This window comes from Garra rufa, unplaced genomic scaffold (genome assembly GCF_049309525.1).
Source record: "Garra rufa unplaced genomic scaffold, GarRuf1.0 hap1_unplaced_002, whole genome shotgun sequence".
Taxonomy (NCBI): Eukaryota; Metazoa; Chordata; class Actinopteri; order Cypriniformes; family Cyprinidae; genus Garra; species Garra rufa.
In genome coordinates, this window is record NW_027394277.1 from 2,354,081 (window position 1) to 2,426,169 (window position 72,089).

Genomic DNA, 72,089 nt, shown 5'->3' on the forward strand with positions numbered 1-72,089 from the left:
CAAAATAAACTCATAATTCAGGCTTTCTTTCTCAGAAATGGATGACATATACTCACATATGTGAGAAATAAAGCCTGAATTGCAATATAAACTCATAATTCAGGCTTTCTTTCTCAAAAAATTGATGATATATACTCACAATTGTGAGAAATTAAGCCAGAATTGCAATATAAACTCATAATTCAGGCTTTCTTTCACAAAAATGGATAACATAAACTCACAATTGTGAGAAATAAAGCCAGAATTGCAATATAAACTCATAATTCAGGCTTTCTTTCTCAAAAATGGATGATATAAACTTACAATTGTGAGCATTAAAGCCAGAATTGCAATAAAAACTCATAATTCAGGCTTTCTTTCTCAAAAATGGATGATATATTCTCACAGTTGTGAGAAATAAAGCCAGAATTGCAATATAATCTCATAATTAAGACTTTCTTTCTCAAAAATGGATGATATAAACTTACAATTGTGAGCATTAAAGCCAGAATTGCAATATAAACTCATAATTTAGGCTTTCTTTCTCAAAAATGGATGATATAAACTTACAATTGTGAGAAATAAAGCCAGAATTGCAATATAAAATCACAATTCAGGCTTTCTTTCTCAAAAATGGATAACTTAAACTCACAATTGTGATAAATAAAGCCAGAATTGCAATATAAACTCACAATTCAGGTTTTCTTTCTCAAAAATGGATAACATAAACTCACAATTGTGAGAAATAAAGCCAGAATTGCAAAATAAACTCACAATTCAGGCTTTCTTTCTCAGAAATGGATGACATATACTCACATTTGTGAGAAATAAAGCCAGAATTGCAATATAAACTCATAATTCAGGCTTTCTTTCACAAAAATGGATAACATGAACTCACAATTGTGAGAAATAAAGCCAGAATTGCAATATAAACTCATAATTCAGGCTTTCTTTCTCAAAAATGGATGATATAAACTTACAATTGTGAGCATTAAAGCCAGAATTGCAATATAAACTCATAATTCAGGCTTTCTTTCTCAGAAATTAGTGATATATGCTCACAATTGTGAGAAATAAAGCCAAAATTGCAATATAAACTCATAATTCAGACTTTCTTTCTCAGAAATGGGTGATATATACTCACAATTGTGAGAAATAAAGCCAGAATTGCAATATGAACTCATAATTCAGGCTTTCTTTCTCACAAATTGGTGATATATACTCACAATTGTGAGAAATAAAGACAGAATTGCAATATAAACTCATAATTCAGACTTTCTTTCTCAAAAATGGATAACATAAACTCACAATTGTGAGAAATAAAGCCAGAATTGCGATATAAACTCATAATTCAGGCTTTCTTTCTCAAAAAATTGATGATATATACTCACAATTGTGAGAAGTAAAGCCAGAATTGCAATATGAACTCACAATTCAGGCTTTCTTTCTCAACAATGGATGATATAAACTTCCAATTGTGAGCATTAAAGCCAGAATTGCAATATAAACTCACAATTCAGGCTTTCTTTCTCAAAAACGGATAACTTAAACTCACAATTGTGAGAAATAAAGCCAGAATTGCAATATAAACTCATAATTCAGGCTTTCTTTCTCAAAAATGGATAACATAAACTCACAATTGTGAGAAATAAACCTAGAATTGCAAAATAAACTCATAATTCAGGCTTTCTTTCTCAGAAATGGATGACATATACTCACATATGTGAGAAATAAAGCCAGAATTGCAATATAAACTCATAATTCAGGCTTTCTTTCACAAAAATGGAAAACATAAACTTACAATTGTGAGAAATAAAGCCAGAATTGCAATATAAACTCATAATTCAGGCTTTCTTTCTCAAAAATTAGTGATATATGCTCACAATTGTGAGAAATAAAGCCAAAATTGCAGTATAAACTCATAATTCAGGCTTTCTTTCTCAAAAATGGGTGATATATACTCACAATTGTGAGAAATAAAGCCAGAATTGCAATATAAACTCATAATTGAGGCTTTCTTTCTCAAAAATGGATGATATATACTCACAATTGTGAGAAATAAAGCCAGAATTGCAATATAAACTCATAATTCAGGCTTTCTTTCTCAAAAAATTGATGATATATACTCACAATTGTGAGAAGTAAAGCCAGAATTGCAATATGAACTGATAATTCAGGATTTCTTTCTCAACAATGGATTATATAAACTTCCAATTGTGAGCATTAAAGCCAGAATTGCAATATAAACTCATAATTCAGGCTTTCTTTCTCAAAAATGGATGATATAAACTTACAATTGTGAGTATTAAAGCCAGAATTGCAATATAAACTCATAATTCAGGCTTTCTTTCTCAACAATGGATGATATAAACTTCCAATTGTGAGCATTAAAGCCAGAATTGCAATATAAACTCATAATTCAGGCTTTCTTTCTCAAAAATGGATGATATAAACTTACAATTGTGAGCATTAAAGCCAGAATTGCAATATAAACTCATAATTCAGGCTTTCTTTCTCAGGAATGGATGATATAAACCCGCAATTGTGAGCAATAAAGCCAGAATTGCAAAATTAACTAATAATTCAGGCTTTCTTTCTCAGAAATGGATGATATATACTCACAATTGTGAGAAATAAAGCCAGAATTGCAATATAAACTCATAATTCAGGCTTACTTTGACAAAAATGGATAACATAAACTCACAATTGTGAGAAATAAAGCCAGAATTGCAATATAAACTCATAATTCAGGCTTTCTTTCTCAGAAATGGGTGATATATACTCACAATTGTGAGAAATAAAGCCAGAATTGCAATATAAACTCATAATTCAGGCTTTCTTTCTCAGAAATGGGTGATATATACTCACAATTGTGAGAAATAAAGCCAGAATTGCAATATAAACTCATAATTCAGGCTTTCTTTCTCAGAAATGGATGATATATACTCACAATTGTGAGAAATAAAGGCAGAATTGCAATATGAACTGATAATTCAGGCTTTCTTTCTCAACAATGGATGATATAAACTTCCAGTTGTGAGCATTAAAGCCAGAATTGCAATATAAACTCATAATTGAGGCTTTCTTTCTCAAAAATGGATGATATAAACTTACAATTGTGAGCATTAAAGCCAGAATTGCAATATAAACTCATAATTCAGGCTTTCTTTCTCAACAATGGATGATATAAACTTCCAGTTGTGAGCATTAAAGCCAGAATTGCAATATAAACTCATAATTGAGGCTTTCTTTCTCAAAAATGGATGATATAAACTTCCAGTTGTGAGCATTAAAGCCAGAATTGCAATATAAACTCATAATTCAGGCTTTCTTTCTCAAAAATGGATGAAATAAACTTACAATTGTGAGTTTATAAGCCAGAATTGCAATATAAACTCAGAATGCAGGCTTTCTTTCTCAAAAAATTGATGATATATACTCACAATTGTGAGAAATAAAGCCAGAATTGCAATATAAACTCATAATTCAGGCTTTCTTTCTCAAAAATGGATGATATAAACTTACAATTGTGAGCATTAAAGCCAGAATTGCAATATAAACTCATAATTCAGGCTTTCTTTCTCAAAAATGGATGATATAAACTTACAATTGTGAGCATTAAAGCCAGAATTGCAATATAAACTAATAATTCAGGCTTTCTTTCTCAAAAATGGATGAAATAAACTTACAATTGTGAGCATTAAAGCCAGAATTGCAATATAAACTCATAATTCAGGCTTTCTTTCTCAAAAATGGATGATATAAACTTACAATTGTGAGCAATAAAGCCAGAATTGCAATATGAACTCATAATTCAGACTTTCTTTCTCAAAAATGGATGATATAAACTTACAATTGTGAGAAATAAAGCCTGAATTGCAATATAAACTCATAATTCAGGCTTTCTTTCTCAAAAAATTGATGATATATACTCACAATTGTGAGAAATTAAGCCAGAATTGCAATATAAACTCATAATTCAGGCTTTCTTTCACAAAAATGGATAACATAAACTCACAATTGTGAGAAATAAAGCCAGAATTGCAATATAAACTCATAATTCAGGCTTTCTTTCTCAAAAATGGATGATATAAACTTACAATTGTGAGCATTAAAGCCAGAATTGCAATAAAAACTCATAATTCAGGCTTTCTTTCTCAAAAATGGATGATATATTCTCACAGTTGTGAGAAATAAAGCCAGAATTGCAATATAATCTCATAATTAAGACTTTCTTTCTCAAAAATGGATGATATAAACTTACAATTGTGAGCATTAAAGCCAGAATTGCAATATAAACTCATAATTTAGGCTTTCTTTCTCAAAAATGGATGATATAAACTTACACTTGTGAGAAATAAAGCCAGAATTGCAATATAAAATCACAATTCAGGCTTTCTTTCTCAAAAATGGATAACTTAAACTCACAATTGTGATAAATAAAGCCAGAATTGCAATATAAACTCACAATTCAGGTTTTCTTTCTCAAAAATGGATAACATAAACTCACAATTGTGAGAAATAAAGCCAGAATTGCAAAATAAACTCACAATTCAGGCTTTCTTTCTCAGAAATGGATGACATATACTCACATTTGTGAGAAATAAAGCCAGAATTGCAATATAAACTCATAATTCAGGCTTTCTTTCACAAAAATGGATAACATAAACTCACAATTGTGAGAAATAAAGCCAGAATTGCAATATAAACTCATAATTCAGGCTTTCTTTCTCAAAAATGGATGATATAAACTTACAATTGTGAGCATTAAAGCCAGAATTGCAATATAAACTCATAATTCAGGCTTTCTTTCTCAGAAATTAGTGATATATGCTCACAATTGTGAGAAATAAAGCCAAAATTTCAATATAAACTCATAATTCAGACTTTCTTTCTCAGAAATGGGTGATATATACTCACAATTGTGAGAAATAAAGCCAGAATTGCAATATAAACTCATAATTGAGGCTTTCTTTCTCAAAAATGGATGATATATACTCACAATTGTGAGAAATAAAGCCAAAATTGCAATATAAACTCATAATTCAGGCTTTCTTTCTCAGAAATGGGTGATATATACTCACAATTGTGAGAAATAAAGCCAGAATTGCAATATAAACTCATAATTCAGGCTTTCTTTCTTAGAAATGGATGATATATACTCACAATTGTGAGAAATAAAGCCAGAATTGCAATATGAACTCATAATTCAGGCTTTCTTTCTCACAAATTGGTGATATATACTCACAATTGTGAGAAATAAAGACAGAATTGCAATATAAACTCATAATTCAGACTTTCTTTCTCAAAAATGGATAACATAAACTCACAATTGTGAGAAATAAAGCCAGAATTGCGATATAAACTCATAATTCAGGCTTTCTTTCTCAAAAAATTGATGATATATACTCACAATTGTGAGAAGTAAAGCCAGAATTGCAATATGAACTCACAATTCAGGCTTTCTTTCTCAACAATGGATGATATAAACTTCCAATTGTGAGCATTAAAGCCAGAATTGCAATATAAACTCACAATTCAGGCTTTCTTTCTCAAAAACGGATAACTTAAACTCACAATTGTGAGAAATAAAGCCAGAATTGCAATATAAACTCATAATTCAGGCTTTCTTTCTCAAAAATGGATAACATAAACTCACAATTGTGAGAAATAAACCTAGAATTGCAAAATAAACTCATAATTCAGGCTTTCTTTCTCAGAAATGGATGACATATACTCACATATGTGAGAAATAAAGCCAGAATTGCAATATAAACTCATAATTCAGGCTTTCTTTCACAAAAATGGAAAACATAAACTTACAATTGTGAGAAATAAAGCCAGAATTGCAATATAAACTCATAATTCAGGCTTTCTTTCTCAAAAATTAGTGATATATGCTCACAATTGTGAGAAATAAAGCCAAAATTGCAGTATAAACTCATAATTCAGGCTTTCTTTCTCAAAAATGGGTGATATATACTCACAATTGTGAGAAATAAAGCCAGAATTGCAATATAAACTCATAATTGAGGCTTTCTTTCTCAAAAATGGATGATATATACTCACAATTGTGAGAAATAAAGCCAGAATTGCAATATAAACTCATAATTCAGGCTTTCTTTCTCAAAAAATTGATGATATATACTCACAATTGTGAGAAGTAAAGCCAGAATTGCAATATGAACTGATAATTCAGGATTTCTTTCTCAACAATGGATTATATAAACTTCCAATTGTGAGCATTAAAGCCAGAATTGCAATATAAACTCATAATTCAGGCTTTCTTTCTCAAAAATGGATGATATAAACTTACAATTGTGAGTATTAAAGCCAGAATTGCAATATAAACTCATAATTCAGGCTTTCTTTCTCAACAATGGATGATATAAACTTCCAATTGTGAGCATTAAAGCCAGAATTGCAATATAAACTCATAATTCAGGCTTTCTTTCTCAAAAATGGATGATATAAACTTACAATTGTGAGCATTAAAGCCAGAATTGCAATATAAACTCATAATTCAGGCTTTCTTTCTCAAAAATGGATGATATAAACTTACAATTGTGAGCATTAAAGCCAGAATTGCAATATAAACTAATAATTCAGGCTTTCTTTCTCAAAAATGGATGAAATAAACTTACAATTGTGAGCATTAAAGCCAGAATTGCAATATAAACTCATAATTCAGGCTTTCTTTCTCAAAAATGGATGATATAAACTTACAATTGTGAGAAATAAAGCCAGAATTGCAATATAAACTCATAATTCAGGCTTTCTTTCTCAAAAATGGATAATATAAACTCACAATTGTGAGAAATAAACCTAGAATTGCAAAATAAACTCATAATTCAGGCTTTCTTTCTCAGAAATGGATGACATATACTCACATATGTGAGAAATAAAGCCAGAATTGCAATATAAACTCATAATTCAGGCTTTCTTTCACAAAAATGGAAAACATAAACTTACAATTGTGAGAAATAAAGCCAGAATTGCAAAATAAACTCATAATTCAGGCTTTCTTTCTCAAAAATTAGTGATATATGCTCACAATTGTGAGAAATAAAGCCAAAATTGCAGTATAAACTCATAATTCAGGCTTTCTTTCTCAAAAATGGGTGATATATACTCACCATTGTGAGAAATAAAGCCAGAATTGCAATATAAACTCATAATTGAGGCTTTCTTTCTCAAAAATGGATGATATATACTCACAATTGTGAGAAATAAAGCCAGAATTGCAATATAAACTCATAATTCAGGCTTTCTTTCTCAAAAATGGGTGATATATACTCACAATTGTGAGAAGTAAAGCCAGAATTGCAATATGAACTGATATTTCAGGATTTCTTTCTCAACAATGGATTATATAAACTTCCAATTGTGAGCATTAAAGCCAGAATTGCAATATAAACTCATAATTCAGGCTTTCTTTCTCAAAAATGGATGGTATAAACTTACAATTGTGAGAAATAAAGCCAGAATTGCAATATAAACTCATAATTCAGGTTTCTTTCTCAGAAATGGATGATATATACTCACAATTGTGAGAAATAAAGCCAGAATTGCAATATAAACTCATAATTCAGACTTTCTTTCTCAACAATGGATGATATAAACTTACAATTGTGAGCATTAAAGCCAGAATTGCAATATAAACTCATAATTCAGGCTTTCTTTCTCAACAATGGATGATATAAACTTACAATTGTAAGCATTAAAGCCAGAATTGCAATATAAACTCATAATTCAGGCTTTCTTTCTCAAAAAATTGATGATATATACTCACAATTGTGAAAAATAAAACCAGAATTGCTATATAAACTCACAATTCAGGCTTTCTTTCTCAGAAATGGGTGATATATACTCACAATTGTGAGAAATTAAGCCAGAATTGCAATATAAACTCATAATTCAGGCTTTCTTTCACAAAAATGAATAACATAAACTCACAATTGTGAGAAATAAAGCCAGAATTGCAATATATACTCACAATTCAGGCTTTCTTTCTTAGAAATGGATGATATATACTCACAATTGTGAGAAATAAAGCCAGAATTGCAATATAAACTCATAATTCAGACTTTCTTTCTCAAAAATGGATAACATAAACTCACAATTGTGAGAAATAAAGCCAGAATTGCAATATAAACTCATAATTCAGGCTTTCCTTATTAGAAATGGATGATATATACTCACAATTGTGAGAAATAAAGCCAGAATTGCAATATGAACTCATAATTCAGGCTTTCTTTCTCACAAATTGGTGATATATACTCACAATTGTGAGAAATAAAGCCAGAATTGCAATATAAACTCATAATTCAGGCTTTCTTTCACAAAAATGGAAAACATAAACTTACAATTGTGAGAAATAAAGCCAGAATTGCAAAATAAACTCATAATTCAGGCTTTCTTTCTCAAAAATTAGTGATATATGCTCACAATTGTGAGAAATAAAGCCAAAATTGCAGTATAAACTCATAATTCAGGCTTTCTTTCTCAAAAATGGGTGATATATACTCACCATTGTGAGAAATAAAGCCAGAATTGCAATATAAACTCATAATTGAGGCTTTCTTTCTCAAAAATGGATGATATATACTCACAATTGTGAGAAATAAAGCCAGAATTGCAATATAAACTCATAATTCAGGCTTTCTTTCTCAAAAATGGGTGATATATACTCACAATTGTGAGAAGTAAAGCCAGAATTGCAATATGAACTGATATTTCAGGATTTCTTTCTCAACAATGGATTATATAAACTTCCAATTGTGAGCATTAAAGCCAGAATTGCAATATAAACTCATAATTCAGGCTTTCTTTCTCAAAAATGGATGGTATAAACTTACAATTGTGAGAAATAAAGCCAGAATTGCAATATAAACTCATAATTCAGGTTTCTTTCTCAGAAATGGATGATATATACTCACAATTGTGAGAAATAAAGCCAGAATTGCAATATAAACTCATAATTCAGACTTTCTTTCTCAACAATGGATGATATAAACTTACAATTGTGAGCATTAAAGCCAGAATTGCAATATAAACTCATAATTCAGGCTTTCTTTCTCAACAATGGATGATATAAACTTACAATTGTAAGCATTAAAGCCAGAATTGCAATATAAACTCATAATTCAGGCTTTCTTTCTCAAAAAATTGATGATATATACTCACAATTGTGAAAAATAAAACCAGAATTGCTATATAAACTCACAATTCAGGCTTTCTTTCTCAGAAATGGGTGATATATACTCACAATTGTGAGAAATTAAGCCAGAATTGCAATATAAACTCATAATTCAGGCTTTCTTTCACAAAAATGAATAACATAAACTCACAATTGTGAGAAATAAAGCCAGAATTGCAATATATACTCACAATTCAGGCTTTCTTTCTTAGAAATGGATGATATATACTCACAATTGTGAGAAATAAAGCCAGAATTGCAATATAAACTCATAATTCAGACTTTCTTTCTCAAAAATGGATAACATAAACTCACAATTGTGAGAAATAAAGCCAGAATTGCAATATAAACTCATAATTCAGGCTTTCTTTCTCATAAATGGATGATATATACTCACAATTGTGAGAAATAAAGCCAGAATTGCAATATAAACTCATAATTCAGGCTTTCCTTATTAGAAATGGATGATATATACTCACAATTGTGAGAAATAAAGCCAGAATTGCAATATGAACTCATAATTCAGGCTTTCTTTCTCACAAATTGGTGATATATACTCACAATTGTGAGAAATAAAGACAGAATTGCAATATAAACTCATAATTCAGGCTTTCTTTCTCAAAAAATTGATGATATATACTCACAATTGTGAGAAGTAAAGCCAGAATTGCAATATGAACTGATAATTCAGGCTTTCTTTCTCAACAATGGATGATATAAACTTCCAGGTGTGAGCATTAAAGCCAGAATTGCAATATAAACTCATAATTGAGGCTTTCTTTCTCAAAAATGGATGATATAAACTTACAATTGTGAGCATTAAAGCCAGAATTGCAATATAAACTGATAATTCAGACTTTCTTTCTCAACAATGGATTATATAAACTTCCAATTGTGAGCATTAAAGCCAGAATTGCAATATAAACTCATAATTCAGGCTTTCTTTCTCAAAAATGGATGATATAAACTTACAATTGTGAGTATTAAAGCCAGAATTGCAATATAAACTCATAATTCAGGCTTTCTTTCTCAACAATGGATGATATAAACTTCCAATTGTGAGCATTAAAGCCAGAATTGCAATATAAACTCATAATTCAGGCTTTCTTTCTCAAAAATGGATGATATAAACTTACAATTGTGAGCATTAAAGCCAGAATTGCAATATAAACTCATAATTCAGGCTTTCTTTCTCAGGAATGGATGATATAAACCCGCAATTGTGAGCAATAAAGCCAGAATTGCAAAATTAACTAATAATTCAGGCTTTCTTTCTCAGAAATGGATGATATATACTCACAATTGTGAGAAATAAAGCCAGAATTGCAATATAAACTCATAATTCAGGCTTACTTTGACAAAAATGGATAACATAAACTCACAATTGTGAGAAATAAAGCCAGAATTGCAATATAAACTCATAATTCAGGCTTTCTTTCTCAGAAATGGGTGATATATACTCACAATTGTGAGAAATAAAGCCAGAATTGCAATATAAACTCATAATTCAGGCTTTCTTTCTCAGAAATGGGTGATATATACTCACAATTGTGAGAAATAAAGCCAGAATTGCAATATAAACTCATAATTCAGGCTTTCTTTCTCAGAAATGGATGATATATACTCACAATTGTGAGAAATAAAGGCAGAATTGCAATATGAACTGATAATTCAGGCTTTCTTTCTCAACAATGGATGATATAAACTTCCAGTTGTGAGCATTAAAGCCAGAATTGCAATATAAACTCATAATTGAGGCTTTCTTTCTCAAAAATGGATGATATAAACTTACAATTGTGAGCATTAAAGCCAGAATTGCAATATAAACTCATAATTCAGGCTTTCTTTCTCAACAATGGATGATATAAACTTCCAGTTGTGAGCATTAAAGCCAGAATTGCAATATAAACTCATAATTGAGGCTTTCTTTCTCAAAAATGGATGATATAAACTTCCAGTTGTGAGCATTAAAGCCAGAATTGCAATATAAACTCATAATTCAGGCTTTCTTTCTCAAAAATTAGTGATATATGCTCACAATTGTGAGAAATAAAGCCAAAATTGCAGTATAAACTCATAATTCAGGCTTTCTTTCTCAAAAATGGGTGATATATACTCACAATTGTGAGAAATAAAGCCAGAATTGCAATATAAACTCATAATTGAGGCTTTCTTTCTCAAAAATGGATGATATATACTCACAATTGTGAGAAATAAAGCCAGAATTGCAATATAAACTCATAATTCAGGCTTTCTTTCTCAAAAAATTGATGATATATACTCACAATTGTGAGAAGTAAAGCCAGAATTGCAATATGAACTGATAATTCAGGATTTCTTTCTCAACAATGGATTATATAAACTTCCAATTGTGAGCATTAAAGCCAGAATTGCAATATAAACTCATAATTCAGGCTTTCTTTCTCAAAAATGGATGATATAAACTTACAATTGTGAGTATTAAAGCCAGAATTGCAATATAAACTCATAATTCAGGCTTTCTTTCTCAACAATGGATGATATAAACTTCCAATTGTGAGCATTAAAGCCAGAATTGCAATATAAACTCATAATTCAGGCTTTCTTTCTCAAAAATGGATGATATAAACTTACAATTGTGAGCATTAAAGCCAGAATTGCAATATAAACTCATAATTCAGGCTTTCTTTCTCAAAAATGGATGATATAAACTTACAATTGTGAGCATTAAAGCCAGAATTGCAATATAAACTAATAATTCAGGCTTTCTTTCTCAAAAATGGATGAAATAAACTTACAATTGTGAGCATTAAAGCCAGAATTGCAATATAAACTCATAATTCAGGCTTTCTTTCTCAAAAATGGATGATATAAACTTACAATTGTGAGAAATAAAGCCAGAATTGCAATATAAACTCATAATTCAGGCTTTCTTTCTCAAAAATGGATAATATAAACTCACAATTGTGAGAAATAAACCTAGAATTGCAAAATAAACTCATAATTCAGGCTTTCTTTCTCAGAAATGGATGACATATACTCACATATGTGAGAAATAAAGCCAGAATTGCAATATAAACTCATAATTCAGGCTTTCTTTCACAAAAATGGAAAACATAAACTTACAATTGTGAGAAATAAAGCCAGAATTGCAAAATAAACTCATAATTCAGGCTTTCTTTCTCAAAAATTAGTGATATATGCTCACAATTGTGAGAAATAAAGCCAAAATTGCAGTATAAACTCATAATTCAGGCTTTCTTTCTCAAAAATGGGTGATATATACTCACCATTGTGAGAAATAAAGCCAGAATTGCAATATAAACTCATAATTGAGGCTTTCTTTCTCAAAAATGGATGATATATACTCACAATTGTGAGAAATAAAGCCAGAATTGCAATATAAACTCATAATTCAGGCTTTCTTTCTCAAAAATGGGTGATATATACTCACAATTGTGAGAAGTAAAGCCAGAATTGCAATATGAACTGATATTTCAGGATTTCTTTCTCAACAATGGATTATATAAACTTCCAATTGTGAGCATTAAAGCCAGAATTGCAATATAAACTCATAATTCAGGCTTTCTTTCTCAAAAATGGATGGTATAAACTTACAATTGTGAGAAATAAAGCCAGAATTGCAATATAAACTCATAATTCAGGTTTCTTTCTCAGAAATGGATGATATATACTCACAATTGTGAGAAATAAAGCCAGAATTGCAATATAAACTCATAATTCAGACTTTCTTTCTCAACAATGGATGATATAAACTTACAATTGTGAGCATTAAAGCCAGAATTGCAATATAAACTCATAATTCAGGCTTTCTTTCTCAACAATGGATGATATAAACTTACAATTGTAAGCATTAAAGCCAGAATTGCAATATAAACTCATAATTCAGGCTTTCTTTCTCAAAAAATTGATGATATATACTCACAATTGTGAAAAATAAAACCAGAATTGCTATATAAACTCACAATTCAGGCTTTCTTTCTCAGAAATGGGTGATATATACTCACAATTGTGAGAAATTAAGCCAGAATTGCAATATAAACTCATAATTCAGGCTTTCTTTCACAAAAATGAATAACATAAACTCACAATTGTGAGAAATAAAGCCAGAATTGCAATATATACTCACAATTCAGGCTTTCTTTCTTAGAAATGGATGATATATACTCACAATTGTGAGAAATAAAGCCAGAATTGCAATATAAACTCATAATTCAGACTTTCTTTCTCAAAAATGGATAACATAAACTCACAATTGTGAGAAATAAAGCCAGAATTGCAATATAAACTCATAATTCAGGCTTTCCTTATTAGAAATGGATGATATATACTCACAATTGTGAGAAATAAAGCCAGAATTGCAATATGAACTCATAATTCAGGCTTTCTTTCTCACAAATTGGTGATATATACTCACAATTGTGAGAAATAAAGCCAGAATTGCAATATAAACTCATAATTCAGGCTTTCTTTCACAAAAATGGAAAACATAAACTTACAATTGTGAGAAATAAAGCCAGAATTGCAAAATAAACTCATAATTCAGGCTTTCTTTCTCAAAAATTAGTGATATATGCTCACAATTGTGAGAAATAAAGCCAAAATTGCAGTATAAACTCATAATTCAGGCTTTCTTTCTCAAAAATGGGTGATATATACTCACCATTGTGAGAAATAAAGCCAGAATTGCAATATAAACTCATAATTGAGGCTTTCTTTCTCAAAAATGGATGATATATACTCACAATTGTGAGAAATAAAGCCAGAATTGCAATATAAACTCATAATTCAGGCTTTCTTTCTCAAAAATGGGTGATATATACTCACAATTGTGAGAAGTAAAGCCAGAATTGCAATATGAACTGATATTTCAGGATTTCTTTCTCAACAATGGATTATATAAACTTCCAATTGTGAGCATTAAAGCCAGAATTGCAATATAAACTCATAATTCAGGCTTTCTTTCTCAAAAATGGATGGTATAAACTTACAATTGTGAGAAATAAAGCCAGAATTGCAATATAAACTCATAATTCAGGTTTCTTTCTCAGAAATGGATGATATATACTCACAATTGTGAGAAATAAAGCCAGAATTGCAATATAAACTCATAATTCAGACTTTCTTTCTCAACAATGGATGATATAAACTTACAATTGTGAGCATTAAAGCCAGAATTGCAATATAAACTCATAATTCAGGCTTTCTTTCTCAACAATGGATGATATAAACTTACAATTGTAAGCATTAAAGCCAGAATTGCAATATAAACTCATAATTCAGGCTTTCTTTCTCAAAAAATTGATGATATATACTCACAATTGTGAAAAATAAAACCAGAATTGCTATATAAACTCACAATTCAGGCTTTCTTTCTCAGAAATGGGTGATATATACTCACAATTGTGAGAAATTAAGCCAGAATTGCAATATAAACTCATAATTCAGGCTTTCTTTCACAAAAATGAATAACATAAACTCACAATTGTGAGAAATAAAGCCAGAATTGCAATATATACTCACAATTCAGGCTTTCTTTCTTAGAAATGGATGATATATACTCACAATTGTGAGAAATAAAGCCAGAATTGCAATATAAACTCATAATTCAGACTTTCTTTCTCAAAAATGGATAACATAAACTCACAATTGTGAGAAATAAAGCCAGAATTGCAATATAAACTCATAATTCAGGCTTTCTTTCTCATAAATGGATGATATATACTCACAATTGTGAGAAATAAAGCCAGAATTGCAATATAAACTCATAATTCAGGCTTTCCTTATTAGAAATGGATGATATATACTCACAATTGTGAGAAATAAAGCCAGAATTGCAATATGAACTCATAATTCAGGCTTTCTTTCTCACAAATTGGTGATATATACTCACAATTGTGAGAAATAAAGACAGAATTGCAATATAAAATCATAATTCAGGCTTTCTTTCTCAAAAAATTGATGATATATACTCACAATTGTGAGAAGTAAAGCCAGAATTGCAATATGAACTGATAATTCAGGCTTTCTTTCTCAACAATGGATGATATAAACTTCCAGGTGTGAGCATTAAAGCCAGAATTGCAATATAAACTCATAATTGAGGCTTTCTTTCTCAAAAATGGATGATATAAACTTACAATTGTGAGCATTAAAGCCAGAATTGCAATATAAACTGATAATTCAGACTTTCTTTCTCAACAATGGATTATATAAACTTCCAATTGTGAGCATTAAAGCCAGAATTGCAATATAAACTCATAATTCAGGCTTTCTTTCTCAAAAATGGATGATATAAACTTACAATTGTGAGTATTAAAGCCAGAATTGCAATATAAACTCATAATTCAGGCTTTCTTTCTCAACAATGGATGATATAAACTTCCAATTGTGAGCATTAAAGCCAGAATTGCAATATAAACTCATAATTCAGGCTTTCTTTCTCAAAAATGGATGATATAAACTTACAATTGTGAGCATTAAAGCCAGAATTGCAATATAAACTCATAATTCAGGCTTTCTTTCTCAGGAATGGATGATATAAACCCGCAATTGTGAGCAATAAAGCCAGAATTGCAAAATTAACTAATAATTCAGGCTTTCTTTCTCAGAAATGGATGATATATACTCACAATTGTGAGAAATAAAGCCAGAATTGCAATATAAACTCATAATTCAGGCTTACTTTGACAAAAATGGATAACATAAACTCACAATTGTGAGAAATAAAGCCAGAATTGCAATATAAACTCATAATTCAGGCTTTCTTTCTCAGAAATGGGTGATATATACTCACAATTGTGAGAAATAAAGCCAGAATTGCAATATAAACTCATAATTCAGGCTTTCTTTCTCAGAAATGGGTGATATATACTCACAATTGTGAGAAATAAAGCCAGAATTGCAATATAAACTCATAATTCAGGCTTTCTTTCTCAGAAATGGATGATATATACTCACAATTGTGAGAAATAAAGGCAGAATTGCAATATGAACTGATAATTCAGGCTTTCTTTCTCAACAATGGATGATATAAACTTCCAGTTGTGAGCATTAAAGCCAGAATTGCAATATAAACTCATAATTGAGGCTTTCTTTCTCAAAAATGGATGATATAAACTTACAATTGTGAGCATTAAAGCCAGAATTGCAATATAAACTCATAATTCAGGCTTTCTTTCTCAACAATGGATGATATAAACTTCCAGTTGTGAGCATTAAAGCCAGAATTGCAATATAAACTCATAATTGAGGCTTTCTTTCTCAAAAATGGATGATATAAACTTCCAGTTGTGAGCATTAAAGCCAGAATTGCAATATAAACTCATAATTCAGGCTTTCTTTCTCAAAAATGGATGAAATAAACTTACAATTGTGAGTTTATAAGCCAGAATTGCAATATAAACTCAGAATGCAGGCTTTCTTTCTCAAAAAATTGATGATATATACTCACAATTGTGAGAAATAAAGCCAGAATTGCAATATAAACTCATAATTCAGGCTTTCTTTCTCAAAAATGGATGATATAAACTTACAATTGTGAGCATTAAAGCCAGAATTGCAATATAAACTCATAATTCAGGCTTTCTTTCACAAAAATGGATAACATAATCTCACAATTGTGAGAAATAAAGCCAGAATTGCAATATAAACTCATAATTCAGGCTTTCTTTCTCAAAAATGGATGATATAAACTTACAATTGTGAGCATTAAAGCCAGAATTGCAATATAAACTCATAATTCAGGCTTTCTTTCTCAGAAATTAGTGATATATGCTCACAATTGTGAGAAATAAAGCCAAAATTTCAATATAAACTCATAATTCAGACTTTCTTTCTCAGAAATGGGTGATATATACTCACAATTGTGAGAAATAAAGCCAGAATTGCAATATAAACTCATAATTGAGGCTTTCTTTCTCAAAAATGGATGATATATACTCACAATTGTGAGAAATAAAGCCAAAATTGCAATATAAACTCATAATTCAGGCTTTCTTTCTCAGAAATGGGTGATATATACTCACAATTGTGAGAAATAAAGCCAGAATTGCAATATAAACTCATAATTCAGGCTTTCTTTCTTAGAAATGGATGATATATACTCACAATTGTGAGAAATAAAGCCAGAATTGCAATATGAACTCATAATTCAGGCTTTCTTTCTCACAAATTGGTGATATATACTCACAATTGTGAGAAATAAAGACAGAATTGCAATATAAACTCATAATTCAGACTTTCTTTCTCAAAAATGGATAACATAAACTCACAATTGTGAGAAATAAAGCCAGAATTGCGATATAAACTCATAATTCAGGCTTTCTTTCTCAAAAAATTGATGATATATACTCACAATTGTGAGAAGTAAAGCCAGAATTGCAATATGAACTCACAATTCAGGCTTTCTTTCTCAACAATGGATGATATAAACTTCCAATTGTGAGCATTAAAGCCAGAATTGCAATATAAACTCACAATTCAGGCTTTCTTTCTCAAAAACGGATAACTTAAACTCACAATTGTGAGAAATAAAGCCAGAATTGCAATATAAACTCATAATTCAGGCTTTCTTTCTCAAAAATGGATAACATAAACTCACAATTGTGAGAAATAAACCTAGAATTGCAAAATAAACTCATAATTCAGGCTTTCTTTCTCAGAAATGGATGACATATACTCACATATGTGAGAAATAAAGCCAGAATTGCAATATAAACTCATAATTCAGGCTTTCTTTCACAAAAATGGAAAACATAAACTTACAATTGTGAGAAATAAAGCCAGAATTGCAATATAAACTCATAATTCAGGCTTTCTTTCTCAAAAATTAGTGATATATGCTCACAATTGTGAGAAATAAAGCCAAAATTGCAGTATAAACTCATAATTCAGGCTTTCTTTCTCAAAAATGGGTGATATATACTCACAATTGTGAGAAATAAAGCCAGAATTGCAATATAAACTCATAATTGAGGCTTTCTTTCTCAAAAATGGATGATATATACTCACAATTGTGAGAAATAAAGCCAGAATTGCAATATAAACTCATAATTCAGGCTTTCTTTCTCAAAAAATTGATGATATATACTCACAATTGTGAGAAGTAAAGCCAGAATTGCAATATGAACTGATAATTCAGGATTTCTTTCTCAACAATGGATTATATAAACTTCCAATTGTGAGCATTAAAGCCAGAATTGCAATATAAACTCATAATTCAGGCTTTCTTTCTCAAAAATGGATGATATAAACTTACAATTGTGAGTATTAAAGCCAGAATTGCAATATAAACTCATAATTCAGGCTTTCTTTCTCAACAATGGATGATATAAACTTCCAATTGTGAGCATTAAAGCCAGAATTGCAATATAAACTCATAATTCAGGCTTTCTTTCTCAAAAATGGATGATATAAACTTACAATTGTGAGCATTAAAGCCAGAATTGCAATATAAACTCATAATTCAGGCTTTCTTTCTCAAAAATGGATGATATAAACTTACAATTGTGAGCATTAAAGCCAGAATTGCAATATAAACTAATAATTCAGGCTTTCTTTCTCAAAAATGGATGAAATAAACTTACAATTGTGAGCATTAAAGCCAGAATTGCAATATAAACTCATAATTCAGGCTTTCTTTCTCAAAAATGGATGATATAAACTTACAATTGTGAGAAATAAAGCCAGAATTGCAATATAAACTCATAATTCAGGCTTTCTTTCTCAAAAATGGATGATATAAACTTACAATTGTGAGCATTAAAGCCAGAATTGCAATATAAACTAATAATTCAGGCTTTCTTTCTCAAAAATGGATGAAATAAACTTACAATTGTGAGCATTAAAGCCAGAATTGCAATATAAACTCATAATTCAGGCTTTCTTTCTCAAAAATGGATGATATAAACTTACAATTGTGAGAAATAAAGCCAGAATTGCAATATAAACTCATAATTCAGGCTTTCTTTCTCAAAAATGGATAATATAAACTCACAATTGTGAGAAATAAACCTAGAATTGCAAAATAAACTCATAATTCAGGCTTTCTTTCTCAGAAATGGATGACATATACTCACATATGTGAGAAATAAAGCCAGAATTGCAATATAAACTCATAATTCAGGCTTTCTTTCACAAAAATGGAAAACATAAACTTACAATTGTGAGAAATAAAGCCAGAATTGCAAAATAAACTCATAATTCAGGCTTTCTTTCTCAAAAATTAGTGATATATGCTCACAATTGTGAGAAATAAAGCCAAAATTGCAGTATAAACTCATAATTCAGGCTTTCTTTCTCAAAAATGGGTGATATATACTCACCATTGTGAGAAATAAAGCCAGAATTGCAATATAAACTCATAATTGAGGCTTTCTTTCTCAAAAATGGATGATATATACTCACAATTGTGAGAAATAAAGCCAGAATTGCAATATAAACTCATAATTCAGGCTTTCTTTCTCAAAAATGGGTGATATATACTCACAATTGTGAGAAGTAAAGCCAGAATTGCAATATGAACTGATATTTCAGGATTTCTTTCTCAACAATGGATTATATAAACTTCCAATTGTGAGCATTAAAGCCAGAATTGCAATATAAACTCATAATTCAGGCTTTCTTTCTCAAAAATGGATGGTATAAACTTACAATTGTGAGAAATAAAGCCAGAATTGCAATATAAACTCATAATTCAGGTTTCTTTCTCAGAAATGGATGATATATACTCACAATTGTGAGAAATAAAGCCAGAATTGCAATATAAACTCATAATTCAGACTTTCTTTCTCAACAATGGATGATATAAACTTACAATTGTGAGCATTAAAGCCAGAATTGCAATATAAACTCATAATTCAGGCTTTCTTTCTCAACAATGGATGATATAAACTTACAATTGTAAGCATTAAAGCCAGAATTGCAATATAAACTCATAATTCAGGCTTTCTTTCTCAAAAAATTGATGATATATACTCACAATTGTGAAAAATAAAACCAGAATTGCTATATAAACTCACAATTCAGGCTTTCTTTCTCAGAAATGGGTGATATATACTCACAATTGTGAGAAATTAAGCCAGAATTGCAATATAAACTCATAATTCAGGCTTTCTTTCACAAAAATGAATAACATAAACTCACAATTGTGAGAAATAAAGCCAGAATTGCAATATATACTCACAATTCAGGCTTTCTTTCTTAGAAATGGATGATATATACTCACAATTGTGAGAAATAAAGCCAGAATTGCAATATAAACTCATAATTCAGACTTTCTTTCTCAAAAATGGATAACATAAACTCACAATTGTGAGAAATAAAGCCAGAATTGCAATATAAACTCATAATTCAGGCTTTCCTTATTAGAAATGGATGATATATACTCACAATTGTGAGAAATAAAGCCAGAATTGCAATATGAACTCATAATTCAGGCTTTCTTTCTCACAAATTGGTGATATATACTCACAATTGTGAGAAATAAAGCCAGAATTGCAATATAAACTCATAATTCAGGCTTTCTTTCACAAAAATGGAAAACATAAACTTACAATTGTGAGAAATAAAGCCAGAATTGCAAAATAAACTCATAATTCAGGCTTTCTTTCTCAAAAATTAGTGATATATGCTCACAATTGTGAGAAATAAAGCCAAAATTGCAGTATAAACTCATAATTCAGGCTTTCTTTCTCAAAAATGGGTGATATATACTCACCATTGTGAGAAATAAAGCCAGAATTGCAATATAAACTCATAATTGAGGCTTTCTTTCTCAAAAATGGATGATATATACTCACAATTGTGAGAAATAAAGCCAGAATTGCAATATAAACTCATAATTCAGGCTTTCTTTCTCAAAAATGGGTGATATATACTCACAATTGTGAGAAGTAAAGCCAGAATTGCAATATGAACTGATATTTCAGGATTTCTTTCTCAACAATGGATTATATAAACTTCCAATTGTGAGCATTAAAGCCAGAATTGCAATATAAACTCATAATTCAGGCTTTCTTTCTCAAAAATGGATGGTATAAACTTACAATTGTGAGAAATAAAGCCAGAATTGCAATATAAACTCATAATTCAGGTTTCTTTCTCAGAAATGGATGATATATACTCACAATTGTGAGAAATAAAGCCAGAATTGCAATATAAACTCATAATTCAGACTTTCTTTCTCAACAATGGATGATATAAACTTACAATTGTGAGCATTAAAGCCAGAATTGCAATATAAACTCATAATTCAGGCTTTCTTTCTCAACAATGGATGATATAAACTTACAATTGTAAGCATTAAAGCCAGAATTGCAATATAAACTCATAATTCAGGCTTTCTTTCTCAAAAAATTGATGATATATACTCACAATTGTGAAAAATAAAACCAGAATTGCTATATAAACTCACAATTCAGGCTTTCTTTCTCAGAAATGGGTGATATATACTCACAATTGTGAGAAATTAAGCCAGAATTGCAATATAAACTCATAATTCAGGCTTTCTTTCACAAAAATGAATAACATAAACTCACAATTGTGAGAAATAAAGCCAGAATTGCAATATATACTCACAATTCAGGCTTTCTTTCTTAGAAATGGATGATATATACTCACAATTGTGAGAAATAAAGCCAGAATTGCAATATAAACTCATAATTCAGACTTTCTTTCTCAAAAATGGATAACATAAACTCACAATTGTGAGAAATAAAGCCAGAATTGCAATATAAACTCATAATTCAGGCTTTCTTTCTCATAAATGGATGATATATACTCACAATTGTGAGAAATAAAGCCAGAATTGCAATATAAACTCATAATTCAGGCTTTCCTTATTAGAAATGGATGATATATACTCACAATTGTGAGAAATAAAGCCAGAATTGCAATATGAACTCATAATTCAGGCTTTCTTTCTCACAAATTGGTGATATATACTCACAATTGTGAGAAATAAAGACAGAATTGCAATATAAACTCATAATTCAGGCTTTCTTTCTCAAAAAATTGATGATATATACTCACAATTGTGAGAAGTAAAGCCAGAATTGCAATATGAACTGATAATTCAGGCTTTCTTTCTCAACAATGGATGATATAAACTTCCAGGTGTGAGCATTAAAGCCAGAATTGCAATATAAACTCATAATTGAGGCTTTCTTTCTCAAAAATGGATGATATAAACTTACAATTGTGAGCATTAAAGCCAGAATTGCAATATAAACTGATAATTCAGACTTTCTTTCTCAACAATGGATTATATAAACTTCCAATTGTGAGCATTAAAGCCAGAATTGCAATATAAACTCATAATTCAGGCTTTCTTTCTCAAAAATGGATGATATAAACTTACAATTGTGAGTATTAAAGCCAGAATTGCAATATAAACTCATAATTCAGGCTTTCTTTCTCAACAATGGATGATATAAACTTCCAATTGTGAGCATTAAAGCCAGAATTGCAATATAAACTCATAATTCAGGCTTTCTTTCTCAAAAATGGATGATATAAACTTACAATTGTGAGCATTAAAGCCAGAATTGCAATATAAACTCATAATTCAGGCTTTCTTTCTCAGGAATGGATGATATAAACCCGCAATTGTGAGCAATAAAGCCAGAATTGCAAAATTAACTAATAATTCAGGCTTTCTTTCTCAGAAATGGATGATATATACTCACAATTGTGAGAAATAAAGCCAGAATTGCAATATAAACTCATAATTCAGGCTTACTTTGACAAAAATGGATAACATAAACTCACAATTGTGAGAAATAAAGCCAGAATTGCAATATAAACTCATAATTCAGGCTTTCTTTCTCAGAAATGGGTGATATATACTCACAATTGTGAGAAATAAAGCCAGAATTGCAATATAAACTCATAATTCAGGCTTTCTTTCTCAGAAATGGGTGATATATACTCACAATTGTGAGAAATAAAGCCAGAATTGCAATATAAACTCATAATTCAGGCTTTCTTTCTCAGAAATGGATGATATATACTCACAATTGTGAGAAATAAAGGCAGAATTGCAATATGAACTGATAATTCAGGCTTTCTTTCTCAACAATGGATGATATAAACTTCCAGTTGTGAGCATTAAAGCCAGAATTGCAATATAAACTCATAATTGAGGCTTTCTTTCTCAAAAATGGATGATATAAACTTACAATTGTGAGCATTAAAGCCAGAATTGCAATATAAACTCATAATTCAGGCTTTCTTTCTCAACAATGGATGATATAAACTTCCAGTTGTGAGCATTAAAGCCAGAATTGCAATATAAACTCATAATTGAGGCTTTCTTTCTCAAAAATGGATGATATAAACTTCCAGTTGTGAGCATTAAAGCCAGAATTGCAATATAAACTCATAATTCAGGCTTTCTTTCTCAAAAATGGATGAAATAAACTTACAATTGTGAGTTTATAAGCCAGAATTGCAATATAAACTCAGAATGCAGGCTTTCTTTCTCAAAAAATTGATGATATATACTCACAATTGTGAGAAATAAAGCCAGAATTGCAATATAAACTCATAATTCAGGCTTTCTTTCTCAAAAATGGATGATATAAACTTACAATTGTGAGCATTAAAGCCAGAATTGCAATATAAACTCATAATTCAGGCTTTCTTTCTCAAAAATGGATGATATAAACTTACAATTGTGAGCATTAAAGCCAGAATTGCAATATAAACTAATAATTCAGGCTTTCTTTCTCAAAAATGGATGAAATAAACTTACAATTGTGAGCATTAAAGCCAGAATTGCAATATAAACTCATAATTCAGGCTTTCTTTCTCAAAAATGGATGATATAAACTTACAATTGTGAGCAATAAAGCCAGAATTGCAATATGAACTCATAATTCAGACTTTCTTTCTCAAAAATGGATGATATAAACTTACAATTGTGAGAAATAAAGCCTGAATTGCAATATAAACTCATAATTCAGGCTTTCTTTCTCAAAAAATTGATGATATATACTCACAATTGTGAGAAATTAAGCCAGAATTGCAATATAAACTCATAATTCAGGCTTTCTTTCACAAAAATGGATAACATAAACTCACAATTGTGAGAAATAAAGCCAGAATTGCAATATAAACTCATAATTCAGGCTTTCTTTCTCAAAAATGGATGATATAAACTTACAATTGTGAGCATTAAAGCCAGAATTGCAATAAAAACTCATAATTCAGGCTTTCTTTCTCAAAAATGGATGATATATTCTCACAGTTGTGAGAAATAAAGCCAGAATTGCAATATAATCTCATAATTAAGACTTTCTTTCTCAAAAATGGATGATATAAACTTACAATTGTGAGCATTAAAGCCAGAATTGCAATATAAACTCATAATTTAGGCTTTCTTTCTCAAAAATGGATGATATAAACTTACAATTGTGAGAAATAAAGCCAGAATTGCAATATAAAATCACAATTCAGGCTTTCTTTCTCAAAAATGGATAACTTAAACTCACAATTGTGATAAATAAAGCCAGAATTGCAATATAAACTCACAATTCAGGTTTTCTTTCTCAAAAATGGATAACATAAACTCACAATTGTGAGAAATAAAGCCAGAATTGCAAAATAAACTCACAATTCAGGCTTTCTTTCTCAGAAATGGATGACATATACTCACATTTGTGAGAAATAAAGCCAGAATTGCAATATAAACTCATAATTCAGGCTTTCTTTCACAAAAATGGATAACATAAACTCACAATTGTGAGAAATAAAGCCAGAATTGCAATATAAACTCATAATTCAGGCTTTCTTTCTCAAAAATGGATGATATAAACTTACAATTGTGAGCATTAAAGCCAGAATTGCAATATAAACTCATAATTCAGGCTTTCTTTCTCAGAAATTAGTGATATATGCTCACAATTGTGAGAAATAAAGCCAAAATTTCAATATAAACTCATAATTCAGACTTTCTTTCTCAGAAATGGGTGATATATACTCACAATTGTGAGAAATAAAGCCAGAATTGCAATATAAACTCATAATTGAGGCTTTCTTTCTCAAAAATGGATGATATATACTCACAATTGTGAGAAATAAAGCCAAAATTGCAATATAAACTCATAATTCAGGCTTTCTTTCTCAGAAATGGGTGATATATACTCACAATTGTGAGAAATAAAGCCAGAATTGCAATATAAACTCATAATTCAGGCTTTCTTTCTTAGAAATGGATGATATATACTCACAATTGTGAGAAATAAAGCCAGAATTGCAATATGAACTCATAATTCAGGCTTTCTTTCTCACAAATTGGTGATATATACTCACAATTGTGAGAAATAAAGACAGAATTGCAATATAAACTCATAATTCAGACTTTCTTTCTCAAAAATGGATAACATAAACTCACAATTGTGAGAAATAAAGCCAGAATTGCGATATAAACTCATAATTCAGGCTTTCTTTCTCAAAAAATTGATGATATATACTCACAATTGTGAGAAGTAAAGCCAGAATTGCAATATGAACTCACAATTCAGGCTTTCTTTCTCAACAATGGATGATATAAACTTCCAATTGTGAGCATTAAAGCCAGAATTGCAATATAAACTCACAATTCAGGCTTTCTTTCTCAAAAACGGATAACTTAAACTCACAATTGTGAGAAATAAAGCCAGAATTGCAATATAAACTCATAATTCAGGCTTTCTTTCTCAAAAATGGATAACATAAACTCACAATTGTGAGAAATAAACCTAGAATTGCAAAATAAACTCATAATTCAGGCTTTCTTTCTCAGAAATGGATGACATATACTCACATATGTGAGAAATAAAGCCAGAATTGCAATATAAACTCATAATTCAGGCTTTCTTTCACAAAAATGGAAAACATAAACTTACAATTGTGAGAAATAAAGCCAGAATTGCAATATAAACTCATAATTCAGGCTTTCTTTCTCAAAAATTAGTGATATATGCTCACAATTGTGAGAAATAAAGCCAAAATTGCAGTATAAACTCATAATTCAGGCTTTCTTTCTCAAAAATGGGTGATATATACTCACAATTGTGAGAAATAAAGCCAGAATTGCAATATAAACTCATAATTGAGGCTTTCTTTCTCAAAAATGGATGATATATACTCACAATTGTGAGAAATAAAGCCAGAATTGCAATATAAACTCATAATTCAGGCTTTCTTTCTCAAAAAATTGATGATATATACTCACAATTGTGAGAAGTAAAGCCAGAATTGCAATATGAACTGATAATTCAGGATTTCTTTCTCAACAATGGATTATATAAACTTCCAATTGTGAGCATTAAAGCCAGAATTGCAATATAAACTCATAATTCAGGCTTTCTTTCTCAAAAATGGATGATATAAACTTACAATTGTGAGTATTAAAGCCAGAATTGCAATATAAACTCATAATTCAGGCTTTCTTTCTCAACAATGGATGATATAAACTTCCAATTGTGAGCATTAAAGCCAGAATTGCAATATAAACTCATAATTCAGGCTTTCTTTCTCAAAAATGGATGATATAAACTTACAATTGTGAGCATTAAAGCCAGAATTGCAATATAAACTCATAATTCAGGCTTTCTTTCTCAAAAATGGATGATATAAACTTACAATTGTGAGCATTAAAGCCAGAATTGCAATATAAACTAATAATTCAGGCTTTCTTTCTCAAAAATGGATGAAATAAACTTACAATTGTGAGCATTAAAGCCAGAATTGCAATATAAACTCATAATTCAGGCTTTCTTTCTCAAAAATGGATGATATAAACTTACAATTGTGAGAAATAAAGCCAGAATTGCAATATAAACTCATAATTCAGGCTTTCTTTCTCAAAAATGGATGATATAAACTTACAATTGTGAGCATTAAAGCCAGAATTGCAATATAAACTAATAATTCAGGCTTTCTTTCTCAAAAATGGATGAAATAAACTTACAATTGTGAGCATTAAAGCCAGAATTGCAATATAAACTCATAATTCAGGCTTTCTTTCTCAAAAATGGATGATATAAACTTACAATTGTGAGAAATAAAGCCAGAATTGCAATATAAACTCATAATTCAGGCTTTCTTTCTCAAAAATGGATAATATAAACTCACAATTGTGAGAAATAAACCTAGAATTGCAAAATAAACTCATAATTCAGGCTTTCTTTCTCAGAAATGGATGACATAAGCTTACAATTGTGAGAAATAAAGCCAGAATTGCAATATAAACTCATAATTCAGGCTTTCTTTCACAAAAATGGAAAACATAAGCTTACAATTGTGAGAAATAAAGCCAGAATTGCAAAATAAACTCATAATTCAGGCTTTCTTTCTCAAAAATTAGTGATATATGCTCACAATTGTGAGAAATAAAGCCAAAATTGCAGTATAAACTCATAATTCAGGCTTTCTTTCTCAAAAATGGGTGATATATACTCACCATTGTGAGAAATAAAGCCAGAATTGCAATATAAACTCATAATTGAGGCTTTCTTTCTCAAAAATGGATGATATATACTCACAATTGTGAGAAATAAAGCCAGAATTGCAATATAAACTCATAATTCAGGCTTTCTTTCTCAAAAATGGGTGATATATACTCACAATTGTGAGAAGTAAAGCCAGAATTGCAATATGAACTGATATTTCAGGATTTCTTTCTCAACAATGGATTATATAAACTTCCAATTGTGAGCATTAAAGCCAGAATTGCAATATAAACTCATAATTCAGGCTTTCTTTCTCAAAAATGGATGGTATAAACTTACAATTGTGAGAAATAAAGCCAGAATTGCAATATAAACTCATAATTCAGGTTTCTTTCTCAGAAATGGATGATATATACTCACAATTGTGAGAAATAAAGCCAGAATTGCAATATAAACTCATAATTCAGACTTTCTTTCTCAACAATGGATGATATAAACTTACAATTGTGAGCATTAAAGCCAGAATTGCAATATAAACTCATAATTCAGGCTTTCTTTCTCAACAATGGATGATATAAACTTACAATTGTAAGCATTAAAGCCAGAATTGCAATATAAACTCATAATTCAGGCTTTCTTTCTCAAAAAATTGATGATATATACTCACAATTGTGAAAAATAAAACCAGAATTGCTATATAAACTCACAATTCAGGCTTTCTTTCTCAGAAATGGGTGATATATACTCACAATTGTGAGAAATTAAGCCAGAATTGCAATATAAACTCATAATTCAGGCTTTCTTTCACAAAAATGAATAACATAAACTCACAATTGTGAGAAATAAAGCCAGAATTGCAATATATACTCACAATTCAGGCTTTCTTTCTTAGAAATGGATGATATATACTCACAATTGTGAGAAATAAAGCCAGAATTGCAATATAAACTCATAATTCAGACTTTCTTTCTCAAAAATGGATAACATAAACTCACAATTGTGAGAAATAAAGCCAGAATTGCAATATAAACTCATAATTCAGGCTTTCCTTATTAGAAATGGATGATATATACTCACAATTGTGAGAAATAAAGCCAGAATTGCAATATGAACTCATAATTCAGGCTTTCTTTCTCACAAATTGGTGATATATACTCACAATTGTGAGAAATAAAGCCAGAATTGCAATATAAACTCATAATTCAGGCTTTCTTTCACAAAAATGGAAAACATAAACTTACAATTGTGAGAAATAAAGCCAGAATTGCAAAATAAACTCATAATTCAGGCTTTCTTTCTCAAAAATTAGTGATATATGCTCACAATTGTGAGAAATAAAGCCAAAATTGCAGTATAAACTCATAATTCAGGCTTTCTTTCTCAAAAATGGGTGATATATACTCACCATTGTGAGAAATAAAGCCAGAATTGCAATATAAACTCATAATTGAGGCTTTCTTTCTCAAAAATGGATGATATATACTCACAATTGTGAGAAATAAAGCCAGAATTGCAATATAAACTCATAATTCAGGCTTTCTTTCTCAAAAATGGGTGATATATACTCACAATTGTGAGAAGTAAAGCCAGAATTGCAATATGAACTGATATTTCAGGATTTCTTTCTCAACAATGGATTATATAAACTTCCAATTGTGAGCATTAAAGCCAGAATTGCAATATAAACTCATAATTCAGGCTTTCTTTCTCAAAAATGGATGATATAAACTTACAATTGTGAGAAATAAAGCCAGAATTGCAATATAAACTCATAATTCAGGCTTTCTTTCTCAAAAATGGATAATATAAACTCACAATTGTGAGAAATAAACCTAGAATTGCAAAATAAACTCATAATTCAGGCTTTCTTTCTCAGAAATGGATGACATAAGCTTACAATTGTGAGAAATAAAGCCAGAATTGCAATATAAACTCATAATTCAGGCTTTCTTTCACAAAAATGGAAAACATAAGCTTACAATTGTGAGAAATAAAGCCAGAATTGCAAAATAAACTCATAATTCAGGCTTTCTTTCTCAAAAATTAGTGATATATGCTCACAATTGTGAGAAATAAAGCCAAAATTGCAGTATAAACTCATAATTCAGGCTTTCTTTCTCAAAAATGGGTGATATATACTCACCATTGTGAGAAATAAAGCCAGAATTGCAATATAAACTCATAATTGAGGCTTTCTTTCTCAAAAATGGATGATATATACTCACAATTGTGAGAAATAAAGCCAGAATTGCAATATAAACTCATAATTCAGGCTTTCTTTCTCAAAAATGGGTGATATATACTCACAATTGTGAGAAGTAAAGCCAGAATTGCAATATGAACTGATATTTCAGGATTTCTTTCTCAACAATGGATTATATAAACTTCCAATTGTGAGCATTAAAGCCAGAATTGCAATATAAACTCATAATTCAGGCTTTCTTTCTCAAAAATGGATGGTATAAACTTACAATTGTGAGAAATAAAGCCAGAATTGCAATATAAACTCATAATTCAGGTTTCTTTCTCAGAAATGGATGATATATACTCACAATTGTGAGAAATAAAGCCAGAATTGCAATATAAACTCATAATTCAGACTTTCTTTCTCAACAATGGATGATATAAACTTACAATTGTGAGCATTAAAGCCAGAATTGCAATATAAACTCATAATTCAGGCTTTCTTTCTCAACAATGGATGATATAAACTTACAATTGTAAGCATTAAAGCCAGAATTGCAATATAAACTCATAATTCAGGCTTTCTTTCTCAAAAAATTGATGATATATACTCACAATTGTGAAAAATAAAACCAGAATTGCTATATAAACTCACAATTCAGGCTTTCTTTCTCAGAAATGGGTGATATATACTCACAATTGTGAGAAATTAAGCCAGAATTGCAATATAAACTCATAATTCAGGCTTTCTTTCACAAAAATGAATAACATAAACTCACAATTGTGAGAAATAAAGCCAGAATTGCAATATATACTCACAATTCAGGCTTTCTTTCTTAGAAATGGATGATATATACTCACAATTGTGAGAAATAAAGCCAGAATTGCAATATAAACTCATAATTCAGACTTTCTTTCTCAAAAATGGATAACATAAACTCACAATTGTGAGAAATAAAGCCAGAATTGCAATATAAACTCATAATTCAGGCTTTCCTTATTAGAAATGGATGATATATACTCACAATTGTGAGAAATAAAGCCAGAATTGCAATATGAACTCATAATTCAGGCTTTCTTTCTCACAAATTGGTGATATATACTCACAATTGTGAGAAATAAAGCCAGAATTGCAATATAAACTCATAATTCAGGCTTTCTTTCACAAAAATGGAAAACATAAACTTACAATTGTGAGAAATAAAGCCAGAATTGCAAAATAAACTCATAATTCAGGCTTTCTTTCTCAAAAATTAGTGATATATGCTCACAATTGTGAGAAATAAAGCCAAAATTGCAGTATAAACTCATAATTCAGGCTTTCTTTCTCAAAAATGGGTGATATATACTCACCATTGTGAGAAATAAAGCCAGAATTGCAATATAAACTCATAATTGAGGCTTTCTTTCTCAAAAATGGATGATATATACTCACAATTGTGAGAAATAAAGCCAGAATTGCAATATAAACTCATAATTCAGGCTTTCTTTCTCAAAAATGGGTGATATATACTCACAATTGTGAGAAGTAAAGCCAGAATTGCAATATGAACTGATATTTCAGGATTTCTTTCTCAACAATGGATTATATAAACTTCCAATTGTGAGCATTAAAGCCAGAATTGCAATATAAACTCATAATTCAGGCTTTCTTTCTCAAAAATGGATGGTATAAACTTACAATTGTGAGAAATAAAGCCAGAATTGCAATATAAACTCATAATTCAGGTTTCTTTCTCAGAAATGGATGATATATACTCACAATTGTGAGAAATAAAGCCAGAATTGCAATATAAACTCATAATTCAGACTTTCTTTCTCAACAATGGATGATATAAACTTACAATTGTGAGCATTAAAGCCAGAATTGCAATATAAACTCATAATTCAGGCTTTCTTTCTCAACAATGGATGATATAAACTTACAATTGTAAGCATTAAAGCCAGAATTGCAATATAAACTCATAATTCAGGCTTTCTTTCTCAAAAAATTGATGATATATACTCACAATTGTGAAAAATAAAACCAGAATTGCTATATAAACTCACAATTCAGGCTTTCTTTCTCAGAAATGGGTGATATATGCTCACAATTGTGAGAAATTAAGCCAGAATTGCAATATAAACTCATAATTCAGGCTTTCTTTCACAAAAATGAATAACATAAACTCACAATTGTGAGAAATAAAGCCAGAATTGCAATATATACTCACAATTCAGGCTTTCTTTCTTAGAAATGGATGATATATACTCACAATTGTGAGAAATAAAGCCAGAATTGCAATATAAACTCATAATTCAGACTTTCTTTCTCAAAAATGGATAACATAAACTCACAATTGTGAGAAATAAAGCCAGAATTGCAATATAAACTCATAATTCAGGATTTCTTTCTCATAAATGGATGATATATACTCACAATTGTGAGAAATAAAGCCAGAATTGCAATATAAACTCATAATTCAGGCTTTCCTTATTAGAAATGGATGATATATACTCACAATTGTGAGAAATAAAGCCAGAATTGCAATATGAACTCATAATTCAGGCTTTCTTTCTCACAAATTGGTGATATATACTCACAATTGTGAGAAATAAAGACAGAATTGCAATATAAACTCATAATTCAGGCTTTCTTTCTCAAAAAATTGATGATATATACTCACAATTGTGAGAAGTAAAGCCAGAATTGCAATATAAACTCATAATTCAGGCTTTCTTTCTCAAAAATGGATGATATAAACTTACAATTGTGAGCAATAAAGCCAGAATTGCAATATGAACTCATAATTCAGACTTTCTTTCTCAAAAATGGATGATATAAACTTACAATTGTGAGAAATAAAGCCTGAATTGCAATATAAACTCATAATTCAGGCTTTCTTTCTCAAAAAATTGATGATATATACTCACAATTGTGAGAAATTAAGCCAGAATTGCAATATAAACTCATAATTCAGGCTTTCTTTCACAAAAATGGATAACATAAACTCACAATTGTGAGAAATAAAGCCAGAATTGCAATATAAACTCATAATTCAGGCTTTCTTTCTCAAAAATGGATGATATAAACTTACAATTGTGAGCATTAAAGCCAGAATTGCAATAAAAACTCATAATTCAGGCTTTCTTTCTCAAAAATGGATGATATATTCTCACAGTTGTGAGAAATAAAGCCAGAATTGCAATATAATCTCATAATTAAGACTTTCTTTCTCAAAAATGGATGATATAAACTTACAATTGTGAGCATTAAAGCCAGAATTGCAATATAAACTCATAATTTAGGCTTTCTTTCTCAAAAATGGATGATATAAACTTACAATTGTGAGAAATAAAGCCAGAATTGCAATATAAAATCACAATTCAGGCTTTCTTTCTCAAAAATGGATAACTTAAACTCACAATTGTGATAAATAAAGCCAGAATTGCAATATAAACTCACAATTCAGGTTTTCTTTCTCAAAAATGGATAACATAAACTCACAATTGTGAGAAATAAAGCCAGAATTGCAAAATAAACTCACAATTCAGGCTTTCTTTCTCAGAAATGGATGACATATACTCACATTTGTGAGAAATAAAGCCAGAATTGCAATATAAACTCATAATTCAGGCTTTCTTTCACAAAAATGGATAACATAAACTCACAATTGTGAGAAATAAAGCCAGAATTGCAATATAAACTCATAATTCAGGCTTTCTTTCTCAAAAATGGATGATATAAACTTACAATTGTGAGCATTAAAGCCAGAATTGCAATATAAACTCATAATTCAGGCTTTCTTTCTCAGAAATTAGTGATATATGCTCACAATTGTGAGAAATAAAGCCAAAATTTCAATATAAACTCATAATTCAGACTTTCTTTCTCAGAAATGGGTGATATATACTCACAATTGTGAGAAATAAAGCCAGAATTGCAATATAAACTCATAATTGAGGCTTTCTTTCTCAAAAATGGATGATATATACTCACAATTGTGAGAAATAAAGCCAAAATTGCAATATAAACTCATAATTCAGGCTTTCTTTCTCAGAAATGGGTGATATATACTCACAATTGTGAGAAATAAAGCCAGAATTGCAATATAAACTCATAATTCAGGCTTTCTTTCTTAGAAATGGATGATATATACTCACAATTGTGAGAAATAAAGCCAGAATTGCAATATGAACTCATAATTCAGGCTTTCTTTCTCACAAATTGGTGATATATACTCACAATTGTGAGAAATAAAGACAGAATTGCAATATAAACTCATAATTCAGACTTTCTTTCTCAAAAATGGATAACATAAACTCACAATTGTGAGAAATAAAGCCAGAATTGCGATATAAACTCATAATTCAGGCTTTCTTTCTCAAAAAATTGATGATATATACTCACAATTGTGAGAAGTAAAGCCAGAATTGCAATATGAACTCACAATTCAGGCTTTCTTTCTCAACAATGGATGATATAAACTTCCAATTGTGAGCATTAAAGCCAGAATTGCAATATAAACTCACAATTCAGGCTTTCTTTCTCAAAAACGGATAACTTAAACTCACAATTGTGAGAAATAAAGCCAGAATTGCAATATAAACTCATAATTCAGGCTTTCTTTCTCAAAAATGGATAACATAAACTCACAATTGTGAGAAATAAACCTAGAATTGCAAAATAAACTCATAATTCAGGCTTTCTTTCTCAGAAATGGATGACATATACTCACATATGTGAGAAATAAAGCCAGAATTGCAATATAAACTCATAATTCAGGCTTTCTTTCACAAAAATGGAAAACATAAACTTACAATTGTGAGAAATAAAGCCAGAATTGCAATATAAACTCATAACTCAGGCTTTCTTTCTCAAAAATTAGTGATATATGCTCACAATTGTGAGAAATAAAGCCAAAATTGCAGTATAAACTCATAATTCAGGCTTTCTTTCTCAAAAATGGGTGATATATACTCACAATTGTGAGAAATAAAGCCAGAATTGCAATATAAACTCATAATTGAGGCTTTCTTTCTCAAAAATGGATGATATATACTCACAATTGTGAGAAATAAAGCCAGAATTGCAATATAAACTCATAATTCAGGCTTTCTTTCTCAAAAAATTGATGATATATACTCACAATTGTGAGAAGTAAAGCCAGAATTGCAATATGAACTGATAATTCAGGATTTCTTTCTCAACAATGGATTATATAAACTTCCAATTGTGAGCATTAAAGCCAGAATTGCAATATAAACTCATAATTCAGGCTTTCTTTCTCAAAAATGGATGATATAAACTTACAATTGTGAGTATTAAAGCCAGAATTGCAATATAAACTCATAATTCAGGCTTTCTTTCTCAACAATGGATGATATAAACTTCCAATTGTGAGCATTAAAGCCAGAATTGCAATATAAACTCATAATTCAGGCTTTCTTTCTCAAAAATGGATGATATAAACTTACAATTGTGAGCATTAAAGCCAGAATTGCAATATAAACTCATAATTCAGGCTTTCTTTCTCAAAAATGGATGATATAAACTTACAATTGTGAGCATTAAAGCCAGAATTGCAATATAAACTAATAATTCAGGCTTTCTTTCTCAAAAATGGATGAAATAAACTTACAATTGTGAGCATTAAAGCCAGAATTGCAATATAAACTCATAATTCAGGCTTTCTTTCTCAAAAATGGATGATATAAACGTACAATTGTGAGAAATAAAGCCAGAATTGCAATATAAACTCATAATTCAGGCTTTCTTTCTCAAAAATGGATAATATAAACTCACAATTGTGAGAAATAAACCTAGAATTGCAAAATAAACTCATAATTCAGGCTTTCTTTCTCAGAAATGGATGACATATACTCACATATGTGAGAAATAAAGCCAGAATTGCAATATAAACTCATAATTCAGGCTTTCTTTCACAAAAATGGAAAACATAAACTTACAATTGTGAGAAATAAAGCCAGAATTGCAAAATAAACTCATAATTCAGGCTTTCTTTCTCAAAAATTAGTGATATATGCTCACAATTGTGAGAAATAAAGCCAAAATTGCAGTATAAACTCATAATTCAGGCTTTCTTTCTCAAAAATGGGTGATATATACTCACCATTGTGAGAAATAAAGCCAGAATTGCAATATAAACTCATAATTGAGGCTTTCTTTCTCAAAAATGGATGATATATACTCACAATTGTGAGAAATAAAGCCAGAATTGCAATATAAACTCATAATTCAGGCTTTCTTTCTCAAAAATGGGTGATATATACTCACAATTGTGAGAAGTAAAGCCAGAATTGCAATATGAACTGATATTTCAGGATTTCTTTCTCAACAATGGATTATATAAACTTCCAATTGTGAGCATTAAAGCCAGAATTGCAATATAAACTCATAATTCAGGCTTTCTTTCTCAAAAATGGATGGTATAAACTTACAATTGTGAGAAATAAAGACAGAATTGCAATATAAACTCATAATTCAGGTTTCTTTCTCAGAAATGGATGATATATACTCACAATTGTGAGAAATAAAGCCAGAATTGCAATATAAACTCATAATTCAGACTTTCTTTCTCAACAATGGATGATATAAACTTACAATTGTGAGCATTAAAGCCAGAATTGCAATATAAACTCATAATTCAGGCTTTCTTTCTCAACAATGGATGATATAAACTTACAATTGTAAGCATTAAAGCCAGAATTGCAATATAAACTCATAATTCAGGCTTTCTTTCTCAAAAAATTGATGATATATACTCACAATTGTGAAAAATAAAACCAGAATTGCTATATAAACTCACAATTCAGGCTTTCTTTCTCAGAAATGGGTGATATATACTCACAATTGTGAGAAATAAAGCCAGAATTGCAATATAAACTCATAATTGAGGCTTTCTTTCTCAAAAATGGATGATATATACTCACAATTGTGAGAAATAAAGCCAAAATTGCAATATAAACTCATAATTCAGGCTTTCTTTCTCAGAAATGGGTGATATATACTCACAATTGTGAGAAATAAAGCCAGAATTGCAATATAAACTCATAATTCAGGCTTTCTTTCTTAGAAATGGATGATATATACTCACAATTGTGAGAAATAAAGCCAGAATTGCAATATGAACTCATAATTCAGGCTTTCTTTCTCACAAATTGGTGATATATACTCACAATTGTGAGAAATAAAGACAGAATTGCAATATAAACTCATAATTCAGACTTTCTTTCTCAAAAATGGATAACATAAACTCACAATTGTGAGAAATAAAGCCAGAATTGCGATATAAACTCATAATTCAGGCTTTCTTTCTCAAAAAATTGATGATATATACTCACAATTGTGAGAAGTAAAGCCAGAATTGCAATATGAACTCACAATTCAGGCTTTCTTTCTCAACAATGGATGATATAAACTTCCAATTGTGAGCATTAAAGCCAGAATTGCAATATAAACTCACAATTCAGGCTTTCTTTCTCAAAAACGGATAACTTAAACTCACAATTGTGAGAAATAAAGCCAGAATTGCAATATAAACTCATAATTCAGGCTTTCTTTCTCAAAAATGGATAACATAAACTCACAATTGTGAGAAATAAACCTAGAATTGCAAAATAAACTCATAATTCAGGCTTTCTTTCTCAGAAATGGATGACATATACTCACATATGTGAGAAATAAAGCCAGAATTGCAATATAAACTCATAATTCAGGCTTTCTTTCACAAAAATGGAAAACATAAACTTACAATTGTGAGAAATAAAGCCAGAATTGCAATATAAACTCATAACTCAGGCTTTCTTTCTCAAAAATTAGTGATATATGCTCACAATTGTGAGAAATAAAGCCAAAATTGCAGTATAAACTCATAATTCAGGCTTTCTTTCTCAAAAATGGGTGATATATACTCACAATTGTGAGAAATAAAGCCAGAATTGCAATATAAACTCATAATTGAGGCTTTCTTTCTCAAAAATGGATGATATATACTCACAATTGTGAGAAATAAAGCCAGAATTGCAATATAAACTCATAATTCAGGCTTTCTTTCTCAAAAAATTGATGATATATACTCACAATTGTGAGAAGTAAAGCCAGAATTGCAATATGAACTGATAATTCAGGATTTCTTTCTCAACAATGGATTATATAAACTTCCAATTGTGAGCATTAAAGCCAGAATTGCAATATAAACTCATAATTCAGGCTTTCTTTCTCAAAAATGGATGATATAAACTTACAATTGTGAGTATTAAAGCCAGAATTGCAATATAAACTCATAATTCAGGCTTTCTTTCTCAACAATGGATGATATAAACTTCCAATTGTGAGCATTAAAGCCAGAATTGCAATATAAACTCATAATTCAGGCTTTCTTTCTCAAAAATGGATGATATAAACTTACAATTGTGAGCATTAAAGCCAGAATTGCAATATAAACTCATAATTCAGGCTTTCTTTCTCAAAAATGGATGATATAAACTTACAATTGTGAGCATTAAAGCCAGAATTGCAATATAAACTAATAATTCAGGCTTTCTTTCTCAAAAATGGATGAAATAAACTTACAATTGTGAGCATTAAAGCCAGAATTGCAATATAAACTCATAATTCAGGCTTTCTTTCTCAAAAATGGATGATATAAACGTACAATTGTGAGAAATAAAGCCAGAATTGCAATATAAACTCATAATTCAGGCTTTCTTTCTCAAAAATGGATAATATAAACTCACAATTGTGAGAAATAAACCTAGAATTGCAAAATAAACTCATAATTCAGGCTTTCTTTCTCAGAAATGGATGACATATACTCACATATGTGAGAAATAAAGCCAGAATTGCAATATAAACTCATAATTCAGGCTTTCTTTCACAAAAATGGAAAACATAAACTTACAATTGTGAGAAATAAAGCCAGAATTGCAAAATAAACTCATAATTCAGGCTTTCTTTCTCAAAAATTAGTGATATATGCTCACAATTGTGAGAAATAAAGCCAAAATTGCAGTATAAACTCATAATTCAGGCTTTCTTTCTCAAAAATGGGTGATATATACTCACCATTGTGAGAAATAAAGCCAGAATTGCAATATAAACTCATAATTGAGGCTTTCTTTCTCAAAAATGGATGATATATACTCACAATTGTGAGAAATAAAGCCAGAATTGCAATATAAACTCATAATTCAGGCTTTCTTTCTCAAAAATGGGTGATATATACTCACAATTGTGAGAAGTAAAGCCAGAATTGCAATATGAACTGATATTTCAGGATTTCTTTCTCAACAATGGATTATATAAACTTCCAATTGTGAGCATTAAAGCCAGAATTGCAATATAAACTCATAATTCAGGCTTTCTTTCTCAAAAATGGATGGTATAAACTTACAATTGTGAGAAATAAAGCCAGAATTGCAATATAAACTCATAATTCAGGTTTCTTTCTCAGAAATGGATGATATATACTCACAATTGTGAGAAATAAAGCCAGAATTGCAATATAAACTCATAATTCAGACTTTCTTTCTCAACAATGGATGATATAAACTTACAATTGTGAGCATTAAAGCCAGAATTGCAATATAAACTCATAATTCAGGCTTTCTTTCTCAACAATGGATGATATAAACTTACAATTGTAAGCATTAAAGCCAGAATTGCAATATAAACTCATAATTCAGGCTTTCTTTCTCAAAAAATTGATGATATATACTCACAATTGTGAAAAATAAAACCAGAATTGCTATATAAACTCACAATTCAGGCTTTCTTTCTCAGAAATGGGTGATATATACTCACAATTGTGAGAAATTAAGCCAGAATTGCAATATAAACTCATAATTCAGGCTTTCTTTCACAAAAATGAATAACATAAACTCACAATTGTGAGAAATAAAGCCAGAATTGCAATATATACTCACAATTCAGGCTTTCTTTCTTAGAAATGGATGATATATACTCACAATTGTGAGAAATAAAGCCAGAATTGCAATATAAACTCATAATTCAGACTTTCTTTCTCAAAAATGGATAACATAAACTCACAATTGTGAGAAATAAAGCCAGAATTGCAATATAAACTCATAATTCAGGCTTTCCTTATTAGAAATGGATGATATATACTCACAATTGTGAGAAATAAAGCCAGAATTGCAATATGAACTCATAATTCAGGCTTTCTTTCTCACAAATTGGTGATATATACTCACAATTGTGAGAAATAAAGCCAGAATTGCAATATAAACTCATAATTCAGGCTTTCTTTCACAAAAATGGAAAACATAAACTTACAATTGTGAGAAATAAAGCCAGAATTGCAAAATAAACTCATAATTCAGGCTTTCTTTCTCAAAAATTAGTGATATATGCTCACAATTGTGAGAAATAAAGCCAAAATTGCAGTATAAACTCATAATTCAGGCTTTCTTTCTCAAAAATGGGTGATATATACTCACCATTGTGAGAAATAAAGCCAGAATTGCAATATAAACTCATAATTGAGGCTTTCTTTCTCAAAAATGGATGATATATACTCACAATTGTGAGAAATAAAGCCAGAATTGCAATATAAACTCATAATTCAGGCTTTCTTTCTCAAAAATGGGTGATATATACTCAAAATTGTGAGAAGTAAAGCCAGAATTGCAATATGAACTGATATTTCAGGATTTCTTTCTCAACAATGGATTATATAAACTTCCAATTGTGAGCATTAAAGCCAGAATTGCAATATAAACTCATAATTCAGGCTTTCTTTCTCAAAAATGGATGGTATAAACTTACAATTGTGAGAAATAAAGCCAGAATTGCAATATAAACTCATAATTCAGGTTTCTTTCTCAGAAATGGATGATATATACTCACAATTGTGAGAAATAAAGCCAGAATTGCAATATAAACTCATAATTCAGACTTTCTTTCTCAACAATGGATGATATAAACTTACAATTGTGAGCATTAAAGCCAGAATTGCAATATAAACTCATAATTCAGGCTTTCTTTCTCAACAATGGATGATATAAACTTACAATTGTAAGCATTAAAGCCAGAATTGCAATATAAACTCATAATTCAGGCTTTCTTTCTCAAAAAATTGATGATATATACTCACAATTGTGAAAAATAAAACCAGAATTGCTATATAAACTCACAATTCAGACTTTCTTTCTCAGAAATGGGTGATATATACTCACAATTGTGAGAAATTAAGCCAGAATTGCAATATAAACTCATAATTCAGGCTTTCTTTCACAAAAATGAATAACATAAACTCACAATTGTGAGAAATAAAGCCAGAATTGCAATATATACTCACAATTCAGGCTTTCTTTCTTAGAAATGGATGATATATACTCACAATTGTGAGAAATAAAGCCAGAATTGCAATATAAACTCATAATTCAGACTTTCTTTCTCAAAAATGGATAACATAAACTCACAATTGTGAGAAATAAAGCCAGAATTGCAATATAAACTCATAATTCAGGCTTTCTTTCTCATAAATGGATGATATATACTCACAATTGTGAGAAATAAAGCCAGAATTGCAATATAAACTCATAATTCAGGCTTTCCTTATTAGAAATGGATGATATATACTCACAATTGTGAGAAATAAAGCCAGAATTGCAATATGAACTCATAATTCAGGCTTTCTTTCTCACAAATTGGTGATATATACTCACAATTGTGAGAAATAAAGACAGAATTGCAATATAAACTCATAATTCAGGCTTTCTTTCTCAAAAAATTGATGATATATACTCACAATTGTGAGAAGTAAAGCCAGAATTGCAATATGAACTGATAATTCAGGCTTTCTTTCTCAACAATGGATGATATAAACTTCCAGGTGTGAGCATTAAAGCCAGAATTGCAATATAAACTCATAATTGAGGCTTTCTTTCTCAAAAATGGATGATATAAACTTACAATTGTGAGCATTAAAGCCAGAATTGCAATATAAACTCATAATTCAGACTTTCTTTCTCAGAAATGGATGCTATATACTCACAATTGTGAGAAATAAAGCCAGAATTGCAATATGAACTGATAATTCAGGCTTTCTTTCTCAACAATGGATGATATAAACTTCCAGTTGTGAGCATTAAAGCCAGAATTGCAATATAAACTCATAATTGAGGCTTTCTTTCTCAAAAATGGATGCTATAAACCTACAATTGTGAGCATTAAAGCCAGAATTGCAATATAAACTCATAATTCAGGCTTTCTTTCTCAAAAATGGATGATATATTCTCACAATTGTGAGAAATGAAGCCAGAATTGCAATATAAACTCATAATTGAGGCCTTCTTTCTCAAAAATGGATGATATAAACTTACAATTGTGAGCATTAAAGCCAGAATTGCAATATAAACTCATAATTCAGGCTTTCTTTCTCAAAAATGGATGATATATTCTCACAATTGTGAGAAATAAAGCCAGAATTGCAATATAAACTCATAATTCAGGCTTTCTTTCTCAAAAATGGATGAAATAAACTTACAATTGTGAGTTTATAAGCCAGAATTGCAATATAAACTCATAATTCAGGCTTTCTTTCTCAAAAAATTGATGATATATACTCACAATTGTGAGAAATAAAGCCAGAATTGCAATATAAACTCATAATTCAGACTTTCTTTCTCAAAAATGGATAACATAAACTCACAATTGTGAGAAATAAAGCCAGAATTGCAATATAAACTCATAATTAAGACTTTCTTTCTCAAAAATGGATGATATAAACTTACAATTGTGAGCATTAAAGCCAGAATTGCAATATAAACTCATAATTCAGGCTTTCTTTCTCAAAAATTGATGATATAAACTTACAATTGTGAGCATTAAAGCCAGAATTGAAATATAAACTCATAATTCAGGCTTTCTTTCTCAAAAAAATGATATATACTCACAATTGTGAGAAATATAGCCAGAATTGCAATATCAACTCACAATTCAGGCTTTCTTTCTCAGAAATGGGTGATATATACTCACAATTGTGAGAAATTAAGCCAGAATTGCAAAATAAACTCATAATTCAGGCTTTCTTTCTCAGAAGTGGATGATATATACTCACAATTGTGAGAAATAAAGCCAGAATTGCAATATAAACTCATAATTCAGGCTTTCTTTCTCAGAAATGGATGATATAACCTAGCAATTGTGAGCAATAAAGCCAGAATTACAATATAAACTCATAATTTAGGCTTTCTTTCTCAAAAATGGATAACATAAACTCACAATTGTGAGAAATAAAGCCATAATTGCAATATAAACTCATAATTCAGGCTTTCTTTCTCAGAAATGGATGATATATACTCACAATTGTCAGAAATAAAGCCAGAATTGCAATATAATTTTTATAATTCAGGCTTTCTTTCTCAGAAATGGGTCATATATATACTCACAATTGTGAGAAATAAAGCCAGAATTGCAATATAAACTCATAATTCAGGCTTTCTTTCTCAGGAATGGATGATATAAACTCACAATTGTGAGAAATAAAGCCAGAATTGCAATATAAAATCATAATTGAGGCTTTCTTTCTCAAAAATGGATAACATAAACTCACAATTGTGAGAAATGAAGCCAGAATTGCAATATAAACTCATAATTCAGGCTTTCTTTCTCAGAAATGGATGATATATACTCACAATTGTGAGAAATAAACCCAGAATTGCAATATGAACTGATAATTCAGGCTTTCTTTCTCAACAATGGATGATATAAACTTCCAGTTGTGAGCATTAAAGCCAGAATTGCAATATAAACTCATAATTGAGGCTTTCTTTCTCAAAAATGGATGATATAAACTTACAATTGTGAGCATTAAAGCCAGAATTGCAGTATAAACTCATAATTCAGGCTTTCTTACTTTGACAAAAATGGATAACATAAACTCACAATTGTGAGAAATAAAGCCAGAATTGCAATATAAACTCATAATTCAGGCTTTCTTTCTCAGGAATGGATGATATAAACCCGCAATTTTGAGCAATAAAGCCAGAATTGCAAAATTAACTCATAATTCAGGCTTTCTTTCTCAGAAATGGATGATATATACTCACAATTGTGAGAAATAAAGCCAGAATTGCAATATAAACTCATAATTCAGGCTTACTTTGATAAAAATGGATAACATAAACTCACAATTGTGAGAAATAAAGCCAGAATTGCAATATAAACTCATAATTCAGGCTTTCTTTCTCAGAAATGGGTGATATATACTCACAATTGTGAGAAATAAAGCCAGAATTGCAATATAAACTCATAATTGAGGCTTTCTTTCTCAAAAATGGATGATATAAACTTACAATTGTGAGCATTAAAGCCAGAATTGCAATATAAACTCATAATTCAGGCTTTCTTTCTCAAAAATGGATGATATATTCTCACAATTGTGAGAAATAAAGCCAGAATTGCAATATAAACTCATAATTCAGACTTTCTTTCTCAAAAATGGATAACATAAACTCACAATTGTGAGAAATAAAGCCTGAATTGCAATATAAACTCATAATTCAGGCTTTCTTTCTCAAAAAATTGATGATATATACTCACAATTGTGAGAAGTAAAGCCAGAATTGCAATATGAACTGATAATTCAGGCTTTCTTTCTCAAAAATGGATGATATATTCTCACAATTGTGAGAAATAAAGCCAGAATTGCAATATAAACTCATAATTCAGGCTTACTTTGACAAAAATGGATAACATAAACTCACAATTGTGAGAAATAAAGCCAGAATTGCAATATAAACTCATAATTCAGGCTTTCTTTCTCAGAAATGGGTGATATATACTCACAATTGTGAGAAATAAAGCCAGAATTGCAATATAAACTCATAATTCAGGCTTTCTTTCTCAGAAATGGATGATATATACTCACAATTGTGAGAAATAAAGGCAGAATTGCAATATGAACTGATAATTCAGGCTTTCTTTCTCAACAATGGATGATATAAACTTCCAGTTGTGAGCATTAAAGCCAGAATTGCAATATAAACTCATAATTGAGGCTTTCTTTCTCAAGAATGGATGATATAAACTTACAATTGTGAGCATTAAAGCCAGAATTGCAATATAAACTCATAATTCAGGCTTTCTTTCTCAACAATGGATGATATAAACTTCCAGTTGTGAGCATTAAAGCCAGAATTGCAATATAAACTCATAATTGAGGCTTTCTTTCTCAAAAATGGATGATATAAACTTCCAGTTGTGAGCATTAAAGCCAGAATTGCAATATAAACTCATAATTCAGGCTTTCTTTCTCAAAAATGGATGAAATAAACTTACAATTGTGAGTTTATAAGCCAGAATTGCAATATAAACTCAGAATGCAGGCTTTCTTTCTCAAAAAATTGATGATATATACTCACAATTGTGAGAAATAAAGCCAGAATTGCAATATAAACTCATAATTCAGGCTTTCTTTCTCAAAAATGGATGATATAAACTTACAATTGTGAGCATTAAAGCCAGAATTGCAATATAAACTCATAATTCAGGCTTTCTTTCTCAAAAATGGATGATATAAACTTACAATTGTGAGCATTAAAGCCAGAATTGCAATATAAACTAATAATTCAGGCTTTCTTTCTCAAAAATGGATGAAATAAACTTACAATTGTGAGCATTAAAGCCAGAATTGCAATATAAACTCATAATTCAGGCTTTCTTTCTCAAAAATGGATGATATAAACTTACAATTGTGAGCAATAAAGCCAGAATTGCAATATAAACTCATAATTCAGGCTTTCTTTCTCAGAAATGGGTGATATATACTCACAATTGTGAGAAATAAAGCCAGAATTGCAATATAAAATCATAATTGAGGCTTTCTTTCTCCAAAATGGATAACATAAACTCACAATTGTGAGAAATAAAGCCAGAATTGCAATATAAACTCATAATTCAGGCTTTCTTTCTCAGAAATGGATGATATATACTCACAATTGTGAGAAATAAAGCCAGAATTGCAATATGAACTGATAATTCAGGCTTTCTTTCTCAACAATGGATGATATAAACTTCCAGTTGTGAGCATTAAAGCCAGAATTGCAATATAAACTCATAATTGAGGCTTTCTTTCTCAAAAATGGATGATATAAACTTACAATTGTGAGCATTAAAGCCAGAATTGCAATATAAACTCATAATTCAGGCTTTCTTTCTCAAAAATGGATGATATATTCTCACAATTGTGAGAAATAAAGCCAGAATTGCAATATAAACTCATAATTCAGACTTTCTTTCTCAAAAATGGATAACATAAACTCACAATTGTGAGAAATAAAGCCTGAATTGCAATATAAACTCATAATTCAGGCTTTCTTTCTCAAAAATGGATGATATATTCTCACAATTGTGAGAAATAAAGCCAGAATTGCAATATAAACTCATAATTCAGGCTTTCTTTCTCAAAAATGGATGAAATAAACTTACAATTGTGAGTTTATAAGCCAGAATTGCAATATAAACTCATAATTCAGGCTTTCTTTCTCAAAAAATTGATGATATATACTCACAATTGTGAGAAATAAAGCCAGAATTGCAATATAAACTCATAATTCAGACTTTCTTTCTCAAAAATGGATAACATAAACTCACAATTGTGAGAAATAAAGCCAGAATTGCAATATAAACTCATAATTAAGACTTTCTTTCTCAAAAATGGATGATATAAACTTACAATTGTGAGCATTAAAGCCAGAATTGCAATATAAACTCATAATTCAGGCTTTCTTTCTCAAAAATTGATGATATAAACTTACAATTGTGAGCATTAAAGCCAGAATTGAAATATAAACTCATAATTCAGGCTTTCTTTCTCAAAAAAATGATATATACTCACAATTGTGAGAAATATAGCCAGAATTGCAATATCAACTCACAATTCAGGCTTTCTTTCTCAGAAATGGGTGATATATACTCACAATTGTGAGAAATTAAGCCAGAATTGCAAAATAAACTCATAATTCAGGCTTTCTTTCTCAGAAGTGGATGATATATACTCACAATTGTGAGAAATAAAGCCAGAATTGCAATATAAACTCATAATTCAGGCTTTCTTTCTCAGAAATGGATGATATAACCTAGCAATTGTGAGCAATAAAGCCAGAATTACAATATAAACTCATAATTTAGGCTTTCTTTCTCAAAAATGGATAACATAAACTCACAATTGTGAGAAATAAAGCCATAATTGCAATATAAACTCATAATTCAGGCTTTCTTTCTCAGAAATGGATGATATATACTCACAATTGTCAGAAATAAAGCCAGAATTGCAATATAATTTTTATAATTCAGGCTTTCGTTCTCAGAAATGGGTCATATATATACTCACAATTGTGAGAAATAAAGCCAGAATTGCAATATAAACTCATAATTCAGGCTTTCTTTCTCAGGAATGGATGATATAAACTCACAATTGTGAGAAATAAAGCCAGAATTGCAATATAAAATCATAATTGAGGCTTTCTTTCTCAAAAATGGATAACATAAACTCACAATTGTGAGAAATGAAGCCAGAATTGCAATATAAACTCATAATTCAGGCTTTCTTTCTCAGAAATGGATGATATATACTCACAATTGTGAGAAATAAACCCAGAATTGCAATATGAACTGATAATTCAGGCTTTCTTTCTCAACAATGGATGATATAAACTTCCAGTTGTGAGCATTAAAGCCAGAATTGCAATATAAACTCATAATTGAGGCTTTCTTTCTCAAAAATGGATGATATAAACTTACAATTGTGAGCATTAAAGCCAGAATTGCAGTATAAACTCATAATTCAGGCTTTCTTACTTTGACAAAAATGGATAACATAAACTCACAATTGTGAGAAATAAAGCCAGAATTGCAATATAAACTCATAATTCAGGCTTTCTTTCTCAGGAATGGATGATATAAACCCGCAATTTTGAGCAATAAAGCCAGAATTGCAAAATTAACTCATAATTCAGGCTTTCTTTCTCAGAAATGGATGATATATACTCACAATTGTGAGAAATAAAGCCAGAATTGAAATATAAACTCATAATTCAGGCTTACTTTGATAAAAATGGATAACATAAACTCACAATTGTGAGAAATAAAGCCAGAATTGCAATATAAACTCATAATTCAGGCTTTCTTTCTCAGAAATGGGTGATATATACTCACAATTGTGAGAAATAAAGCCAGAATTGCAATATAAACTCATAATTGAGGCTTTCTTTCTCAAAAATGGATGATATAAACTTACAATTGTGAGCATTAAAGCCAGAATTGCAATATAAACTCATAATTCAGGCTTTCTTTCTCAAAAATGGATGATATATTCTCACAATTGTGAGAAATAAAGCCAGAATTGCAATATAAACTCATAATTCAGACTTTCTTTCTCAAAAATGGATAACATAAACTCACAATTGTGAGAAATAAAGCCTGAATTGCAATATAAACTCATAATTCAGGCTTTCTTTCTCAAAAAATTGATGATATATACTCACAATTGTGAGAAGTAAAGCCAGAATTGCAATATGAACTGATAATTCAGGCTTTCTTTCTCAAAAATGGATGATATATTCTCACAATTGTGAGAAATAAAGCCAGAATTGCAATATAAACTCATAATTCAGGCTTACTTTGACAAAAATGGATAACATAAACTCACAATTGTGAGAAATAAAGCCAGAATTGCAATATAAACTCATAATTCAGGCTTTCTTTCTCAGAAATGGGTGATATATACTCACAATTGTGAGAAATAAAGCCAGAATTGCAATATAAACTCATAATTCAGGCTTTCTTTCTCAGAAATGGATGATATATACTCACAATTGTGAGAAATAAAGGCAGAATTGCAATATGAACTGATAATTCAGGCTTTCTTTCTCAACAATGGATGATATAAACTTCCAGTTGTGAGCATTAAAGCCAGAATTGCAATATAAACTCATAATTGAGGCTTTCTTTCTCAAGAATGGATGATATAAACTTACAATTGTGAGCATTAAAGCCAGAATTGCAATATAAACTCATAATTCAGGCTTTCTTTCTCAACAATGGATGATATAAACTTCCAGTTGTGAGCATTAAAGCCAGAATTGCAATATAAACTCATAATTGAGGCTTTCTTTCTCAAAAATGGATGATATAAACTTCCAGTTGTGAGCATTAAAGCCAGAATTGCAATATAAACTCATAATTCAGGCTTTCTTTCTCAAAAATGGATGAAATAAACTTACAATTGTGAGTTTATAAGCCAGAATTGCAATATAAACTCAGAATGCAGGCTTTCTTTCTCAAAAAATTGATGATATATACTCACAATTGTGAGAAATAAAGCCAGAATTGCAATATAAACTCATAATTCAGGCTTTCTTTCTCAAAAATGGATGATATAAACTTACAATTGTGAGCATTAAAGCCAGAATTGCAATATAAACTCATAATTCAGGCTTTCTTTCTCAAAAATGGATGATATAAACTTACAATTGTGAGCATTAAAGCCAGAATTGCAATATAAACTAATAATTCAGGCTTTCTTTCTTAAAAATGGATGAAATAAACTTACAATTGTGAGCATTAAAGCCAGAATTGCAATATAAACTCATAATTCAGGCTTTCTTTCTCAAAAATGGATGATATAAACTTACAATTGTGAGCAATAAAGCCAGAATTGCAATATAAACTCATAATTCAGGCTTTCTTTCTCAGAAATGGGTGATATATACTCACAATTGTGAGAAATAAAGCCAGAATTGCAATATAAAATCATAATTGAGGCTTTCTTTCTCCAAAATGGATAACATAAACTCACAATTGTGAGAAATAAAGCCAGAATTGCAATATAAACTCATAATTCAGGCTTTCTTTCTCAGAAATGGATGATATATACTCACAATTGTGAGAAATAAAGCCAGAATTGCAATATGAACTGATAATTCAGGCTTTCTTTCTCAACAATGGATGATATAAACTTCCAGTTGTGAGCATTAAAGCCAGAATTGCAATATAAACTCATAATTGAGGCTTTCTTTCTCAAAAATGGATGATATAAACTTACAATTGTGAGCATTAAAGCCAGAATTGCAATATAAACTCATAATTCAGGCTTTCTTTCTCAAAAATGGATGATATATTCTCACAATTGTGAGAAATAAAGCCAGAATTGCAATATAAACTCATAATTCAGACTTTCTTTCTCAAAAATGGATAACATAAACTCACAATTGTGAGAAATAAAGCCTGAATTGCAATATAAACTCATAATTCAGGCTTTCTTTCTCAAAAAATTGATGATATATACTCACAATTGTGAGAAGTAAAGCCAGAATTGCAATATGAACTGATAATTCAGGCTTTCTTTCTCAAAAATGGATGATATATTCTCACAATTGTGAGAAATAAAGCCAGAATTGCAATATAAACTCATAATTAAGACTTTCTTTCTCAAAAATGGATGATATAAACTTACAATTGTGAGCATTAAAGCCAGAATTGCAATATAAACTCATAATTCAGGCTTTCTTTCTCAAAAATGGATTATATAAACTTACAATTGTGAGCATTAAAGCCAGAATTGCAATATAAACTCATAATTCAGGCTTTCTTTCTCAAAAATGGATGATATATACTCACAATTGTGAGAAATATAGCCAGAATTGCAATATCAACTCACAATTTAGGCTTTCTTTCTCAGAAGTGGATGATATATACTCACAATTGTGAGAAATTAAGCCAGAATTGCAATATAAACTCATAATTCAGGCTTTCTTTCTCAGAAATGGATGATATAACCTAGCAATTGTGAGCAATAAAGCCAGAATTACAATATAAACTCATAATTTAGGCTTTCTTTCTCAAAAATGGATAACATAAACTCACAATTGTGAGAAATAAAGCCATAATTGCAATATAAACTCATAATTCAGGCTTTCTTTCTCAGAAATGGATGATATATACTCACAATTGTGAGAAATAAAGCCAGAATTGCAATATAAACTCATAATTCAGGCTTTCTTTCTCAGGAATGGATGATATAAACCCGCAATTGTGAGCAATAAAGCCAGAATTGCAAAATTAACTAATAATTCAGGCTTTCTTTCTCAGAAATGGATGATATATACTCACAATTGTGAGAAATAAAGCCAGAATTGCAATATAAACTCATAATTCAGGCTTACTTTGACAAAAATGGATAACATAAACTCACAATTGTGAGAAATAAAGCCAGAATTGCAATATAAACTCATAATTCAGGCTTTCTTTCTCAGAAATGGGTGATATATACTCACAATTGTGAGAAATAAAGCCAGAATTGCAATATAAACTCATAATTCAGGCTTTCTTTCTCAGAAATGGGTGATATATACTCACAATTGTGAGAAATTAAGCCAGAATTGCAAAATAAACTCATAATTCAGGCTTTCTTTCTCAGAAGTGGATGATATATACTCACAATTGTGAGAAATAAAGCCAGAATTGCAATATAAACTCATAATTCAGGCTTTCTTTCTCAGAAATGGATGATATAACCTAGCAATTGTGAGCAATAAAGCCAGAATTACAATATAAACTCATAATTTAGGCTTTCTTTCTCAAAAATGGATAACATAAACTCACAATTGTGAGAAATAAAGCCATAATTGCAATATAAACTCATAATTCAGGCTTTCTTTCTCAGAAATGGATGATATATACTCACAATTGTCAGAAATAAAGCCAGAATTGCAATATAATTTTTATAATTCAGGCTTTCTTTCTCAGAAATGGGTCATATATATACTCACAATTGTGAGAAATAAAGCCAGAATTGCAATATAAACTCATAATTCAGGCTTTCTTTCTCAGGAATGGATGATATAAACTCACAATTGTGAGAAATAAAGCCAGAATTGCAATATAAAATCATAATTGAGGCTTTCTTTCTCAAAAATGGATAACATAAACTCACAATTGTGAGAAATGAAGCCAGAATTGCAATATAAACTCATAATTCAGGCTTTCTTTCTCAGAAATGGATGATATATACTCACAATTGTGAGAAATAAACCCAGAATTGCAATATGAACTGATAATTCAGGCTTTCTTTCTCAACAATGGATGATATAAACTTCCAGTTGTGAGCATTAAAGCCAGAATTGCAATATAAACTCATAATTGAGGCTTTCTTTCTCAAAAATGGATGATATAAACTTACAATTGTGAGCATTAAAGCCAGAATTGCAGTATAAACTCATAATTCAGGCTTTCTTACTTTGACAAAAATGGATAACATAAACTCACAATTGTGAGAAATAAAGCCAGAATTGCAATATAAACTCATAATTCAGGCTTTCTTTCTCAGGAATGGATGATATAAACCCGCAATTTTGAGCAATAAAGCCAGAATTGCAAAATTAACTCAAAATTCAGGCTTTCTTTCTCAGAAATGGATGATATATACTCACAATTGTGAGAAATAAAGCCAGAATTGCAATATAAACTCATAATTCAGGCTTACTTTGATAAAAATGGATAACATAAACTCACAATTGTGAGAAATAAAGCCAGAATTGCAATATAAACTCATAATTCAGGCTTTCTTTCTCAGAAATGGGTGATATATACTCACAATTGTGAGAAATAAAGCCAGAATTGCAATATAAACTCATAATTGAGGCTTTCTTTCTCAAAAATGGATGATATAAACTTACAATTGTGAGCATTAAAGCCAGAATTGCAATATAAACTCATAATTCAGGCTTTCTTTCTCAAAAATGGATGATATATTCTCACAATTGTGAGAAATAAAGCCAGAATTGCAATATAAACTCATAATTCAGACTTTCTTTCTCAAAAATGGATAACATAAACTCACAATTGTGAGAAATAAAGCCTGAATTGCAATATAAACTCATAATTCAGGCTTTCTTTCTCAAAAAATTGATGATATATACTCACAATTGTGAGAAGTAAAGCCAGAATTGCAATATGAACTGATAATTCAGGCTTTCTTTCTCAAAAATGGATGATATATTCTCACAATTGTGAGAAATAAAGCCAGAATTGCAATATAAACTCATAATTCAGGCTTACTTTGACAAAAATGGATAACATAAACTCACAATTGTGAGAAATAAAGCCAGAATTGCAATATAAACTCATAATTCAGGCTTTCTTTCTCAGAAATGGGTGATATATACTCACAATTGTGAGAAATAAAGCCAGAATTGCAATATAAACTCATAATTCAGGCTTTCTTTCTCAGAAATGGATGATATATACTCACAATTGTGAGAAATAAAGGCAGAATTGCAATATGAACTGATAATTCAGGCTTTCTTTCTCAACAATGGATGATATAAACTTCCAGTTGTGAGCATTAAAGCCAGAATTGCAATATAAACTCATAATTGAGGCTTTCTTTCTCAAGAATGGATGATATAAACTTACAATTGTGAGCATTAAAGCCAGAATTGCAATATAAACTCATAATTCAGGCTTTCTTTCTCAACAATGGATGATATAAACTTCCAGTTGTGAGCATTAAAGCCAGAATTGCAATATAAACTCATAATTGAGGCTTTCTTTCTCAAAAATGGATGATATAAACTTCCAGTTGTGAGCATTAAAGCCAGAATTGCAATATAAACTCATAATTCAGGCTTTCTTTCTCAAAAATGGATGAAATAAACTTACAATTGTGAGTTTATAAGCCAGAATTGCAATATAAACTCAGAATGCAGGCTTTCTTTCTCAAAAAATTGATGATATATACTCACAATTGTGAGAAATAAAGCCAGAATTGCAATATAAACTCATAATTCAGGCTTTCTTTCTCAAAAATGGATGATATAAACTTACAATTGTGAGCATTAAAGCCAGAATTGCAATATAAACTCATAATTCAGGCTTTCTTTCTCAAAAATGGATGATATAAACTTACAATTGTGAGCATTAAAGCCAGAATTGCAATATAAACTAATAATTCAGGCTTTCTTTCTCAAAAATGGATGAAATAAACTTACAATTGTGAGCATTAAAGCCAGAATTGCAATATAAACTCATAATTCAGGCTTTCTTTCTCAAAAATGGATGATATAAACTTACAATTGTGAGCAATAAAGCCAGAATTGCAATATAAACTCATAATTCAGGCTTTCTTTCTCAGAAATGGGTGATATATACTCACAATTGTGAGAAATAAAGCCAGAATTGCAATATAAAATCATAATTGAGGCTTTCTTTCTCCAAAATGGATAACATAAACTCACAATTGTGAGAAATAAAGCCAGAATTGCAATATAAACTCATAATTCAGGCTTTCTTTCTCAGAAATGGATGATATATACTCACAATTGTGAGAAATAAAGCCAGAATTGCAATATGAACTGATAATTCAGGCTTTCTTTCTCAACAATGGATGATATAAACTTCCAGTTGTGAGCATTAAAGCCAGAATTGCAATATAAACTCATAATTGAGGCTTTCTTTCTCAAAAATGGATGATATAAACTTACAATTGTGAGCATTAAAGCCAGAATTGCAATATAAACTCATAATTCAGGCTTTCTTTCTCAAAAATGGATGATATATTCTCACAATTGTGAGAAATAAAGCCAGAATTGCAATATAAACTCATAATTCAGACTTTCTTTCTCAAAAATGGATAACATAAACTCACAATTGTGAGAAATAAAGCCTGAATTGCAATATAAACTCATAATTCAGGCTTTCTTTCTCAAAAAATTGATGATATATACTCACAATTGTGAGAAGTAAAGCCAGAATTGCAATATGAACTGATAATTCAGGCTTTCTTTCTCAAAAATGGATGATATATTCTCACAATTGTGAGAAATAAAGCCAGAATTGCAATATAAACTCATAATTAAGACTTTCTTTCTCAAAAATGGATGATATAAACTTACAATTGTGAGCATTAAAGCCAGAATTGCAATATAAACTCATAATTCAGGCTTTCTTTCTCAAAAATGGATTATATAAACTTACAATTGTGAGCATTAAAGCCAGAATTGCAATATAAACTCATAATTCAGGCTTTCTTTCTCAAAAAAATGATGATATATACTCACAATTGTGAGAAATATAGCCAGAATTGCAATATCAACTCACAATTTAGGCTTTCTTTCTCAGAAGTGGATGATATATACTCACAATTGTGAGAAATTAAGCCAGAATTGCAATATAAACTCATAATTCAGGCTTTCTTTCTCAGAAATGGATGATATAACCTAGCAATTGTGAGCAATAAAGCCAGAATTACAATATAAACTCATAATTTAGGCTTTCTTTCTCAAAAATGGATAACATAAACTCACAATTGTGAGAAATAAAGCCATAATTGCAATATAAACTCATAATTCAGGCTTTCTTTCTCAGAAATGGATGATATATACTCACAATTGTGAGAAATAAAGCCAGAATTGCAATATAAACTCATAATTCAGGCTTTCTTTCTCAGGAATGGATGATATAAACCCGCAATTGTGAGCAATAAAGCCAGAATTGCAAAATTAACTAATAATTCAGGCTTTCTTTCTCAGAAATGGATGATATATACTCACAATTGTGAGAAATAAAGCCAGAATTGCAATATAAACTCATAATTCAGGCTTACTTTGACAAAAATGGATAACATAAACTCACAATTGTGAGAAATAAAGCCAGAATTGCAATATAAACTCATAATTCAGGCTTTCTTTCTCAGAAATGGGTGATATATACTCACAATTGTGAGAAATAAAGCCAGAATTGCAATATAAACTCATAATTCAGGCTTTCTTTCTCAGAAATGGATGATATATACTCACAATTGTGAGAAATAAAGGCAGAATTGCAATATGAACTGATAATTCAGGCTTTCTTTCTCAACAATGGATGATATAAACTTCCAGTTGTGAGCATTAAAGCCAGAATTGCAATATAAACTCATAATTGAGGCTTTCTTTCTCAAAAATGGATGATATAAACTTACAATTGTGAGCATTAAAGCCAGAATTGCAATATAAACTCATAATTCAGGCTTTCTTTCTCAACAATGGATGATATAAACTTCCAGTTGTGAGCATTAAAGCCAGAATTGCAATATAAACTCATAATTGAGGCTTTCTTTCTCAAAAATGGATGATATAAACTTCCAGTTGTGAGCATTAAAGCCAGAATTGCAATATTAACTCATAATTCAGGCTTTCTTTCTCAAAAATGGATGAAATAAACTTACAATTGTGAGTTTATAAGCCAGAATTGCAATATAAACTCAGAATGCAGGCTTTCTTTCTCAAAAAATTGATGATATATACTCACAATTGTGAGAAATAAAGCCACAATTGCAATATAAACTCATAATTCAGGCTTTCTTTCTCAAAAATGGATGATATAAACTTACAATTGTGAGCATTAAAGCCAGAATTGCAATATAAACTCATAATTCAGGCTTTCTTTCTCAAAAATGGATGATATAAACTTACAATTGTGAGCATTAAAGCCAGAATTGCAATATAAACTAATAATTCAGGCTTTCTTTCTCAAAAATGGATGAAATAAACTTACAATTGTGAGCATTAAAGCCAGAATTGCAATATAAACTCATAATTCAGGCTTTCTTTCTCAAAAATGGATGATATAAACTTACAATTGTGAGCAATAAAGCCAGAATTGCAATATGAACTCATAATTCAGACTTTCTTTTTTCAAAAATGGATAACATAAACTCACAATTGTGAGAAATAAAGCCAGAATTGCAATATAAACTCATAATTCAGGTGTCTTTCTCAGAAATGGATGATATATACTCACAATTGTGAGAAATAAAGCCAGAATTGCAATATAAACTCATAATTCAGACTTTCTTTCTCAACAATGGATGATATAAACTTACAATTGTGAGCATTAAAGCCAGAATTGCAATATAAACTCATAATTCAGGCTTTCTTTCTCAACAATGGATGATATAAACTTACAATTGTAAGCATTAAAGCCAGAATTGCAACATAAACTCATAATTCAGGCTTTCTTTCTCAAAAAATTGATGATATATACTCACAATTGTGAAAAATAAAACCAGAATTGCTATATAAACTCACAATTCAGGCTTTCTTTCTCAGAAATGGGGGATATATACTCACAATTGTGAGAAATTAAGCCAGAATTGCAATATAAACTCATAATTCAGGCTTTCTTTCACAAAAATGGGTGATATATACTCACAATTGTGAGAAATTAAGCCAGAATTGCAAAATAAACTCATAATTCAGGCTTTGTTTCTCAGAAGTGGATGATATATACTCACAATTGTGAGAAATAAAGCCAGAATTGCAATATAAACTCATAATTCAGACTTTCTTTCTCAGAAATGGGTGATATATACTCACAATTGTGAGAAATAAAGCCAGAATTGCAATATAAACTCATAATTCAGGCTTTCTTTCTCAGAAATGGATGATATAACCTAGCAATTGTGAGCAATAAAGCCAGAATTACAATATAAACTCATAATTTAGGCTTTCTTTCTCAAAATTGGATAACATAAACTCACAATTGTGAGAAATAAAGCCATAATTGCAATATAAACTCATAATTCAGGCTTTCTTTCTCAAAAATGGATAACATAAACTCACAATTGTGAGAAATAAAGCCTGAATTGCAATATAAACTCATAATTCAGGCTTTCTTTCTCAAAAAATTGATGATATATACTCACAATTGTGAGAAGTAAAGCCAGAATTGCAATATGAACTGATAATTCAGGCTTTCTTTCTCAAAAATGGATGATATATTCTCACAATTGTGAGAAATAAAGCCAGAATTGCAATATAAACTCATAATTAAGACTTTCTTTCTCAAAAATGGATGATATAAACTTACAATTGTGAGCATTAAAGCCAGAATTGCAATATAAACTCATAATTCAGGCTTTCTTTCTCAAAAATGGATTATATAAACTTACAATTGTGAGCATTAAAGCCAGAATTGCAATATAAACTCATAATTCAGGCTTTCTTTCTCAAAAAAATGATGATATATACTCACAATTGTGAGAAATATAGCCAGAATTGCAATATCAACTCACAATTTAGGCTTTCTTTCTCAGAAGTGGATGATATATACTCACAATTGTGAGAAATTAAGCCAGAATTGCAATATAAACTCATAATTCAGGCTTTCTTTCTCAGAAATGGATGATATAACCTAGCAATTGTGAGCAATAAAGCCAGAATTACAATATAAACTCATAATTTAGGCTTTCTTTCTCAAAAATGGATAACATAAACTCACAATTGTGAGAAATAAAGCCATAATTGCAATATAAACTCATAATTCAGGCTTTCTTTCTCAGAAATGGATGATATATACTCACAATTGTGAGAAATAAAGCCAGAATTGCAATATAAACTCATAATTCAGGCTTTCTTTCTCAGGAATGGATGATATAAACCCGCAATTGTGAGCAATAAAGCCAGAATTGCAAAATTAACTAATAATTCAGGCTTTCTTTCTCAGGAATGGATGATATATACTCACAATTGTGAGAAATAAAGCCAGAATTGCAATATAAACTCATAATTCAGGCTTACTTTGACAAAAATGGATAACATAAACTCACAATTGTGAGAAATAAAGCCAGAATTGCAATATAAACTCATAATTCAGGCTTTCTTTCTCAGAAATGGGTGATATATACTCACAATTGTGAGAAATAAAGCCAGAATTGCAATATAAACTCATAATTCAGGCTTTCTTTCTCAGAAATGGGTGATATATACTCACAATTGTGAGAAATAAAGCCAGAATTGCAATATAAACTCATAATTCAGGCTTTCTTTCTCAGAAATGGATGATATATACTCACAATTGTGAGAAATAAAGGCAGAATTGCAATATGAACTGATAATTCAGGCTTTCTTTCTCAACAATGGATGATATAAACTTCCAGTTGTGAGCATTAAAGCCAGAATTGCAATATAAACTCATAATTGAGGCTTTCTTTCTCAAAAATGGATGATATAAACTTACAATTGTGAGCATTAAAGCCAGAATTGCAATATAAACTCATAATTCAGGCTTTCTTTCTCAACAATGGATGATATAAACTTCCAGTTGTGAGCATTAAAGCCAGAATTGCAATATAAACTCATAATTGAGGCTTTCTTTCTCAAAAATGGATGATATAAACTTCCAGTTGTGAGCATTAAAGCCAGAATTGCAATATAAACTCATAATTCAGGCTTTCTTTCTCAAAAATGGATGAAATAAACTTACAATTGTGAGTTTATAAGCCAGAATTGCAATATAAACTCAGAATGCAGGCTTTCTTTCTCAAAAAAATTGATGATATATACTCACAATTGTGAGAAATAAAGCCAGAATTGCAATATAAACTCATAATTCAGGCTTTCTTTCTCAAAAATGGATGATATAAACTTACAATTGTGAGCATTAAAGCCAGAATTGCAATATAAACTCATAATTCAGGCTTTCTTTCTCAAAAATGGATGATATAAACTTACAATTGTGAGCATTAAAGCCAGAATTGCAATATAAACTCATAATTCAGGCTTTCTTTCTCAACAATGGATGATATAAACTTACAATTGTAAGCATTAAAGCCAGAATTGCAACATAAACTCATAATTCAGGCTTTCTTTCTCAAAAAATTGATGATATATACTCACAATTGTGAAAAATAAAACCAGAATTGCTATATAAACTCACAATTCAGGCTTTCTTTCTCAGAAATGGGTGATATATACTCACAATTGTGAGAAATAAAGCCAGAATTGCAATATAAACTCATAATTCAGACTTTCTTTCTCAGAAATGGGTGATATATACTCACAATTGTGAGAAATAAAGCCAGAATTGCAATATAAACTCATAATTCAGGCTTTCTTTCTCAGAAATGGATGATATAACCTAGCAATTGTGAGCAATAAAGCCAGAATTACAATATAAACTCATAATTTAGGCTTTCTTTCTCAAAATTGGATAACATAAACTCACAATTGTGAGAAATAAAGCCATAATTGCAATATAAACTCATAATTCAGGCTTTCTTTCTCAGAAATGGATGATATATACTCACAATTGTCAGAAATAAAGCCAGAATTGCAATATAATTTTTATACTTCAGGCTTTCTTTCTCAGAAATGGGTCATATATATACTCACAATTGTGAGAAATAAAGCCAGAATTGCAATATGAACTCATAATTCAGGCTTTCTTTCTCAGGAATGGATGATATAAACCCGCAATTGTGAGCAATAAAGCCAGAATTGCAATTTAAACCCATATTTCCGGCTTTCTTTCTCAAAAATGGATGATATATCCTCACAATTGTGAGAAACAAAGCCAGAATTGCAATATAAACTCATAATTTAGGCTTACTTTGACAAAAATGGATAACATAAACTCACAATTGTGAGAAATAAAGCCAGAATTGCAATATAAACTCATAATTCAGGCTTTCTTTCTCAGAAATGGATGATATATACTCACAGTTGTGAGAAATAAAGCCAGAATTGCAATATGAACTGATAATTCAGGCTTTCTTTCTCAACAATGGATGATATAAACTTCCAGTTGTGAGCATTAAAGCCAGAATTGCAATATAAACTCATAATTGAGGCTTTCTTTCTCAAAAATGGATGATATAAACTTACAATTGTGAGCATTAAAGCCAGAATTGCAATATAAACTCATAATTGAGGCTTTCTTTCTCAAAAATGGATGATATAAACTTACAATTGTGAGCATTAAAGCCAGAATTGCAAAATTAACTCATAATTCAGGCTTTCTTTCTCAGAAATGGATGATATATACTCACAATTGTGAGAAATAAAGCCAGAATTGCAATATAAACTCATAATTCAGGCTTTCTTCCTCAGAAATGGATGATATATACTCACAGTTGTGAGAAATAAAGCCAGAATTGCAATATAAACTCATAATTGAGGCTTTCTTTCTCAAAAATGGATGATATAAACTTACAATTGTGAGTTTATAAGCCAGAATTGAAATATAAACTCAGAATTCAGGCTTTCTTTCTCAAAAAATTGATGATATATACTCACAATTGTGAGAAATAAAGCCAGAATTGCAATATAAACTCATAATTCAGACTTTCTTTCTCAAAAATGGATAACATAAACTAACAATTGTGAGAAATAAAGCCTGAATTGCAATATAAACTCATAATTCAGGCTTTCTTTCTCAAAAATGGATGAAATAAACTTACAATTGTGAGTTTATAAGCCAGAATTGCAATATAAACTCAGAATTCAGGCTTTCTTTCTCAAAAAATTGATGATATATACTCACAATTGTGAGAAATAAAGCCAGAATTGCAATATAAACTCACAATTCAGGCTTTCTTTCTCAGAAATGGATGATATATACTCACAATTGTGAGAAATAAAGCCAGAATTGCAATATAAACTCATAATTCAGACTTTCTTTCTCAAAAATTGATGATATAAACTTACAATTGTGAGCATTAAAGCCAGAATTGCAATATAAACTCATAATTCAGGCTTTCTTTCTCAAAAATGGATGAAATAAACTTACAATTGTGAGTTTATAAGCCAGAATTGCAATATAAACTCATAATTCAGGCTTTCTTTCTCAAAAAATTGATGATACATGCTCACAATTGTGAGAAATAAAGCCAGAATTGCAATATAAACTCATACTTCAGGCTTTCTTTCTCAAAAATGGATGATATAAACTTACAATTGTGAGAAATAAAGCCTGAATTGCAATATAAACTCATAATTCAGGCTTTCTTTCTCAAAAAATTGATGATATATACTCACAATTGTGAGAAATTAAGCCAGAATTGCAATATAAACTCATAATTCAGGCTTTCTTTCACAAAAATGGATAACATAAACTCACAATTGTGAGAAATAAAGCCAGAATTGCAATATAAACTCATAATTCAGGCTTTCTTTCTCAAAAATGGATGATATAAACTTACAATTGTGAGCATTAAAGCCAGAATTGCAATAAAAACTCATAATTCAGGCTTTCTTTCTCAAAAATGGATGATATATTCTCACAGTTGTGAGAAATAAAGCCAGAATTGCAATATAATCTCATAATTAAGACTTTCTTTCTCAAAAATGGATGATATAAACTTACAATTGTGAGCATTAAAGCCAGAATTGCAATATAAACTCATAATTTAGGCTTTCTTTCTCAAAAATGGATGATATAAACTTACAATTGTGAGAAATAAAGCCAGAATTGCAATATAAAATCACAATTCAGGCTTTCTTTCTCAAAAATGGATAACTTAAACTCACAATTGTGATAAATAAAGCCAGAATTGCAATATAAACTCACAATTCAGGTTTTCTTTCTCAAAAATGGATAACATAAACTCACAATTGTGAGAAATAAAGCCAGAATTGCAAAATAAACTCACAATTCAGGCTTTCTTTCTCAGAAATGGATGACATATACTCACATTTGTGAGAAATAAAGCCAGAATTGCAATATAAACTCATAATTCAGGCTTTCTTTCACAAAAATGGATAACATAAACTCACAATTGTGAGAAATAAAGCCAGAATTGCAATATAAACTCATAATTCAGGCTTTCTTTCTCAAAAATGGATGATATAAACTTACAATTGTGAGCATTAAAGCCAGAATTGCAATATAAACTCATAATTCAGGCTTTCTTTTTCAGAAATTAGTGATATATGCTCACAATTGTGAGAAATAAAGCCAAAATTGCAATATAAACTCATAATTCAGACTTTCTTTCTCAGAAATGGGTGATATATACTCACAATTGTGAGAAATAAAGCCAGAATTGCAATATAAACTCATAATTGAGGCTTTCTTTCTCAAAAATGGATGATATATACTCACAATTGTGAGAAATAAAGCCAAAATTGCAATATAAACTCATAATTCAGGCTTTCTTTCTCAGAAATGGGTGATATATACTCACAATTGTGAGAAATAAAGCCAGAATTGCAATATAAACTCATAATTCAGGCTTTCTTTCTTAGAAATGGATGATATATACTCACAATTGTGAGAAATAAAGCCAGAATTGCAATATGAACTCATAATTCAGGCTTTCTTTCTCACAAATTGGTGATATATACTCACAATTGTGAGAAATAAAGACAGAATTGCAATATAAACTCATAATTCAGACTTTCTTTCTCAAAAATGGATAACATAAACTCACAATTGTGAGAAATAAAGCCAGAATTGCAATATAAACTCATAATTCAGGCTTTCTTTCTCAAAAATGGATGATATAAACTTACAATTGTGAGCATTAAAGCCAGAATTGCAATATAAACTCATAATTCAGGCTTTCTTTCTCGGAAATTAGTGATATATGCTCACAATTGTGAGAAATAAAGCCAAAATTGCAATATAAACTCATAATTCAGACTTTCTTTCTCAGAAATGGGTGATATATACTCACAATTGTGAGAAATAAAGCCAGAATTGCAATATAAACTCATAATTGAGGCTTTCTTTCTCAAAAATGGATGATATATACTCACAATTGTGAGAAATAAAGCCAAAATTGCAATATAAACTCATAATTCAGGCTTTCTTTCTCAGAAATGGGTGATATATACTCACAATTGTGAGAAATAAAGCCAGAATTGCAATATAAACTCATAATTCAGGCTTTCTTTCTTAGAAATGGATGATATATACTCACAATTGTGAGAAATAAAGCCAGAATTGCAATATAAACTCATAATTCAGACTTTCTTTCTCAAAAATGGATAACATAAACTCACAATTGTGAGAAATAAAGCCAGAATTGCGATATAAACTCATAATTCAGGCTTTCTTTCTCACAAATTGGTGATATATACTCACAATTGTGAGAAATAAAGACAGAATTGCAATATAAACTCATAATTCAGACTTTCTTTCTCAAAAATGGATAACATAAACTCACAATTGTGAGAAATAAAGCCAGAATTGCGATATAAACTCATAATTCAGGCTTTCTTTCTCAAAAAATTGATGATATATACTCACAATTGTGAGAAGTAAAGCCAGAATTGCAATATGAACTCACAATTCAGGCTTTCTTTCTCAACAATGGATGATATAAACTTCCAATTGTGAGCATTAAAGCCAGAATTGCAATATAAACTCACAATTCAGGCTTTCTTTCTCAAAAACGGATAACTTAAACTCACAATTGTGAGAAATAAAGCCAGAATTGCAATATAAACTCATAATTCAGGCTTTCTTTCTCAAAAATGGATAACATAAACTCACAATTGTGAGAAATAAACCTAGAATTGCAAAATAAACTCATAATTCAGGCTTTCTTTCTCAGAAATGGATGACATATACTCACATATGTGAGAAATAAAGCCAGAATTGCAATATAAACTCATAATTCAGGCTTTCTTTCACAAAAATGGAAAACATAAACTTACAATTGTGAGAAATAAAGCCAGAATTGCAATATAAACTCATAATTCAGGCTTTCTTTCTCAAAAATTAGTGATATATGCTCACAATTGTGAGAAATAAAGCCAAAATTGCAGTATAAACTCATAATTCAGGCTTTCTTTCTCAAAAATGGGTGATATATACTCACAATTGTGAGAAATAAAGCCAGAATTGCAATATAAACTCATAATTGAGGCTTTCTTTCTCAAAAATGGATGATATATACTCACAATTGTGAGAAATAAAGCCAGAATTGCAATATAAACTCATAATTCAGGCTTTCTTTCTCAAAAAATTGATGATATATACTCACAATTGTGAGAAGTAAAGCCAGAATTGCAATATGAACTGATAATTCAGGATTTCTTTCTCAACAATGGATTATATAAACTTCCAATTGTGAGCATTAAAGCCAGAATTGCAATATAAACTCATAATTCAGGCTTTCTTTCTCAAAAATGGATGATATAAACTTACAATTGTGAGTATTAAAGCCAGAATTGCAATATAAACTCATAATTCAGGCTTTCTTTCTCAACAATGGATGATATAAACTTCCAATTGTGAGCATTAAAGCCAGAATTGCAATATAAACTCATAATTCAGGCTTTCTTTCTCAAAAATGGGTGATATATACTCACAATTGTGAGAAATAAAGCCAGAATTGCAATATAAACTCATAATTGAGGCTTTCTTTCTCAAAAATGGATGATATATACTCACAATTGTGAGAAATAAAGCCAGAATTGCAATATAAACTCATAATTCAGGCTTTCTTTCTCAAAAAATTGATGATATATACTCACAATTGTGAGAAGTAAAGCCAGAATTGCAATATGAACTGATAATTCAGGATTTCTTTCTCAACAATGGATTATATAAACTTCCAATTGTGAGCATTAAAGCCAGAATTGCAATATAAACTCATAATTCAGGCTTTCTTTCTCAAAAATGGATGATATAAACTTACAATTGTGAGTATTAAAGCCAGAATTGCAATATAAACTCATAATTCAGGCTTTCTTTCTCAACAATGGATGATATAAACTTCCAATTGTGAGCATTAAAGCCAGAATTGCAATATAAACTCATAATTCAGGCTTTCTTTCTCAAAAATGGATGATATAAACTTACAATTGTGAGCATTAAAGCCAGAATTGCAATATAAACTCATAATTCAGGCTTTCTTTCTCAAAAATGGATGATATAAACTTACAATTGTGAGCATTAAAGCCAGAATTGCAATATAAACTCATAATTCAGGCTTTCTTTCTCAAAAATGGATGATATAAACTTACAATTGTGAGCAATAAAGCCAGAATTGCAATATGAACTCATAATTCAGACTTTCTTTCTCAAAAATGGATAACATAAACTCACAATTGTGAGAAATAAAGCCAGAATTGCAATATAAACTCATAATTCAGGTGTCTTTCTCAGAAATGGATGATATATACTCACAATTGTGAGAAATAAAGCCAGAATTGCAATATAAACTCATAATTCAGACTTTCTTTCTCAACAATGGATGATATAAACTTACAATTGTGAGCATTAAAGCCAGAATTGCAATATAAACTCATAATTCAGGCTTTCTTTCTCAACAATGGATGATATAAACCTACAATTGTAAGCATTAAAGCCAGAATTGCAACATAAACTCATAATTCAGGCTTTCTTTCTCAAAAAATTGATGATATATACTCACAATTGTGAAAAATAAAACCAGAATTGCTATATAAACTCACAATTCAGGCTTTCTTTCTCAGAAATGGGTGATATATACTCACAATTGTGAGAAATTAAGCCAGAATTGCAATATAAACTCATAATTCAGGCTTTCTTTCACAAAAATGAATAACATAAACTCACAATTGTGAGAAATAAAGCCAGAATTGCAATATATACTCACAATTCAGGCTTTCTTTCTTAGAAATGGATGATATATACTCACAATTGTGAGAAATAAAGCCAGAATTGCAATATAAACTCATAATTCAGACTTTCTTTCTCAAAAATGGATAACATAAACTCACAATTGTGAGAAATAAAGCCAGAATTGCAATATAAACTCATAATTCAGGCTTTCTTTCTCATAAATGGATGACATATACTCACAATTGTGAGAAATAAAGCCAGAATTGCAATATAAACTCATAATTCAGACTTTCTTTCTCAGAAATGGGTGATATATACTCACAATTGTGAGAAATAAAGCCAGAATTGCAATATAAACTCATAATTCAGGCTTTCTTTCTCAGAAATGGATGATATAACCTAGCAATTGTGAGCAATAAAGCCAGAATTACAATATAAACTCATAATTTAGGCTTTCTTTCTCAAAATTGGATAACATAAACTCACAATTGTGAGAAATAAAGCCATAATTGCAATATAAACTCATAATTCAGGCTTTCTTTCTCAAAAATGGATAACATAAACTCACAATTGTGAGAAATAAAGCCTGAATTGCAATATAAACTCATAATTCAGGCTTTCTTTCTCAAAAAATTGATGATATATACTCACAATTGTGAGAAGTAAAGCCAGAATTGCAATATGAACTGATAATTCAGGCTTTCTTTCTCAAAAATGGATGATATATTCTCACAATTGTGAGAAATAAAGCCAGAATTGCAATATAAACTCATAATTAAGACTTTCTTTCTCAAAAATGGATGATATAAACTTACAATTGTGAGCATTAAAGCCAGAATTGCAATATAAACTCATAATTCAGGCTTTCTTTCTCAAAAATGGATTATATAAACTTACAATTGTGAGCATTAAAGCCAGAATTGCAATATAAACTCATAATTCAGGCTTTCTTTCTCAAAAAAATGATGATATATACTCACAATTGTGAGAAATATAGCCAGAATTGCAATATCAACTCACAATTTAGGCTTTCTTTCTCAGAAGTGGATGATATATACTCACAATTGTGAGAAATTAAGCCAGAATTGCAATATAAACTCATAATTCAGGCTTTCTTTCTCAGAAATGGATGATATAACCTAGCAATTGTGAGCAATAAAGCCAGAATTACAATATAAACTCATAATTTAGGCTTTCTTTCTCAAAAATGGATAACATAAACTCACAATTGTGAGAAATAAAGCTATAATTGCAATATAAACTCATAATTCAGGCTTTCTTTCTCAGAAATGGATGATATATAATCACAATTGTGAGAAATAAAGCCAGAATTGCAATATAAACTCATAATTCAGGCTTTCTTTCTCAGGAATGGATGATATAAACCCGCAATTGTGAGCAATAAAGCCAGAATTGCAAAATTAACTAATAATTCAGGCTTTCTTTCTCAGAAATGGATGATATATACTCACAATTGTGAGAAATAAAGCCAGAATTGCAATATAAACTCATAATTCAGGCTTACTTTGACAAAAATGGATAACATAAACTCACAATTGTGAGAAATAAAGCCAGAATTGCAATATAAACTCATAATTCAGGCTTTCTTTCTCAGAAATGGGTGATATATACTCACAATTGTGAGAAATAAAGCCAGAATTGCAATATAAACTCATAATTCAGGCTTTCTTTCTCAGAAATGGGTGATATATACTCACAATTGTGAGAAATAAAGCCAGAATTGCAATATAAACTCATAATTCAGGCTTTCTTTCTCAGAAATGGATGATATATACTCACAATTGTGAGAAATAAAGGCAGAATTGCAATATGAACTGATAATTCAGGCTTTCTTTCTCAACAATGGATGATATAAACTTCCAGTTGTGAGAAATAAAGCCAGAATTGCAATATATACTCACAATTCAGGCTTTCTTTCTTAGAAATGGATGATATATACTCACAATTGTGAGAAATAAAGCCAGAATTGCAATATAAACTCATAATTCAGACTTTCTTTCTCAAAAATTGATGATATAAACTTACAATTGTGAGCATTAAAGCCAGAATTGCAATATAAACTCATAATTCAGGCTTTCTTTCTCAAAAATGGATGAAATAAACTTACAATTGTGAGTTTATAAGCCAGAATTGCAATATAAACTCATAATTCAGGCTTTCTTTCTCAAAAAATTGATGATACATGCTCACAATTGTGAGAAATAAAGCCAGAATTGCAATATAAACTCATACTTCAGGCTTTCTTTCTCAAAAATGGATGATATAAACTTACAATTGTGAGAAATAAAGCCTGAATTGCAATATAAACTCATAATTCAGGCTTTCTTTCTCAAAAAATTGATGATATATACTCACAATTGTGAGAAATTAAGCCAGAATTGCAATATAAACTCATAATTCAGGCTTTCTTTCACAAAAATGGATAACATAAACTCACAATTGTGAGAAATAAAGCCAGAATTGCAATATAAACTCATAATTCAGGCTTTCTTTCTCAAAAATGGATGATATAAACTTACAATTGTGAGCATTAAAGCCAGAATTGCAATAAAAACTCATAATTCAGGCTTTCTTTCTCAAAAATGGATGATATATTCTCACAGTTGTGAGAAATAAAGCCAGAATTGCAATATAATCTCATAATTAAGACTTTCTTTCTCAAAAATGGATGATATAAACTTACAATTGTGAGCATTAAAGCCAGAATTGCAATATAAACTCATAATTTAGGCTTTCTTTCTCAAAAATGGATGATATAAACTTACAATTGTGAGAAATAAAGCCAGAATTGCAATATAAAATCACAATTCAGGCTTTCTTTCTCAAAAATGGATAACTTAAACTCACAATTGTGATAAATAAAGCCAGAATTGCAATATAAACTCACAATTCAGGTTTTCTTTCTCAAAAATGGATAACATAAACTCACAATTGTGAGAAATAAAGCCAGAATTGCAAAATAAACTCACAATTCAGGCTTTCTTTCTCAGAAATGGATGACATATACTCACATTTGTGAGAAATAAAGCCAGAATTGCAATATAAACTCATAATTCAGGCTTTCTTTCACAAAAATGGATAACATAAACTCACAATTGTGAGAAATAAAGCCAGAATTGCAATATAAACTCATAATTCAGGCTTTCTTTCTCAAAAATGGATGATATAAACTTACAATTGTGAGCATTAAAGCCAGAATTGCAATATAAACTCATAATTCAGGCTTTCTTTCTCAGAAATTAGTGATATATGCTCACAATTGTGAGAAATAAAGCCAAAATTGCAATATAAACTCATAATTCAGACTTTCTTTCTCAGAAATGGGTGATATATACTCACAATTGTGAGAAATAAAGCCAGAATTGCAATATAAACTCATAATTGAGGCTTTCTTTCTCAAAAATGGATGATATATACTCACAATTGTGAGAAATAAAGCCAAAATTGCAATATAAACTCATAATTCAGGCTTTCTTTCTCAGAAATGGGTGATATATACTCACAATTGTGAGAAATAAAGCCAGAATTGCAATATAAACTCATAATTCAGGCTTTCTTTCTTAGAAATGGATGATATATACTCACAATTGTGAGAAATAAAGCCAGAATTGCAATATGAACTCATAATTCAGGCTTTCTTTCTCACAAATTGGTGATATATACTCACAATTGTGAGAAATAAAGACAGAATTGCAATATAAACTCATAATTCAGACTTTCTTTCTCAAAAATGGATAACATAAACTCACAATTGTGAGAAATAAAGCCAGAATTGCAATATAAACTCATAATTCAGGCTTTCTTTCTCAAAAATGGATGATATAAACTTACAATTGTGAGCATTAAAGCCAGAATTGCAATATAAACTCATAATTCAGGCTTTCTTTCTCGGAAATTAGTGATATATGCTCACAATTGTGAGAAATAAAGCCAAAATTGCAATATAAACTCATAATTCAGACTTTCTTTCTCAGAAATGGGTGATATATACTCACAATTGTGAGAAATAAAGCCAGAATTGCAATATAAACTCATAATTGAGGCTTTCTTTCTCAAAAATGGATGATATATACTCACAATTGTGAGAAATAAAGCCAAAATTGCAATATAAACTCATAATTCAGGCTTTCTTTCTCAGAAATGGGTGATATATACTCACAATTGTGAGAAATAAAGCCAGAATTGCAATATAAACTCATAATTCAGGCTTTCTTTCTTAGAAATGGATGATATATACTCACAATTGTGAGAAATAAAGCCAGAATTGCAATATGAACTCATAATTCAGGCTTTCTTTCTCACAAATTGGTGATATATACTCACAATTGTGAGAAATAAAGACAGAATTGCAATATAAACTCATAATTCAGACTTTCTTTCTCAAAAATGGATAACATAAACTCACAATTGTGAGAAATAAAGCCAGAATTGCGATATAAACTCATAATTCAGGCTTTCTTTCTCACAAATTGGTGATATATACTCACAATTGTGAGAAATAAAGACAGAATTGCAATATAAACTCATAATTCAGACTTTCTTTCTCAAAAATGGATAACATAAACTCACAATTGTGAGAAATAAAGCCAGAATTGCGATATAAACTCATAATTCAGGCTTTCTTTCTCAAAAAATTGATGATATATACTCACAATTGTGAGAAGTAAAGCCAGAATTGCAATATGAACTCACAATTCAGGCTTTCTTTCTCAACAATGGATGATATAAACTTCCAATTGTGAGCATTAAAGCCAGAATTGCAATATAAACTCACAATTCAGGCTTTCTTTCTCAAAAACGGATAACTTAAACTCACAATTGTGAGAAATAAAGCCAGAATTGCAATATAAACTCATAATTCAGGCTTTCTTTCTCAAAAATGGATAACATAAACTCACAATTGTGAGAAATAAACCTAGAATTGCAAAATAAACTCATAATTCAGGCTTTCTTTCTCAGAAATGGATGACATATACTCACATATGTGAGAAATAAAGCCAGAATTGCAATATAAACTCATAATTCAGGCTTTCTTTCACAAAAATGGAAAACATAAACTTACAATTGTGAGAAATAAAGCCAGAATTGCAATATAAACTCATAATTCAGGCTTTCTTTCTCAAAAATTAGTGATATATGCTCACAATTGTGAGAAATAAAGCCAAAATTGCAGTATAAACTCATAATTCAGGCTTTCTTTCTCAAAAATGGGTGATATATACTCACAATTGTGAGAAATAAAGCCAGAATTGCAATATAAACTCATAATTGAGGCTTTCTTTCTCAAAAATGGGTGATATATACTCACAATTGTGAGAAATAAAGCCAGAATTGCAATATAAACTCATAATTCAGGCTTTCTTTCTCAAAAAATTGATGATATATACTCACAATTGTGAGAAGTAAAGCCAGAATTGCAATATGAACTGATAATTCAGGATTTCTTTCTCAACAATGGATTATATAAACTTCCAATTGTGAGCATTAAAGCCAGAATTGCAATATAAACTCATAATTCAGGCTTTCTTTCTCAAAAATGGATGATATAAACTTACAATTGTGAGTATTAAAGCCAGAATTGCAATATAAACTCATAATTCAGGCTTTCTTTCTCAACAATGGATGATATAAACTTCCAATTGTGAGCATTAAAGCCAGAATTGCAATATAAACTCATAATTCAGGCTTTCTTTCTCAAAAATGGGTGATATATACTCACAATTGTGAGAAATAAAGCCAGAATTGCAATATAAACTCATAATTGAGGCTTTCTTTCTCAAAAATGGATGATATATACTCACAATTGTGAGAAATAAAGCCAGAATTGCAATATAAACTCATAATTCAGGCTTTCTTTCTCAAAAAATTGATGATATATACTCACAATTGTGAGAAGTAAAGCCAGAATTGCAATATGAACTGATAA